Raw genomic sequence first — 64,838 nt, forward strand, 5'->3', positions numbered from 1 at the left:
AGTCCGCCTGTTCCCACAGGTCCCAGTCGAGTTTCTTCATTCCTTTCCTTGGTTCAATCCGTCATTCACCGATTGGGTTTATGACCGGTCACCACCTCCTGTGATTTCCCCAATTGGCTGCCCCTCTTCTCAGAGATTCTCTCGCTCCACAGACCACCTGCACTCTGTCGGTTCCACCAATCCGGGAAGCTTCACCTGTGATTGGATGAACTCGGTGACCCGGGCCCGTCATGGCGGCCGAATCTCCCACAATGCAGAGCGGCAGAGAACAGGCCCCATCTGTGAGACAGGCCGCGCTGCACTCTGGGAGAATGTTCGCACATGCGCACATCACCCGCCGGATCAGCGGCCGCTTCCTGTTGTGTCGCGAGACAAACTTTCCGTTTTTTCGGTTGAGAACGAGCGGTTTTTATTGTGACGGAAACTGACGTCACTTTTCCTTTGAATCGCGCGGTTTGATTTAAATAAACGGCGCACATGCGCAGTGTGGCGCGTCCCTCTTAAAGGGCCCTGGACCGGCCGAGAGTCCCCGAGCCCGGGGACAGGACCGAGAGACGGGCAATGGGATTAGAGCGGAGGGCGGCCCCGGGGAGGGGGAACTTGCATTTCTCCAGCGCCTGTCACATCCTCAGGACGCCCCAAAGCCTCGCAGCCAATGGGGGGCTTTGGAAATGAGGTCACTGTTGTCATGTGGGCAGCCATTTTGTGCAGAGCAAGATCCCACAAACAGCAATGTGATAAATGACCAGATAATCTGTTTATAGGTGTTGGTTGAGGATTAAATATTGGCCAGGACACCGGGGAGAACTTCCCTGCTCTTCTTCGAATAGTGTCGTCGGATCTTTTACATCCACCTGAGGGGCCGGACTGGTTTAACGGCTCGTGCAACAGACGGCACCTCCGACAGTGTAGCATTCCCTCAGTACTGCACTGGAGTGTGAACCTGGATGTTGTGCTCGGGTCTCTGGAGGGGGAGCTTTAACCCACAACCTTTATGATTCTAGAGGTGAGAGAGTGCGACAAATGAGCCAAGGCCGACACCGAGTACTTCAGAAGGGTCGTTAATTCTTCCGTCCCGTAACACGATGTGACTTTCTTCCACAGGAGAATTCATGCCTGAACTTCCAGGAGTTTTGAGGAAAAACGCAACGGATTTGAACAATTTGCTGGAAAATACTTGAGGCTGACTGGAAACCTCTTTGGATGTTCACACGGCCGGGAGGCACCAAGACATTTCGATGAGACTGTGAAGGATGTCAAGTGAAATCAGACACATGGCGAGCAACGGTGTGAAGGTAATTGGGGGATCCCCGGGGTAATGCCCAGTCTGTTCAGGTGGGCCATTTAAAAGGAAATGGAACAGTGCGGGGAGAAAGTTGTCTGGGGACCGGAAACAGAGGGTCCGGGTTAATGGGAGTTGCTGAGATTGGAGAAGGGTTGGAAGTGGTTACCCCAGGGGTCAGTGCTGGGCCCACTTTTATTCTCCGTATTTATGGACTATTTGGAATTACATAGAATTTACAGCACAGAAACAGGCCATTCGGCTCAACTGGTCTGTGCCGGTGTTTATGCTCCACACGAGCCCCTCTCACACCTCTCTTCATCTGTCCCTATCTGTATATCCTTCTGTTCCTTTCTCTCTCATGTACTTATCGAGCTTCCCCTTAAAGGCATCTATGCTATTCACCTCAACTACTCCATGTGTTAGCAAGTTCCACATTCTAACCACTCCTTGTGTAAATAAGTTCCTCCTGAATTCCTTACTAGATTTATCAGTGACTATCTTCCATTCATGGCCCATAGTTCTGGTCTCCCCCACAAGTGGAAACATCTCTATGTCGACCCTATCAAACTCCCTCATAATTTTAAAGACCTCTATCAGGTCACCCCTCAGCCTTCTCTTTTCGAGAGAAAAGAGCCCCAGCCTGTTCAGTCTATCCTGATAGTTATAACCTCTCAGTTCTGGTATCATCCTTGTCAATTTTTTTTGCACCTTCTCCTGTGGCTCTACATCCTTTTTGTAACATGGAGACCAGAACTGTGCACAGTGCTCAGTGTGGTCTAACCAAGGTGCTAGACAAGTTCAACATAACTTCCCTGCTTTTCAATTCTATTCCTCTGGAAATGAATCCCAGTGCTTTGTTTGCTTTTTTATGGCCTTATGACCCTGAGTCACTGCATTTAATGATTTGTGTATCTGTACCCTGAGACCCCACTTTGCTCCTCCATCCCATTTAGACTCTTATTATCCAGGAAGTATGTGGCCTCCTTATTCTTCCTACTAAATTTGTACCACCTCACACTTATCTATATTGAAATTCATTTGCCAATTACATGCCCATTCTGCAAGTTTATTAATGTCTTCCTGTATTTTATCTCAGTCCTCTTCACTATTAACTATATCCCTCAATTTGGTGTTGTCTGCAAATTTTGAAATTGTTCTTCCGATTCCCAAGTCCAAACCGTTGATGCAAATGGTGAACAACAGTGTTCCCAGCACTGATCCCTGTGGAACACCACTTCCCACCTTTTGTCAGTCTGAGTGACTCTCATTAACCCCTGCTCTCTGTTTTCTGTTTTGTTATCAGCTTGCTATCCATTCTGCTACCTGTCCCCTGACTCCACAAGCTCTGACCTTGGTCATGAGTCTACTATGCGGTACCTCATCGAAGGCCTTTCAAGATCTTTCATCTTTTCTTCTTCAGATATTGATTCACTTCCCTTTTAAATTCTGCTTCCCTCATTGTTTCTGGTCGGACATTCCATTGTCCTAACAACCCTCGACATCAAAAAGAAAACCAAACTCTCTTACTTTGATGCCCTCCAGTTACCGACTCACGAACTGGGATGTGGGCGTCGCTGGCAAGGCCAGCATTTATTGCCGTTCCCAGTTGCCCTTGAGAGGGTGGTGGTGTGCCACCTGTCTTGAACAATTGAGTGACTTGCTAGGCCATTTCAGAGGGCAATTAAGAATCAGCCACATTGCTGTCGGTCTGGAGTCACATTTCGGCCAGACCGGGTAAGGACGGCAGGTTTCCTTCCCGAAAGGACATCAGTGAACCAGATGGGTTTTTACGACAATCCGGTAGTTTCATGGCCACCATCACTGATACTAGGTTTTTTTTAAATTCCAGATTTTATTTAATTAATTGAATTTAAATTTCCCAGCTGCCGTGGATTTGATCTCATGACTCCGGAATATTAGTCCGAGCCTCTAGGATTACTAGTCCAGTAACATAACCACTGTGCTCCCGTACCCGTACTAGTGGAAATAGTTTTCCCTCATTTACTTTATCAAAACCCCCTCATAATTTTGATCCCCACTCTCTGATCTTATTTGAACTTCTCTGCTGTCATGAAAAGTTATGTCAAGACTCTCATCCTTGGGATCATCTTAGTGAATCTCTTCTGCCCCTCTCCATGGCCGCGACATTCTTACTGAAGTAATGCACCAAAAACTGGACACAATATTCTGACTGTGGCCTGACCCATGATTTGTCCAGGTGTAGCATTAACTCTTTCCTTTTATAATCTATGCCCCTATTTATAAATCCTAGGATCCCATGGGGGTTTTTGCAAAACAGCTTTATCAACTTGTCCTCCCACTTTTTTAAAGATTTGTGTATCTGAATCCCTAAATCTCTCTGCTCCTCTACTCCTTTTACAGTTTTACAGTATAGTGTCTATTTCCTCTCCTTATTCTTCTCACCTCACATCTCTCCCCATTAAATTCCATCTCACATCTACCTGCCCAAACTGCTCACCTGTCTGCCTCCTCCTGAAGTTGTTGACAATCCTCTTCATGGTTAATCTCACTCCTTATCTTTGTGGCAGCTGCAAATTTTGATATTGTGCCCCTTACACCCAGGTCCAGATCATTTCTATCCACAGATATTGAGAAAAGCAATGGTGCCAACACTGACCCCGGGGATCGCCACTGTTTAAATCCTTCCAGTGCAAGAAACATCTGTTAACCACAACTCTCAGTTTTCTGTCCTTTTATCCATGCAATCTCTCATTTCTCTCCAACTTCTCACATTTCTATCCCTTCGTTCTCATGCACAAACAGGCTCTCTTCCCCTTTCCTCTCTCTCTTGCACACAGACTGTTTCTCTTTCCTGTCTCCAATATTCTCTCTTGCCCGTTCTCACAAACCCTTTCTCCCTCTCCATCTCCCTCCCACTCGACCTCTCAGACTCTCCTTCATCCAGATGCAGACTCTCCGAGACACACTCTCAGACTCTCCGAGACTCATTCCCTCTCTCACACAGACTCTCTGTGACTCACTCCCTCTCTCACACAGATTCTCCGAGACTCATTCCCTCTCTCACACTATTTTACCCACTTTTCAGAGAAACTTACAGAACAGAAGGAGGCCATTCATCGTGCCTTTGAAAGAGCTGTCCAATTTAGTCCCACACTCCAACTCTTTCCCCATAACCCTGCATATTAGTCCTCTTCAAGTATATGTCTAATTGCCCTTTCAAAATTCCCATGGAATCTGATTCCACCACCCTTTCAGGGAGTGCGTTTCAGATCTTAACAACTCTCTGTATGAAGAAAAACTTCTCCTCATTTCCTCTCTAGTTCTTTTGCCAATTATTTTAAATCTACGACCTCTGGTTACCGACCCGCTTGCCAGAGGAAACCGAGCAAGTAGGGAGAAACTATCAAAACCCCTCTTGATTTTGAACACCTCTATTAAATCTCCCCTTATCCCCGGCTCTAAGGAGAACAATCCCAGCTTCTCCAACCTCTCCACATAACTGATGTCCCTCATCCCTGGTACCATCCTGGTAAACCTCCTCTGTACCCTCTCCATGACCTTGACATCCTTCCGAAAGTGCGGTGCCCAGAGTTGTCCACAATACTCCAGCTGAGGCCTAACCAGTGATTTGTAAAGGTTCAGCATGACTTCCTCGTTTTTGTATTCAATGCCCCTATTTACAAAGCCAAGTTTCCCATACCCTTTCTTAACCATCTTATCAATTTGCCCTGCCACCTTCAAAGATTTGTGACTATGTACCCCAGGTCCCTCTGTTCTTGCACTCCCCTCAAAATAGTCCCATTTAGATTATACTGCCTGTCCGCTTTGTTCCTCCCAAAGTGCATCACTTCACACTTGTCCGTCTTAAATTGCATCTGCCCTGTGTCTGCCCATTTTACCAGTCTGTCTATGTCCTCCTGAAATCTGCTACTATCCTCCTCACTATTTACTACGTTGCTAAGTCCTGTATCAGTCGCAAACTTTGAAACTGTGCTCCCGAAACCCAAATCCAGGTCATTTTGATATAACAAGAAAAGTAATGGTCCTAATACTGACCCCTGGGGGACCCCACTGCATACTTCTGTCCAGTCAGAAAAGCATTCGTTCACCACTGCTCTCTGCTTCCTTTCCCCTAGCCAATTACGTACCCAAGTTTCCACCAATTTTTTCCTTTAATCCCATGGGCTTCTGTTTTCCAAATAAGTCTGTTATGTGATTCTTTATCAAATGCTTTTTGCAAGTCCATATATACAACAGCGACTGCACTACCTCCATCGACCCTCTCTGTTACTTCATCGAAGAATTCAATCAGGTTAGTCAGATATGGTTTGCCTTTAAGAAATCCGTGCTGGCTGTTCCTTCTTAACCCATGCCTCTCCAAGTGAGAATTAATTTTGTCCTTGACAATGGTCTCTAGTAGTTTTCCCACCACTGATATTAGACTGACTGGCCCGTAGTTACCAGTTTTATCCCTCTCTCCTTTTTTGAACAGGGGTGTAACATTTCCAATCCTCCAGTCCTCTGGCACCACTCCCATATCCAAGGAGGATTGAAAGATTGTGGTCAGAGCTTCTGCTATCACCACCCTTGCTTCCCTCAGCAGCCTGGGATGCATCCCACCTGGACCGGGGGACTTGTTAACTTTGAGTGATGCCAACCTATTTCGAACCTCCTTTCTATCTATTTTGATCCTATCCAATATCTCTACTCCCTCCTCCTCTACTGCGACATTAACTTCATCCTCTTCTTTTGTGAAGACAGATGCAAAGTCCTCATTCAGTACCTCAGTCATGCCCTCTGCCTCCACAAGCAGATTTCCTATTTTATCCCTAACCGGCCCCACCATTCCTTTTATCCTTTTACTTTTTATATTTTTATAAAAGTTTTTGGGTTCCCATTTATGTTACTTGCTAATCTTTTCTCATATTCTCTCTTTGCCCTTCTTATATCCTTTTCAATTTCCCCCTGCACACTCTCCTGGTTGTGTACTGTATTCTGTACCTGACAGTGGTCATAAACCTTTTTCTGTTTTATTTTAAGCTCTATTTCCTTTGTCATCCAGGGAGCTCGAGCTTTGGATGCCATATCTTTGCTCCTTATGGGAAAATCCTTGGTTTATACCCGAACTATCTCCACCTTGAAGACCTGCCATTGCTCATTTACTGTTTGTTGGCCAATCTTTGTTTCCAGTCCACCTGTGCTCGATCCCTTCTCAAATCACTGAAATTGGCTCTCTTTCAGTTGGATATTTTCACCTTTGATTTTTCTTTGTCCCTTTCTGTAATTACTTTAAACCTAATTATATTATGATCACTATTACCCAGATGTTCTCTCACTGAAATACACTCCACTTGCCTTACATCATTCACTAAAACTCGATCCAGCACTGCTTCCTTCCTCGTTGGGCTAGAAATATACTAATTAAGAAAGTTCTCCTGTACAAATTTTTCAAATTCTTCACCCTCTCTCCCTTTCAATTACTATAATCCCCTGCGTCTGTCTTTAAGGGACCACATTACTCTGAGTCACCTTCTTTCTCTTAATATACTTGTAAAAACCTTTAGTGTTGTCCTTGATATCCCTCACAAACTGGAGTTGGCAGCTGATATTGTGACTGAATTTAATCCATGTAAAGAGCGGAAAGAAAAGAACAATTTAATGTTAAAGTAAATCAATCAAATGCCATTAATGACAAATATATTCAAATTAAATATAATCATCGTCTCAAAAATAGTCCTGTTGTATTCCAGTGACAGATTCTGGAATCTAATCAGCCGCGAGGAGATGTCGGACAGCTGCCCAGTGAGACTCGGCCTGTGATGGTTCCTCCCTTCCTCTGGGTAAGCACCTTGGCCAATATCGCCTTTAATGTAGTAAAACACCCTCAGGTGATTCACAGGCGTGATTATCAATCAGAATTTAACACCGAGCCACATAAGGAGGTATTAGGACAGGTGACCAAAAGCTTGACCAAAGAGATAGGCTTAAGGGACGTCTTAGAGGAGGAGAGAAAGAGAAGGAATTCCAGAGCTTAGGATCAATGCAGCTGAAGACACGGCCGCCAATGGTGGAACGATTAAAATCGTCGATGCGCGTGAGGCCAGAATTAGAGGAGCGTGGAGATCTTGGAGGGTTGTAGGGCTGGAGGAGGTCACAGAGATAGGCAGGGGCGAGGCCATGGAGAGATTTGAAAAGAAGGATGAGAATTTTAAAATCAAGGTGTTGCCGGACTGGGAACTAATGTAGGTCAGCGAGCACAGGGGTGATGGGGTGAACGGGACTTGGTGCGAGATAAAATACGGGAGTTTTGGACGAGCTGAAGTTTATGGAGGATGGAAGATGGGAGGCCAGCCAGGAGAGTATTGGAACAGTCAAGTCGAGAGATAACAAAGGCATGGATAAGGGTTTCAGCAGCAGATGAGCTGAGGCAGGTGTGGAGACGGGCGATGTTATGGAGGAGGAAGTGGGCGGACTTTGTGATGGAGCGGCTATATGGTCAGAAACTCATCTCAGGGTCAAATAGGACACCAAGGTTGTGAATGGTCTGGTTCAGCCTCAGACAGTGACCGGGGAGAGGGATGGAGTCGGTGACGAGGGAACGGTGTTTTTGGTGGGGACCAATTGAGCCAAGTGTTACTGTGGACGCTGCACGTGATCTGCTACAGAAAATGGATCAACTGATTTAGCAAATGAGATCACCTACAATTCAACATAATAAATGCCCTGAATCTCAATAAAATGAATAATCTGTGAATCAAAATAGCTGAGATAATCTTAAAGAATGGCTGACCTGCAGCATGAACACAGCTGTCTGTGGGCCTGTCTGTCTATCTACCTGTCTGTCTCCCTTTCTGTCTCCAACCTGCCTGTTTGCTTCACTTGCTCACTCACGGTCGGTCTGTCCCTTGACCTCTCTCACTATTCCTGTTTCCCCTGCTTTTGTGCCGCCCAGTCTCTGCATGCTGGTTTCTCTCACTTCCTCCTTGTCCCATTTCACTTGCTCCGCATCCCTCTCCCTTGCTCCCCATCTCCTATTCTCTCCCAACCGAGTTCTCATCTCTGCGTCCACCTTACTCTGTTTCCTTACCCCTCCCTCTCTCCATTCCTTCTCATCCCTCTCTGTCATCCCCATCAATCGCTCTTTACCCTCTCTCTTCCCTCCCACTCCGTCCCCATCCACTTTCTCTCTGTGCCTGACCCTGCTCTCCTTTTAATTTCTCGGACACATTTTCGACACAATCCCCGTGTTTTGCCCCGTCCCTAGATCTCTCTGTCTGCAGTCCATCCCTTTCTGGAGGAGGGCCAATTTCAGTGGGATGAGAACAGATCTGGCCCGGGTTAATTGGAATCATAGATTGGCAGGGAAAACTGTAATTGAACAGTGGGCGGCCTTTAAAGAGGAGATAATTCGGGTACAGACAAAGTACATTCCAATGAGGGAGAAAGGTAGGGCAACTAAAGCCAGAGCTCCCTGGATGACAACGGAGATAGAGAATAAGACGAAGCGGAAAAAAGTGGTGTATGGCAGGTATCAGGTTGATAAAACAAGTGAGAACCAGGCAGAATATAGAAAGTTCAGAGGGGAAGTGAAAAGGAAATAAGAGGAGCAAAGAGAGAGTATGAGAATAGACTAGCGACCAACATAAAAGGGAATCCAAAAGTCTTCTACAGATATGTTAACAGTAAACAGGTAAAACGAGGAGGGGTGGGGCTGATTATGGACCATAACGGAGATCTACTCATGGAGGCAGTGGGCATGGCTGAGGTATTAAATGAATACTTTGCATCTGTCTTTACCAAGGAAGAAGATGCTGCCAGAGTCTCGGTAAAGGAAGATATTGTTAAAATACTGGATGGGCTAAAAATTGATAAAGAAGAGGTACTAGAAAGGCTGGCTGTACTTAAAATAGATAAGTCAACTGGTCTGGATGGGATGCACCCGAGGATGCTGAGGGAAGTAAGGGGGGAAATTGCAGAGGTACTGGCCATAATCTTCCAAACAACCTTGGATACGGGAGTGGTGCCAGAGGATTGGAAAATTGCAAATGTTACACCCTTGTTCAAAAAAGAGTGTAAGGATAAACCCAGCAATAACAGGCCAGTCAGTTTAATCTCGGTGGTGGGGAAACTTCTGGAAACAATAATACTGGACAGAATTAACAGTCACTTCGACGAGTGTGGATTGATCAGAGAAAGCCAACACGGATTTGTTCAAGGCAAATCGTGTTTAACTAACCTAACAGAGAGGGTAGATGAGGGAAATGCGGTTTATTTTGTGTCTTTGGACTTTCAAAAGGCGTTTGATAAAGTGCCACATGGTAGGCTTGTCATCGAGGTTGTGGCCCATGGAATAAAGGGGGCAATAACAACATGGACACAGAATTGGCTAAGTGACAGGAAACAGAGAGTAGTGGTGACCGGTTGTTTTTCGGGCTGGAGGGAGGTGCATAGTGGTGTTCCCCAGGAGTTGGTTCTGGGACTACTGCTTTTCTTGATATATATTAAGGACTTGGACTCGGATGTACAGGGCACATTTTCAAATTTGCAGATGACACGAGACTTGGAAGGGTAGTGTACAGTGCAGAGGATAGTGATAGACTTCAAGAGGATATAGACAGGCTAGTGGCATGGGCGGAAACGTGGCAGATGAAATTTAACCCAGATAAATGTGAGGTGATACATTTCGGTAGCAACGAGGAGAGGCAATATAAACTAGAGGGCAAAATTCTAAAAGGGGTACAGGAAAAGAGAGATCTGGGGGTATTTGTGCACAAATCGTTGAAGCTGGCAGGGCAGGTTGAGAAAGCGGTTAAAAAAGCAGATGAGCCCTGGGCTTTATAAATAGAGGCTTAGAGTACAAAAGTAAGGAAGTCATGATGAACCTTTATAAAATACTGGTTCGACCACAACTGGAATATTGTGTCCAGTTCTGGGCACTGCACTTTAGTAAAGATGTGAAGGCCTCAGAGAGGGTGCAGAAGAGATTTACTAGAATGATTCCAGGGATGAAAGACTTTAATTATGTGGATAGACTGGAGAAACTGGGGTTGTTCTCTTTGGAACAGAGAAGGTTGAGAGGAGAGTTGATAGAGGTATTCAAAATCATAAAGGGTCCAGAGAGAAACTGTTCCCATTGGCTGAAGGGTCAAGAACCAGAGGGCATAGATTTAAGGTGATTGGCAAAAGAACCGAAGGTGATATGATGTGAAACTTTTTTACACAGCGAGTGGTTATGATCTGGAATGCGCTGCCTGAGGGGGTGGTGGAGGCAGATTCAATCATGGCCTTTAAAAGGGAACTGGATAAGTAGTTGAAAGTAAAAAATTTTCAGGGCTACGGGGATAGGGCGGGGGAATGGGACTAGCTGGATTGCTCTTGCACAGAGCTGACATGGACTGGATGGGCTGAATGGCCTCCTTCCATGCTGTAATCTTTCTATGACTCGAAGAGTAAACCGTATGACTCTGCCTAATCATATTTTGATTTTCTAGGTGCCCTGTTACTACGTCCTTAATGATAGATTCCAGCATTTTCCCTAACTATTGATGTCAAGCTAACTAGCCAAGAGTTCCCTCTTTTCTCTCTCACTCCTTTCTTAAATGGCGCGGTTACATTTGCTGCCTTGCAATCCACAGGGACCATTCTAGAATCTGGGGAATTCTGTAAGATCACAACCAATGCATCCACTATCTCTGCAGTCACCTCTTTTAAAACCCGAGGATGTCGGCCATCAGGTCCAGGGGGTTTCTCGGCTTTCAGTCCCATTAATTTCTCCAGTACTTTTTCTTTACTAATATTAATTACTTTAAGTTCCTCACTCTCATTAGGCCCTTGGTTCCCCACTGTTTCCGGTATGTTTTTTGTGTCATCTGCTGTGACGACAGATACAAAATATTTGTTTCACATCTCTGCCATTTCCTTAATCCCCATTATAATTTCTTCTGTCTCTGCCTCTAAGGGACCCACGATTACTTTCACTCATCTCTTCCTTTTCACATACTTGTGGAAGCTCTTACAATCTGTTTTTATATTTCTTGTTGGTTTACTGTCAGATTCAATTTTCTCCCTCTTTATGAATTTTTGGTCATCCTTTGCTGATTTCTAAAACTCTCCCAATCCTCAGGCTAACTACGCTTTTTGACTACATTGTAAGCCTCTGCTTTTCATCTAATATTATCCTTAAATTCTCTAATTAGCCACAATTGTACCACTTTTCCCGTGGAGTTTTATTCCTCAAGGGAATGTATATTAGTTGAGAATTATGAATCATTTCTTTAAATATTTGCCATTGTTTGTCTGCCGTTATATCTTTTAATCTAATTTCCCAATCTACCTCAGCCAACTCGCCCCTCAAACCTACATAATTGGCTTTGTTTGTTTCAGACCCTAGTTTCGGACTTAACCACATCACTCTCAAACTGAATATGAAATTCTATCGTATTATGTTCACTCTCCCCCAGAGGATCCATTACTATAAGTTTATTAATTAACCCTGTCTCATTACACAATACGAGATCTAAAATAGCCTGTTCCCTGGATGGTTCCTCTACCAATTAAGTACTTTTAAAGTCTAGTTGCTGCTTTACTGTCGGAAACACGGCAGTACATTGAACACAGTAAGGTCCCACAAACAGCAATGTGATAATGACCAGATCATCTGTTTTAGTGATGTTGGTTGAGGGATAAAAATTATAATTGAATTTAAAAGACCGGTCCAGCAGTAAGATACGGGTTTTCACCCACCTGCCATGTTTCTAAACCCGACCTTACCACTGGGGAAGATACCAAGCAAAGGCTGGGCCAGGGAGGCAGGGACTCTCCACAGGTGGTGGGGGGAGATCAAGGGAGAATTGCCCAGGTTGCTCTTACACCCTCTTCTCGTGGCTGGATTCAGACCAGCAATGGTGGAGGTCGAAGACCCAGAGAAGGGGAGAAATGGCCTCAGATATAGAAATGACCGAGGCTCAGTGTTCATCACTGTGGAGTAGTTTACAATTCAGCAAATATATTGTCCACACGGAGAAAATTGTCCACCACAGCCAACTTATCAGGCGGGTAGAAGTGAACTCTTCGAGGAGTCGCGTTTCCCTTAAAAACTCTCCAGCCAAATGGTAATGTCCCTTTAAATTTACAATCCTGCCACACCAGTCATCGCCAGCTTGAATGTGTTGTGTCAGATCCTCTATCCAAGCAGTTTTCTGCTCCTGTCACTGTGACTCATTTCTGTTACACACCAGAGAGAGAGAGAGAGAGAATGTACTGCAAGTCTATTTATAAATCTCAGCCCATCTCCCCATCACTCACTGAAACATTGTTGGTGCAGAGGGGTGATTAAGCAACACATATTTCTCCCTGTACCTTTCTGCCAGCTGAAATGTGTCCATTATAATGAGAACAGGTGATGTGCCACATAAGTCCAGTGCCTGGCATGTGATCCTTGGCACATTTATACACAGAGGCACCCTCAGAAAAGGTGGCAAATACCATGGCACTATTTTGGATGGAGAGGGCCTGAGGCTTAATTGCGACAGGCCTTTCCCCACAATATATGTGTGAGTGACAGGAGACACAGACGGAGACACGGGAGAGACAGACGGGGAGAGAGAGACAGACAGACAGACATGGGAGAGACAGACGCAGATATTAAAACGTACCCTTGTTTTAGATGGAGTATGACTTAAAAGCAAAGTAATGCATTGTTTCATTGACTAGTAATGTGGTGAATAGTTACGAATAGACCCGAACTCATTCATAACACCTGCAAGAATAACTTGCAGTTATAGCTTTCCCTCCAGTGGCACATGTGGACTATCATGCAATGTGAAACAGGGTGATTTTAACTCTCCCTGATCGCAGGAGCAGTTAAAATGGAGCAGCTCCATTTCCTGCTCCATTCCCGTCAATCGGCCGTTTTAACGCCACTCATCTTGGCGTTTAACGAGTCTCCCGCCGGACTCCTCGATCACATCATAACCCCTGAAATTTAACCCACTTCTGAGCAGGGAGGCCACCCCACAGGGGGAACCTGTCGAGAAGCCTGCAAGACACACTGAGGTAAGTTTAAAAAATAAACTGACCTTTGAGTAAATAAGGAGAAATTGTTTCCACTGACAGGAGGGTTGATAACCAGAAAAAAACAGATTGAAGATAATTGACATCTAATCCAAATACATTGGGCCCGGTGTTACCAGGGCTGCGGATTCTCGGCGGGGGGGCTATCGGGCACGTGGGTAACGCGCCCGGTGAAATCAGTCAGCTCCCCGCGCGATCGTAGCATAAATGGATCCACTTACCTGGTCTTCCGGGATCCCCACTGCTGATCTGCCCGTCGGGCGGACTGCGCGTGCACAGTCAGATCCGTCAGCTGGAGGAGCTCTATTTAAAGGGGCAGTCCTCCACTGACACATGCTGCAACAAATAGAAAAAATTACAGCATGGAGCAGCCCAGGGGGAAGGCTGCTCCCAGTTTAATGATGCCTCAGTCCAGGTATCAATACATGGGGTGAGGTGAAGGGGGAGGACCGAGATCGTCCCCCCCCCCCCCGCCCCCCCGACGGGCGGGAGGAAGCGGCCTGCCTCTGCCACCAGGAAGGCCTGGCTCGAGGTGGCAGAGGAGGTCACCAGCACCACCAACATATCGCCCACCTGCATACAGTGCAGGAGGCGCTCCAATGACCTCAGTAGGTCAGCCAAAGTGAGTACACTTACTCATTCCCCTACACTCCATCTGCCACATCACTGCCCCCACCCCACACCTCCTTCTGCACTGCCAACACTACTCTGTCACATCACCCCTCATACCCACTCAAACCTCATCCTCATCTTACCTGCACCTACTCACCTCGCCAGTACTCATCCCGCCACTAGCACTCAACCCAATCCTCATACAATATCATGGCTCTATCTCATACTCACCCTCTCATGCATCTCTTTCACAGTCAGCCTCACTCAACCTGCCACTACCTGTGCTGCAGCCACAGGGCATGCATCACATATGTGCAGCAGGAAGCGTAAGGCAAACGTGTCGTGAGCATGAAGGGGATGCACAAGGGTGTTTGAGGGTTTGTCATGGTGTTTACCTGTATTTAATTTCTGAGCAACTCACATCACAGATTATATTGGCACCACTGCTGCCATGTCTTCGCGAATCTTGTCTGGTTTGTGCAATAATGCCCTTTCCTGAGGATCACTATGAAGACCCACAACTGATGCCACCCATTGTGTCACTGCAGAGTGGGTGTAGGTGTATTTGCAGGGCTCTTTTGTGCAGACGGCTGAGAGACGTCAGCGATGTCCCCGGTTGCACCCTGGAAGGATGCGGAGGAGAAGTTGTTGAGGGCAGTGGTGACTTTGACAGCGACAGGTAAGAAGATGGTGCTCGGGCCAGCCAGGAGCAGCTTGGCATGAAGGAGGCTGCAGATGTCCACGACTACATGTCGAGTGACTCTGAGCCTCCGTGTGCACTGCTGCTCAGAGAGGTCCAGGAAGCTGAGCCTCGGTCTGTGGACCCTGTGGCGAGGGTAGTGCCCTCTGCGACGCATCTCTCTCTGCGGTAGCCCTCCCTCCTGCTGTACAGGTGGACGTGTCACAGCGCACTGTTGTGGAGCTCCACGTGTCAGAGGTGGACGGTGAGGCTGGTGATGCTGTTCGCCCTCCGAGGAGGTCATGACTGCAGCTACGGCGGCCCCCATCCGGAAGATGTACATCTGAGGGGGTCCGCAAGGTAGGTACATATCTCTGGACCCCGGGGTAAGTGTGCAAGTTGGTGACTTTGGTTGTCAGGAGGAGGGTGGTGGAGGCCAAACTTTGTCCCAAGTGACTGAGTGGCCTCCTGCAATGGGTGAGGGTCTCCCCCACCCCCAACCTGTCAAATGGACCTTTGCTGCTGCCACAGGCTGACAGCTGCAACAGGTCCATTTGAACTGGGAGTGTTTCCCCCAGTGCGGGAAACAGTCCCAGTTTCCTTTAAAATCCCACCCCTCCTCACATAATCCCTGAATCAGGTCAGTTAATGACCTGAACAAGCAAAATAAATACGTTCAAGTGGCATCCCGCTGGCTATAATTGCCTGTGGGATTCCCACCAGCGGGGGCTGCGCGCGCACGCCGGCGCGTTAGTGGGGAACCCGGAAATGCGTGGTCCCACTCCGGGATTTCCCGATTTTCGGGGCCCCCCCGCCAGGAACGCACCCGATAGCGGGTGCTAAAATGCTGCCCATTATATACAAGATGGGTAAAAAGAGTTAAGATACAGATTAGCCATGATCTAAATGAATGGCAGAACAGAATTGCGGGAATGAATGATCTACTCCTGAGGGTGAGCGTGCAGTTCAATGGGCCCTTCCTCTCACTTGATTCAGTTCCATGGACCCTGACAGTCACTGGGGGACAGTTCCATGGACCCTGACAGTCACTGGGGTACAGTTCCATGGACCCTGACAGTCACTGGGGTACAGTTCCATGGACCCTGACAGTCACTGGGGTACAGTTCCATGGACCCTGACAGTCACTGGGGTACAGTCCCATGGGCGATGATTCTCACTGGGGTACAGTTCCATGGGCGATGATTCTCACTGGGTACATTTCCATGGGCACCTACTCTCACTGAGGTACAGTTCTGTACACTCTGACTCTCACTGGGGTACAGTTCTGTGCACTCTGGCTCTCACTGGGGTACAGTTCTATGGACCCTGACTCTCACTGGGGAACAGTTCTATGCACCCTGACTCTCACTGGGGAACAGTTCCATGCACCCTGACTCTCACTGGGGAACAGTTCCATGAGGACCTACTCTCTCAGTTCCATGGACATTGTCTGTCACTCGAATACTATTCTGTGGATCCTGACACACTCTGCGAACAGTTCCATGAACACTGACACTGGGATACAGTTTCACGGACACTGACACTCACTGGGATACAGTTCCATGGACACTGACTCTCACTGGGATACAGTTCCATGGACACTGACTCTCACTGGGATACAGTTCCATGGACACTGACTCTCACTGGGATACATTTCCACGGACACTGACACTCACTGGGATACTGTTCCACGGACACGGTCTCTCACTGGGATACTGTTCCACGGACGCTGTCACTAATAATGAAATACCATGGATGAATAAAGAGATAAGATCAGAATTGAAACTAAAGAAAAAGGCATACACTCAGCACCTGGACAATAAAGAAGAGGATGACAAAAGGGAATACGAAGAGGTTAGGAAATAAGTTTTAAAAACCTATTCGGAAGGCAAAGAGGAATTACAAAATTAAATTATCAAAAAATACTTTTTAAAAAGTAAAGTATTCTACAGACACATAAATAACAAAAGGAAGATCATGATAGGGGTCGGGCCACTAAGGGATGCACAAGGTAAACTCACAGGTAACGGCAGAAATGTGGAATCATTACTTTGCCTCAATATTGACACTAACAAGATGGATAAGACATTAGAAGCAGAAATCAAAAATGTTGTAAAGACATTTATGATAGAAAAGGGGAGATAATTGATAAACGAGTCAAACATAGAAAAGAATAGAAGGATATGCTGATAGGTTTAGATGAAGTACCTGAACTATCTCCTCCTTGAAGGCCTCCCTTTGCTCTTTAACTGTTTTACCTGTTAATCTTTGTTCCCATTCCATAAGGGCCAGATCCCTTTTCAACTCACTGAATTTAACCCTCTTCCGGTTAAGTATCTTCAACTTTCATTGTCCTTGTACTTTTCCATAATTACTCTAAACCTAATCATATTGTGATCACTGTTTCCAAAACACTCTCCCATTGAAACTTGCTCCACTTCATTCCCCAGAACTAGATCCAGCACTGCTTCCTTCCTCGTTAGGCTGGAAACATACTGATCAAGAACCTCAGACATTTACAAAAGCTGAAACTATCCCAGCAGCTCAATCCAATACAGCACCTCCAACTAACCCAGTAACTTAAGCTAAAACTGCACTTGCAGTAAATAGATTACCTCAAACTTAAGCTGCTGCCCTAAGTAATCCAGCACCTCAACATAATCTAATACCTCAAGCAAAAACAGCACCTCAGACCAGCCCAGAACCTCAAAATAACCTAATACTTCAAAATAATACAGCCTCCAAACTAATCCAATACCTCAAGCTAACCTAGCACCTCAAGTTAGTCCAGCACCTTAACCTAACCTAGCTCTTCAAGTAGTACAGTACCTCTAACTGGCCCAGCACCTCAAGCTAATACAGCACCTCAAGCTAATACCATGTATCTCTGAAACTGACCACAGCACCCTGAAACTGACTCTGGTACTGCAAACTGGGTTCAGGGACCATAACTGAGGCAGTGTTCAATGACTGACTATCCCATCTCCCCAAATGAGTCAGCATCCTAAAGCTGTCCACAATATGCCCCAAACCGATCACATCATCCGCAAAAAAAACACAATACCCAGAAACTGACCCAGCCCCCACACACTTACCTCACCATCCACACATTGATCAAACACCCAAAGCTAACGATCGCATCACACATTGGGCTTCTGCATCCTGTAAAATGATAACTGCACTGTCACAGCAAACCACAGCATCTGTAAACGGACCTTAAACAGTGCACATTACCCCAATACTGAGCAGAGAAACCCCAAACCACAACACCCACAAACTGACACAGAACAACAAACATAGACAACGATCTCTGATGTCTCAACACGCCCAGACTGATGCCAACACTGAGGGATTGTAGAAATCTCTGACGCTCAGCCTTCGGTGTCAGCCTCGTCATGTGGGTTCATTCTGGGTTCGAGATATGTTTCGTGCGTTGAATATTTTTAGGCTGATGAATCAGTGTAAGACTTTGGTTCAATCTTGGATTCTGGGCTTGTTTTCAGTTTCAACACAAATTTGGGTTCTTCGCTTTTCTTTATGTTTATAATTCATTTTACACGAGTTGGTCACTTTAGAATTGGGATTGGTTCAGGGTCCCAGTTCAGTTTTATATTCTGGGTTAGTTTGGTCAATTTGAGATTCTGTGTTGTTTTGAGTTTCTGGCTCAGTATCTGGTAGTAACATGCTGCACACAAACTGACCATAAGAGCTCCAATTAACTCAGGACCCTCAAGACTAACATTCTCCACACATCCAAAAACACCCAGCACTGCAAAATATTCCACAGGACCCCGGCAAAGACTGATACTCACAGACTGATCTCGATGATCCCTAACATTACATCATATCTCAAAAACAGCAGAAGAGCCTGAAACAAACGACAGAACTAACAAGTGAACCAGTGGAGTCAGCTCGGGTTCTGGGCCAGGTCGGGTTTCCAGGTCTGCTTGGTGTTTCGGGTCTGCTTTGGGTTTGCTGTATTTTAATATTCTGAGTCCGTTCAGGATAATGGATCAGTTTAGGGTTTAGATCAGCCTGTGATTCTGAGTTGGTTGCAGTTTTGCTTTGGTTCCGGGTTCCAGGTCAGTTTAGGATTCTGGAACAGTTTAACGTTCTTCCACTCTGAGAGGGAAATCCAGAGGACCGGAGCTCTTGGATTGACTCGAGTTCCTTTGGAACTGCAACAATTTAGGCTACGGAAAGTGTCAGTATGAGGGTCTGGGTCAGTTTATGTTTCGGTACAGGTTTAGGGTTTTATCTTCGATTTAGGGCTCTGGATCACTGGGTTTTGGCATGTTTAGGGTATCCAGTCATTTCAATTTACATATTAATTTGGGGCTTAATGTGAGTTTAGAATTGTGGGTTACTTTGTAGTTATGTTGAATGTAAGATTCTGGATCATTTTCAGGTTCTGACTCAGTATTTCGTTGATGGTCAGTTTAGGGTACCTGTCACTTTTGGGATTCTGGATCAGTTTCGGGTTCCAGGTCAGTTTAAGTTTCTGGGTCACTCGGGGTTCGTGAGCTGATTTAGGGTTTTGTGCAGCTTAGTGTTTTTGGTCTCTAAAGTACTTTGGATCAGAGGGTCTCAAGAAGGGCAGAGGGCTCTTGTTCACAGGGAGTTCTGTGTATGTTCAGGATTCCAGGGCACTTTTATGTTCCAGATCAAGTTGAGGTTGTTCAGAAGTTTGGGCATTCATGTTCAATTCAGTTTAGTTTGGGTTCAGGTAGGGTTTGTGTCTCTGGGTCATTTTACAGTTCCTGGTTTATTTGAGGTTTGTATGTGAGTTTAGGGTCTTCCAGTGTTGGGCACCGTGTTGTTTAGGTTTGAGGATCAGATTGAGAGTTGTTGCTTGTTTTGTTCAGAGTCATTGTTGGGTTCTGGTTAAGTTTAGGTTTGTGACTCGCTCTGGTTCTGCTTCAGTTTGGGGAAATGGTTCAGTGTCTGATTAAGGGTTAGTTTGGGGATTTAGGTCAAGTTATGTTTCAGTGTCAGTTTTGGATTGTAACATTGTGTGTTTGCCTTGTCGTGCAAGTGTCTACAGAAGATTGGGGTTCTGGGTCACTTTGTAATTCTGGTCAGTTTAGGTTTCAGGTTCAGTTTGGAAATCTTCAATATCATTTCCACCTCAATATTTATCTAGTTAATCTTCACAGCTTTAATTGAGGATTTATTCCACATTTTTTTTAAGTACAAAATATCAACTTTATTCTCAGTAATAATACATACAGAGACACTGGAAAAACCTGTTTTTCATTTTGAATATCTCCCCACAGGGAGGTGCACCGTTCCCAGAGACACTGCAATACTGGGTCAATGCGTGGAGTGGACGGAGCAAGCCCCTATTCCATCTCCCTGTTCCAAAAATCAAATTAATATACGGTCCCCAGATAAGGGACGTATCAGATATTAAACTGATAAGAACAGATTTTTTTTTCAAAAAATATACTTTATTCATAAAATTTGTAACACTACTTGCAATACAGTTGTCATCACATTTCAAACATACACAATACAGATTATACAATTTGCAAGATACATAAAGTACAGTTCAATTATGATTCCAACAATACAGTTACACATTGTTCATAATTACAGTTCATGACACTCTAGGGTGCCTTATTGCATTACAATCAATAAGCTTATTGATTACAGATTCATTGCAGTACATTACGATTCATTACATAAATTTGTATTTTACATTCTGCCCGAGGTGGGTTTTCCCTGATTGCAGCCCCTCGGTTTACAATTGCGGGAGAGCTCTAAACGATAGCCTTTCCCCACAGAGCCTTTGCGGCGGCCGCACCCAGCTTCAGTGCATCCCTGAGCACGTAGTCCTGGACCTTGGAATGTGGCAGTTGAAAAACACTCGGTCGAGGACAGCTCCTTGCACTGGAAGACCAGCAAGTTTCGGGCAGACCAAATGGCATCTTTCACCGAGTTGATGGTCTTCCGGCAGCAGTTGATATCTGTCTCGGAATGCTTCCCTGGGAATAGCCCATAAAGCACAGAATCATGTGTTACAGAACTGCTCCCTTGAGGGAGAAACTAGAACCAGGGGCCACAGTTTAAAAGTAAGGGGTCTCCCATTTAAGATGGAGATGAGGAGAATTTTTTCTCTGAGGGTCGTGAGTCTGTGGAACTCCCTTCCCCGGAGAGCAGTGGAGGCAGGGTCATTGAATATTTTTAAGGCTAAGTTGGATAGATTCCTGATTAACAAGGGAGTCAAAGGTTATCATAGGTAAATGGGAAACTACGGTTGAGATCACAATCAGATCAACCATGACCTTATCAAATGGCAGAGCAGGCTCGAGGGGCTGAATGGCCTACTCCTGCTCTTAATTTGTATGTATGAACCTGGACAGATACCACTGCATCTCTCTCCAGATCGTCTTTGCAAAGGGACATTCCAGGAGGAGATGGGTGACGGTCTTGTCTCCACCGCAGCTTCCTCGGGGACAGCGCACGTTGGCACTGAGAGGTCGGGAGTGCATGAAGGATCTGATGGGAAGGGCCCTTTTCACCACCAGCCAAACTACGTCTTGGTGCTTGTTTGAAAGCTCTGGCGATGAGGTATTCTGCCAAATGACTTTGGCAGAACACCTCATCGCTGCACAATGGGGAAATCCTTCCAATCGAACACTAAGGATTGTTAATGTTGTATCCACATCACGTACTTCTGTGCCCCAACAGTTTGTTGTGACACACAATCCATTTCTCTTGTTGTATTTTATACTATTACTGTGCGAGTTTCTGTTCTTATGGAGGTGTCTGTGGGTTCCCGTGGGCTGGATGTTGGTAATTTCAGCCTCTAATGCCTGTGTTTGGACACAGCCCACACTGACAGGAGGCAAATCTGTTCTACCTGCTACTTGTAAGGATCCCACATTAAACAGTCTGGGCAGCATCAATCCATTATTTACTGGGAATGGGCCCACTGCAAATATTGTGTTTAATTAATGATCTCACTCAGATAAGATCAGAGCAGGTGGAGTCAGGGGACAAAGAGCAGAATTAATAGCAAGCTGGGTACAAAACAGAAAACAGAGAGTAAGTGTTAAAGGTAGTTACTCAGACTGGCAAAAGGTCTGAGTGGTGAATCACAGGGATTGGTGCTGGGACCACTGTCTTCACCATTTATATCAACGATTTGGACTTGGGAATTGGAAGTATAATTTCAAAATTTGCGGACAACTCCAAACTGGGGGGTATAGTTAATACTGAGGAGGAGTGCGACACAATACAGGAAGATATAAATAAATTTGCACAATGGGTGTGTAACTGGCAAATGAATCTCAATATAGATAAGTGTGAGGTTTTAAATTATGATGGGAAGAATAAGTGGGCCACTGCTTCAATAATGGGGTAAAGGAGCAGAGGCGTCTCGGGGTACAGATACACAAATCACTAAAAGTAACGACACAGGTTAATAAGGCCATTAAAAAAGCAAACCAACACTGGGGTTCATTTCCAGAGGGATAGAATTGAAAAGCAGAGAAGTTATGTTAAACTTGTATGGAACCTTGGTTGGACCACACTTGGAGTACTGTGAACAGTTCTGGTCTCCATATTATAAAAAGAATATAGAGGCACTCTATAGAGTAGGTGAAAAAAAGATTTACGAGGATGATACCAAAACCGAGAGGTTATGCTTAACAGGAAAGATTGAACAGGCTGGGGCTCTTTTCTCCAGAAAAGAGAAGACTGAGAGGTGACCTGATGGAGATCTTTAAGGTTATGAGAGGGTTTGATAGAATTAATAATAATAGTAACAAAACTTCACTAATTTAATCTTCTAATATGCAGAGCATATCTTTGCTTAGTTCATGAATAATGAACCTAGGCCCTGTGAGTAAAATTGCAACTGACTGTCCACAAAGTTTAATGGAAACTGAGCAACTTGTGTTGATGTATCACCAGCCTGAAAATATAGGGCTCGATTTTAAAAGTAAAGAACGGGTGGGTTGGGGGTGGGGGTGCATTGAAAATTGCCACCATTTCAGACCTGCCTCCAACCCGCCCATTTCCCGTTTTCACAGGGGCGGGCGACCAACCCGCTCCCAGGGGGCGGGTCGGGCCTCATAACCTTTCAAGGAGGCTTCAGGCATCCATTTTTTACTAATTCCCGATTTCCACCCTGGGTGGCCAGGATTCCTGGGCCTTCTGTTTTACTCCTCGTGAAAGGAGGTGAGAAGGCCCGAGAGTAACAGGCAGGTGCCTGGAAAGGCACAGCTTGTGGGCCCTGAGGAGCAGGAGTGCTTCCCCCAGGCCCAACAAGCCTACCTGCACCGACACCCCTCCCCCGATCCCGGACCCCCTCCCCCGATCCTCCCCCTCCGACCCCCGACATTCCCCTCAATGATTGCTGACCCCTGCAATGACCCCCGATCCCATCCCACATGACTAGCGACCCCCGTGCCCACCGATGCCCATCTATGCCCCGTGCTCACCCGTGCCCCCCATCCATGCAAACAAAGACTTACCTGAAGACGTCCTCTCCCTGGCTGGTTTCCCGTCCCACTGAGACGAGCCTGTCAATCAACCGGTCAGTCAGACGGGAAACAAAAAAAATAAAAGATGTCCTTCCGTCAAAATCTTAAGGATGTCACGGAAACCCGTACTAATGGGTTTCCTGACCTCAAATTGACCCCCACCCCTTTCCCGGCTCCGTTTTAAAATCACCCTCATTATCTCTGAACATCAACCATGGAGTGGAGTGAACAAATAGGTGGCAGCTGCAGTTGAAGGCAGAGAAATGGAATATATAGAGAGAGATGGGTAGTGAGAGGGAGGGATGTGGAGAGACAGAGAAATGGAACATACAGAGAGAGGGAGGGTGGATAAAGAAAGGGAGCAACTTAAACAGAGAGGGGTGGACGGCAGACAGAGAGATCCAGGAACGGGGCAAAATGAGGGGATTGTGTAGAAAACGGTTCTGCAAAATTGCAGAGAACAGAGCCAGGCACAGAGAGAAAGTGGATAGGGACAGAGTGGGAGGGAAGAGAGAGGGTAAAGAGCGATTGATGGGGATGATAGAGAGGGATGAAAAGGAAGTGAGAGAGTGAGGGGTAAGGAAACAGTGAGGTGGACTCAGAGGTGAGAACTCGGTTGGGAGAGAATGGGAGATGGGGAGCAAGGTAGGGAGGGGTGCGGATCGAGTGAAAGGGACAGGGAGGAAGAGAGATACACTAGTGTGCAAGGAGTTGGAGGCAAATAAGCAGGGCAGCAGGAATAGTGAGATAGGCAATGGGAGATAGAGAGGGATGAAGACAGATACAGACCGTGTCAGAGAGAGAGATAGAGACTCGAACGGGAAGGTGGGAGACAGAGAGACAGGCCCACGGACAGCTGTGTTCATGCTGCAGGTCAGCCATTCTTTAAGATGATCTCAGCTATTTAGATTCACAGATTATTCATTTAATGGAGATTTCTTACAGTAAAGAGAGAGCAGATCCCCAGTGACACCAGGACCAGAGTTTTATTAACACAGCACATGGAGATTTCTTACACAGTCCAACCCCTCACTGGCAAAGTCACACATTGTACAAAAGGGATCCAACAAACTCCTGAAATTTGTCACTTAGTTACAAAGAGGGTTATTCATATATCAGTGATAACGCCCTTTGTACAACTTGCTGTCTACTTGAGCCATGTTTATTTTTAAAAAAAATCTATGTCCCTGACCCCGTCTCCCCGTGTGTCCCTGACCCTGTCTCCCCGTGCGTCCCTGACCCTGTATTTGGCGTTTTCCCCTTTCACTGTCTCTTTCTCTTTCTGACTGAAACTTGTCTGATGAGTGGTAACACTGTCATACAAGGTACTTTCTGAATCCTCACTGCCTGTCTGTACAATTCACCTTCTCCCCCTAACCTCTGTGGTGTTGCCGTGGATTTCTTCCAAACACACATTGGCCTCACCCCTTCCTGCTTTGTCAACATCTCTTCCTTTGAGCATTATCTCTGGACTCCTCCTCTTCGATCACCTCCCTGCCGATCCCCATACCCCGCCCTCCCATTGCTCCACTGATCAGATCTCATTGACTTCCTTTGGTTTCCTGACCCTCAACACATTCCCTATAAGTCCCTCCAAGGTTTGCCTGTCCTACCTCTGCAAACGCCTCCATCTCCATGTCCCACACTCTTTGATCCTCCAACACTGGCCTTCTGTGCATTCACTCATTCCTCGATTCCCCTTCTGCGGCAGTGCCTCCAGCTAACCCGGCTTTACTCTCTGTTAATCCCTTCTGAGTGACGGAAACTTCATCTACTCCTGTGAAATTCCTCCATCGACTATTCTAACTGAGTCATTGGCCTGATTTTTAAAAAAAGACTTAACGCCTGTTTTGAAACATCAACAGACCTTCTGCGCCTGAATGATTCCGTGTTTCATGTCCACAAGGAGTGTGAGAGGTTGCAGCCCCTGTTCCACTATTTAAAGGGGCTGCTCCACAACTTCTGGCTGCGCTTCAGTCCCACGCTCCTCATCTTTGGCCACCGGGTGAGGAGGAGGGTGGGTCAGTCGGAGGATCTCCTCGTGGGCCTGTCCAAGGTGGCCATCCACAGGTCCAGGTTAGACGGGGCCCGTGGGGGCGGTCGCTCCAACTGTCGGCCTCTCTTTTGCAGAATACTCCGCGCCTGGGTGGCCCTGGAGATGGGGCACGCGGTGTCTGCCGGTTCGCTTGGGGCTTTCCGCGACCGGGGGGCACCGCAGGGGCTGGAGTGCATCCTGGACCGATATAATAAAATTTAAATTTGACGCTTATTTTGGGTTTTTTGGTTTTTCTGCACAGGAACTCACCCTAAACCCCGCTTCTTGTAAAAGGGAGGCCTAAAAACACAAAAAAACTCAAAAAAAATCAAGCGTCATTCTGACTGCACTTCCAGTAAACACTTCAGAACCGAGCTGAGTGGAGGTCTGAGCAGAGCAAAACGACAGCCCTTGCCTGCCTCCTGAATCCGGGAGAAGGCAGAAAAAAAACCCATCAGTGATTCCCAGACTATTGAGGACCAACGGCAGTTAAAATATCACAGACACGGAGTTACAGGAATGTTTTAAGGGGGCCCAGAAATAGTTAAAAGAGAGAATTAACCCCACAGATGCTGTAGGCGGGGCTCGATTATTAGTCCGGTCCGGTGGATACTAATATCCAGTCGCTAATTCACAGCCCTTCCTCCGGACAATTACATTTCGGGTCAGACTCCCTGAGGACGTGTTTAAAAAATGATCTGAATACAGGAACATGTTTTGATAATGTTACTGTCTGTTGCTTTTGCTCATTTTTTGTCGGCTGCTGTAAAATTAAATTTTGATCTAACTTTTGAGAAGAAATGTGTTTAAAGGAGATATCGTTGGCCCTGATGCTGAGTCCCTTTGGTAAATTGAGGTGATAATTGTGATCTGGAATTGAGTTGTGATGTTGGGAAGTCAGTTCCAGCTTCACTTCAGCCATTTTCCTCATTTGACCAATTTACCATTAGAGTAAACGGATATTTAATCACATTGAGCAGCTCCTCTCTGAACTTACTCTGGGTCACTGTGTAAATGGCCGTGTTCGTGCAGGAACTCAGAAGCTGAAGCAGAATTCCCGCTTGTTCGAAGGTTGCAAAAGGGTTAAACAAAGATCGGCGGTTAAAGACACCTGAAATTCGATAATATAAAAAATATACGACCGTTGTCATCCAGAGCAGGATAAAACTGCCGGATATGGCAAAAAGTAAAACGATGGACCTTCTGCGGTTCTTCATCTCAGGGTCCTTGTCATTCTCACCATTGCTGAGGTCCCGGAGGCTCCTTCGGGCCCGACTGGCCACTAAAATGCGTCTGACGGTGAGAGCATTAAACAATAAAATCAAACAGAATGGAAGCAACGGGGTTAACAGCTGTTCAATCCAAGAAAATGCGATCCATGTGGGTAGAATATAAAACTGTGATGATACAAGGCAACCCCGTGGTATATTGTTAACAGTAGGGTAATGAATATACACGAAGGGCCGGGGAATATTCTTTAAACCGAACAGCGCGCTCAAAGTCACGATAATCACAAGTGAAGTTTTCTCGGTGCAATATTTTGTTTTCAGCTTCTGACAACTAATGGCTACAAAACGATCAAAGGTAAAAGCGACCGTTAACCAAACAGAACTGTCTGTGGCAGTAGGAGCCAGGAAGAGAATGAATCTGCAAACAGGAGTGTAGAGCAGGAAAGTGTCCCGCCAATAAAGATGAGCAATCCGATATAAGATCACATTACAGACAATCACCAGGAGATCCGCCGTCGCCATGGCCACCAGGTAGCGAGTGATACATTTGGAGAGACCGCACTTTCCACGGGACAGGATCACAATCGCCAGCAAGTTCACTGAGAGAAAGAGAGAGAGAGAAACAGTGAAATCACTAACCGGGCTGATCAATGAGCTCTCAGTTTAACCGATGTACATGGGCTATGATTGTGTTTATTTATTGGTTTTTCCCCTTGGCTTCTGCCTCCTGGTCCGAAGGAGCAGCTCATTCTGGGAGGTTCCTTTCGGGTGACGGTGGCCCCGGGATCCCTCACCCAACAGCTGAGTCCTCACTTGTGATCCTTGAGATTAAGTTTATTTTGTCGATTCCGACACTGGGAGGTCCGCGGGGCAGAACGTCACCAACTATGAAAGTGAAAGGCGACAAGATGAGATAAATCAGGAAATACAGACAAGGTGACTCTGGATTTGGCTTAAATCGTAATACGGGGGGAAAACCGAATGATTTGACCCACACAATACCAGAGACTTTGATTTTAGAAAATACATTGAAAACACGAGCCTGGTATTGAGTTGCTGCCCGTCATCTTTCAGTAATTAATTAGATGAGGTTTCCAGTGGAGTATTGTGAATGCATCATGACACAATATGTCAAGGAATTTAATTCTGTAACGTGCTCCAGTTATAACCAGGTCCAGTCTTTATATCTCAGCACAAGGCGTGAACAAAACAAAGGACAGTCGGATCCTCGGAATAAGAGATCGATCCCAGGAGCCGCGCGGTATAAGAACAAATCACCGCCAACTCTCACTCATGGTCTCCAGTTAATCCCCCTCCCGAACCAGTGTCAAGACTGGTTTCCCCACTCTCCACAATAACACACATGGACTGAAGTATACAGTCATCGTCATTCAACTAGTCCAAACAATACTTTAAACATCAAATACATCAAAAGTCCTGTGAAGCCATTTTGCTGAAATATAATTATGATCTGAGAGGAACATTTGACGGGAACACAAGATTGTACCTTCGAGTGAGGAGGACGGTTTCTGTCACATGTTTTATTTATCTGATGCGTATTCCGTTTGTTCCCGCTCCTTCTATCCTGAAGACACTGACTCATGCCGGGATACACAGCCGCAATTTGCTCTCCGGAACCCCAGGCGATCGGTCCTCGGGAAACACGACAATCTCACCCGGTCCTTCCTCACCCGATCTCCACAACAGGCGCGCTTTCACCAGGAGGCAGTGGATTACACTCAGGACTGTGCGCCCTGCCTGTTTTACCCCTGCCTGGCCAGGGAGCACCAAGGACACATTTCGACCCCAGACTCGACAGTTCAGCACAGAGCGAGGGTGAGTTACTCGGTGCATTGACCAATGGGACAAGGATGGAAGTTTTAACTGTATCACAAAACGGTGAAGAATAACATTCCACATTTACCAGGCTCAGAGCACAAACAGCAATATAGTTAAACATTCTGTTATTTACACCGGACGTGCTGATAATGACTTACCAGGTACTCCAATTGCTGCCAGAACAGGATAATAAATGAATTCTATCTCCGTAAATCGCGACAAACGCATTTCTCTGTGGAGACAATGTCTTTCGGTGCTATAAAGAGGTATGTGAACTGCGATAGTCAGGTAACGAAGTTAAAACAGCGAGATACTTATAGTGTAAATAAACCCCGAATGGGACAATTAGGTCGCATCCCGACTGACATCACATATTACTTACAGACTCCTGAACAAATAAGTTTTGGTCCCATCTGACCTTTGACTATCACACTCATTAAGGTGACAGAACATTACACATCGACCAGCTGAGTAACCTTTTGGAACAATGAATTGTACAATGACAGAGTCACAATTTCTAAGTTTAATAAATTACATGAAGATTGAAACCAACAGCACACAGTGTATGTAATATCGAAACCCAGTTCACCAATGTAACATTTTTACTTGAATCTTCTGTACTCCCATTCCCAGGCCGGTCCTGCTATTCCCTGTCACCCTACGATGTAATTTAGCACAGTCCTTGTCACCTTGTTTCACTCATTCCCCCTCTTTCTGTCTCTCTCAATGTCCAGGCCTCTCTCCCTCACACACACTCCTTTTACTTGACTCCCAAATTTCTCTCTCTGTTAATCTACCTCTTTTATTCCCTCTTTCTCTGGAACTCCATTTTCTTCCTGATTTCCTCTCTTTCTGGCTAACGGTAGTTAACTCAAAATGATTTTTGAGACTGAGATTGATAGATTTTTGTTCAATGAAGATATCAAGGGATATGGATCAAAGGCGGGGAATTGGAGTTGAGGTACAGATCAGCCATGATCTGACTGAATGGCGGCACAGGATTGAGGGGCTGAATGACCCACTTCTGTTCTTATAAGATAATTTTTCACATCTTTATTATTGGCCGCAACTCACACTCTGGGCTCAAACGAGTTGTTACTCACTCTTTTCTGCCAGCTGGTGGAATTTACGTTAAAGTCTGGCTGATCTCTGCACCTCAGTGAAAGACAGAGCCAAGCATAGTTCTGGGAGCCTTTGCGACTTGTCTGACCGCTGCAGGCAGACCACAGCTCTTAAAGGGACAGTGCACCAAAAATCCAGAACCACAAGCTGAAGGGAAGCAAGCAACAATGTCCCGACAGGTCACTCAGCAGCTGGGCAGCAGCTCATGGCCTAGTGTTTGACGACAGTCCTTTTATCATTTACTCTAAAACCCGAGTCACTCACAACATTCTAGAAACACTCAGCGAGTCGGGCCCCATCTGTGGAGAGAACAGACCAATTAACTGAGATCTCAATGAGATGAGGAACAAGACACGGCCCCCTGTGAGAAACAAAGAACTTGCATTCATATAGCACCTTTCACATCCTCCTTTAAGACACTCCTTAAAACCTGCCTGTTTGACCGAGCTTTTGGTCACCTGTCCTAATATCTCCTTACGTGGCTCGGTGTCAAATTTTGTTTGAAAATCGCTCCTTTGAAGCGCCTTGGGACGTTTCACTACCTTAAAGGCTCGATATAAATGCAAGTTGTTGTTGATGTTATTCACGGTGAGATTGTGCGTTTCATTTCTTCCTCATTATTGTGGTTCTGACATTGAGGTGAAGAGTGACAGAGAGCAGATTTTAAAACCGTTGGAATATCAGTGAAATTAAATTGTGGCAAGTGAGAAACTCCAAGTCAGTTTTGCTCTGTATTTCCTGCATCCAATATTGCAGATAAATGAAAGTGAAGCTTTTGAAGGCAGAAAGTTTAATCGCCCCGTCGGAGGAATTGAACCCCTGTCTTTCCACGTGACAGGCGAAGATACTCATCACTATACTCATGGAAAAGGCCATCCCTGATCACTTCCTTGTATCCCTCTGTACCCACATCCCCCTTCCCCCTCCAAAACCCACTTCCTTCTGTGTTCGCCCATCAAAAAACCCCTCCCCCCAAGTCACTTACAATCACAATTTCAAAGTCCCAACTGTCCAGCCTTTGGCCCTCCATTCACCACGACATTTCTGCAGCGACCGATCTGCTCAATCACACTCTCACCTCCACTTTTGATGCGGTTGTCCTCGTTAAAACCATTACTCTCTCTCACACTGTTCGGCCACCCTGGTACAGCTCTCGTCTCCTCTCCCTTAAGCCCAAGGGAAAGGGTACGGTCGCATAGTGATTATGTTACTGGACGAGTAATCCAGTAGGCCCGGACTAATAATCGGGAGTCATGAGTTCAAATCTCCACCACAGGAGCTGGGGAATTTAAAATCAGTTATTTAAATAAAATCTGGACTGAAAAGCTACTGTCAGAAATGGTAACCATGAACATACCGGATTGTCATAAAAACCCCTCTGGTTCACTAATGCCCCCCTGAGGGAAGGAAACATGCCGTCCTCAGACCAATAGCAATGAGGTTGATTCTTAACAGTTCTCTGAAATGGCCGAACAAGCGACTCAGTTGCACAATCCCGCTACGTAATAAGAATAAAACAATACGGGCCACACGCACCGAACAAGGCTCAGGCAATCCAAGCACAGTCGACCCTACGAAGTTCACCTCACGAACATTAGGGGACTTGTGCCAAAATTGGGACAGCTGTCCCAGAGATTGGTCAAGCAACAGCCTGAAATAGCGACACTCACAGAATCATGCCTTTCAGCCAAAGCCCGAGACTCCTCCATCATTATCCCTGGGTATGTCCTGACCCACCAGAGGTGGCAGCACAGTGGTATACAGTCAGGAGGGAGTGGCCGTGACAGTCCGCAACAGTTGACTCTGGACACCATGAAATGTCATGGTTTCAGGTCAAACAAGGGGAAGGAAAGCTCCTGCTGATTCCCACTTACCGACCTCCCTCAGCTGATGAATCGTTACTCCTCCCTGTTGAGCACCACTTGGAGGAAGCAGTGAGGGTAGTAAGTGTACCGGATGTACTCTGATTGGGGAAACCTCACTGTCCATCACCAAGAGTGGTTCGGTAGCACCACTGCTGGCCGAGTCCTGAAGGACATAACTGCCATACTGGGATTGTGGCAGGTGGTGAGAGAACAAACATGAGGGAAAAACCTTTTGGACTTCGTCCACATCAATCTACCTGTCGCAGATGCATCTGCCCATGACAGCATTGGTTGGACCGACCACTGCATAGTCCTTATGGAGACGAAATTCCGACTTCACACTGTCCAGCATATTGTGTGGTGGCCGTGCTCAATGAGATAGATTCAGAACAGATCTATGCAACTCCAAACTGGGCATCCATATGGTGCTGTGGGCCAACAGCAGCAGCTGAATTGTATTCCACCACAATCTGTAACCTCATGGCCCGGCATATACCTCACCCTACCATTACCAACAAGCCAATGGATCAACCCTGGTTCAATGAGGGGTGTGGAAGAGCGTGTCAGGAGCAGCACCAGGAGTACCTAAAATGAGGTGTCAACCTGGTGAAGCGACAATTGTCCTACAACACAGGACTACATGCAAGCCAAACAACAGAAGTAGCATGCTGGAGAGCACAGCTAAGCAATCCCACAACCAACGGAGCAGATCAAAGCTCTGCAGTCCTGCCACATCCAGTCCTGAATGGTGATGGACAATCATCCTCAATGATGGCAGAGCCCAGCACGTGAGTGCAAAAGACAAGGCTGAAGTGTTTGCAACCATCTTCAGCCGGAAGTGCCAAATGGATGATCCTTCTCGGTCTCCTCCTGAGATCCCCACCATCACAGAAGCCAGTCTTCAGCTAATTCGATTCACCCCACGTGATATCAAGGAACGGCTGAGCGCATTGGATTCAGCAAAGGCAAAGGGCCCTCACAAAATCCCAGCTGTAGTGCTGGAGACTTGTGTTCCAGAACTAGATGCGCCTCTAGCCAAGCAGTTCCAGTACAGCTACAACAGTGAGATCTACCCAACAAAGTGGTTAATTGCCCAGGTCTGTCCTGTCCACAAAAAACAGGAGAAATCCAATTCATCCAATAACCGCCCCATCAGTCTACTCTCAAAGATCAGCAGAGTGATGGAAGGTGTCGTCGACAGTGTTATCAAGCAGCATTTACTCACGAATCACCTTCTCACCGATGCTCAGTTTTGGTTCCACCAGGATCACTCGGCTCCAGACTTCATTACGGCCTTGGTCCAAACATGGACAAAAGAGCTGAATGCCAAACTTGAGGTGAGAGTGATTGCCCTTGACACCAAGGCAGCTTTTGACCGAGTGTGGCATCAAGGAGCCCTAATAAAATTGAAGTAAATGTGAATCAGAGACAAAACTCTCCAGTGGCTGGCGTCATAGCTAGCACAGAGGAAGATGATAGTGATTGTTGGAGGCCAATCATCTCAGCCCCAGGACATCGCTGCAGGAGTTCCTCAGGGCAGTGTCCTAGGCCCAACCATCTTCAGCTGCTTCATCAATGACATTCACTCCATCATATGGTCAGAAGTGGGGTGTTCGCTACTGATTGCACTGTGTTCAGTTTCATTCACAACCCCTCAGATAATGAAACAGTCCGTTCTCACATGCAGCAAAACCTGGACAACATCCAGGCTTGGGCGGATAAGTGGCAATTAACATTCACGCCAGACAAGTGACAGGCAATGATCATCTCCAAGAGAGAGTCCAACCACTTCCCCTTGACATTTAATTTCATTACTGTTGCCGAATCGCCCACCATCAACATCCTGGGTGTCACCATTCACCGGAAACTTAACTGGTGAAGCCACATAAATACTGTGGCTACAGGAGCAGATCAGAGGCTGGGTATTCTGCGGCGACTGACTCACCTCCTGACTCCCCAAAGCCTTTCCACCATCAACAAGGCACTAGTCAGGAGTGTGAAGAAATACTCGCCACTTGCCTGGATGAGTGCAGCTCCAACAACACTCAAGAAACTCGACACCATCCAGGACAAAACAGCCTGCTTGATTGGCACCTCATCCACCTTAAACATTCACTCCCTCCACCACCGGCGTACCGTGGCTGCAGTGTGTACCATCCACAGGAAGCAATGCAGCAACTCGCCAAAACTTCTTCGTAAGGACCTCCCAAAACCTCGACTCTACCACCTAGAAGGAAAAGGGCAGCAGGTACACGGGAACAACACCACCTGCACAGTCCCTTTCAATTCACACACCATCCTGACTTGGAAGTACATCGCTGTTCCTTCATCATCGCTGGGTCAAAATCCTGGAACTCCCCATCTACCAGCACTGTGGGAGTACCATCACCATACAGACTGCAGCGGTTCAAGAACGGAAGCTCACCACCACCTTCTCAAGGGCAATTAGGGATGAGCAATACCTGCTGGCCTTGCCAGCAATGCCCACATCCCATGAAAGAATAAAAAAAATCATCCAAATAACCTCTGGTCTGTCTCTCCCTATGTTTGAGTCACTCTATGTTTATATGTATGCGTGTGTGTCTGTTTCTTTGTGTAGGTGTGTCTTTCTGTGTATTTTTGTGTCTGTCGATGCATGCGTGTGTCTCACATTTTCTATGTTTTCCTGAATGCGTCTGTTTCTCCTTCTTTCCCTCTCTCACTCTCTCCCGCGCTCCCCACATAATTTTACTCGGGACATAATTGAACAAAGAGATGAAAAAGTGGTCGGGAAGTCTTTTTTCAACAGTGGCCTGTGGAAAATTAAACAAACTGTCATCAAACAATCGTTCAAAAAGAATCAGTAAAACATGAAGCATCTGTGGTGAATGTACGGTAACACCCAGCATCGATTCCTCGTTAGTTTTGTGGTGAGTATCCCCGCCTGTCACGTGGGAGACCGGGGTTCAATTTCCCGACGAGGAGGTTATTGCTGCTTTAGAAGTTTCACTTTCATTTATCTGCAATATTGGATGTTGAAAATACAATGAAAAACTGACTCGGCCTTTCCCACTTCCACAATTTGATTTCACAGCGATTTTAAAATCTGCTCTCCGCCTCACTCTTCAGCTCGATGTGAGAACCACAATGATGGGCAAGAAATAAAATGCAGAATTGTGCTGTGGACAGACCGGGTCTGAGTCACCAGCCCGAAACAGTGAGAGACCGATCGAGAGACAGACAGACAGAAAGAAAAAAGATGGAGATACAGAGAGAGACAGGTCTCGGAACAGGCGCAGATGAGAAAACCGACTCGGAAGATCTCACATACAGCAATGAAAAGGATGCATGTTTCAGTGAATCGATTTTAACTACTTCTTTGATGACAGTTTGTTTAACTTTCCACGCGCCACTGCTGAAAGAAGACTTACTTTCTATCTCTTTGTTAGTCAAGGTCCAGAGAAAAATTATGTGGGGAACAGGGAAAAAGTGACAGAAAGAAAGAGACACTCAGAAACGGGTAGAAAAAGTGAGACACACGCAGACATATTCACACATACACACACATTCATAGCTACATACACACTCACACAAAGACACACCGCATGTACACACAAACATACACCCTCCAAAAACCTGAAAGTAACACAGGACTACTTGCCAAACAGCAGAAGCAGCATGCTATAGACAGAGCAAAGCAATCCCACAACCAACGGATCTTCTGCAGTCCTGCCACACACAGTTGTGAATGGTGGTGGTCAATTAAACAACTAACGGGAGGAGGCTCTGTGAACATCCCCATCCTCAATGATGGTAAAGCCCAGCACGTGAGTGCTGAAGACAAGGCTGAGCTGTGAGCAACCATCTTCAGCCAGAAGTGTCGGGTGGATGATCCATCTCGGCCTCCTCCCGATATCCCCACCATCACAGAAGCAAGTCTGACATCGAGGTGAAGAATGACGCACAGAGCAGATTTTAAAACCGCTGGAATATCAGTTCATTTCAATTGAGGAAAGTGGGAATCTCCGAGTCAGTTTTACACTGCACTTTCCACATCCAATATTGGAGATAAAAGCTTTTGAAGGCAGTGAAAGTTTAACCTCCTCGTCGGGGAATTGAACCCCGGTCTCCCACGTGACAGGCGGGGATACTCACCACTATACTAACGAGGAACTACTGTATTGATTCTACACTCACCTCAGATGGCGTTAAAAATGTTTCATGTGTCAGTGAATTTCTTTTAACTATTTATTTGATCACAGTTTGTTTAATTTTCCACGGGCCACCGTTGAAAGAACCTTTAACATTTCCATCTCTTTGTTAGACAACGAACAACTGACTGTCTTTCTTTCGTTCTTTCTTTCTCTTTTATCGTGGTGAGTTGCCCCGCCTGAGTCCGTGGTTTAATTCCCCGACGGGGAGGAAGCATTTATTAGACGCCAACTTTAATTTTATGTCTTCGCCAAGCTTCTTCCTAAAAAAAACTACAGAGAAAAATAAACAGCTGATTGTTGCTTTCAGAATATTATTGAACGGAGACTGTTTGGGGACTGGATGCAGAGCAATTGTGATTTTAACTAACTCGTGATTGAGGTGATAGTTTGGAAATCCATTCGTTTACCCCGCGTAGGTTCGAATCTGGTAGATTTCAGATCCTGTCTTTTTTCTTCCCCTTTCATCTCTGCGTTTCAAAATTCAACAAGTTTCTTGTAGAATTAATAATTCTGAAGTGAATTAAAATTCCACGGCATTGAACACCTCGAGTTTTATGCTCATTTTAATTGACCTGCAAGATTTCACGAAATCTACGACAGAAAAAGAACAAAAATCAGCCAAATTGTCGATCGTCTGTCTCTGTATTTCTGAGTCACTCTATGTGTCTATGTATGTGTGTCTGTTTCTTTGTGTCTGTGTCTGTCTGTCTGTGTATGTGCCTCACATTTTCTATCTTTTCCCGAATGGGTCTCTGTCTCTTTCTCTCTCTCACTCTCTCCCGCGCTACCCACGTAATTTTACTGTGGACATGATCAACATGAGATGGAAAAGTGGTCGGTAATTCTTCTTTCGACAGTGATCCGTGGAAAGGTGAACAAAATGTCATCAAAAGAATAATTCAAACAGATTCACTGAAACGTGAAGCATCTGCTTCTAATATCTCCTTCTGTGGCTCGGTGTCAAATTTTGTTTAAAAAAGCTCCTGTGAAGCCCCTTGGGACGTTTCACTACGTTAAATGTGCGATATAAATGGACGTTGTATTTGTAGTTGTTGTTGTTGAAACTGATTAAAGTTTCTCTGTCACCCAGTGTCCATGTCAGTGTTTCTGTCAGTCTGCAGCAGAAAGTTATCGGTTGATCAATGGCGATTACAACAATTATTCATCTTTCACAGAGTTTCATTAATTTCCTGTAATTAATGTAATCAGGTTCTTGTCGCTGCAACCTCAAACTTTAGCTCGGTGAATTAATGGTTTAGTTTGTAACAAGTCGTGTTACCTGCGCAAAGCAGCCGCACAGGAGTTCCAAATCCACCCTCTCGCCACCATAAGATCATAAGACCATAAGAGATAGGAGCAGGAGTCGGCCATTTGGCCCTTCGAGCCTGCTCCGCCATTTAATGAGATCATGGCTGATCTGATTTTTACCTCAACTCCACTTTTCCGCCTTTTCCCCATATCCTTTGACTCCCTCGCCACTCTGCAATCACATTAACTGAACTTTACTCTGGCCCAGTGTCACCGCGCTGAAATCGCGTCTTTCTCCGGCAGATGATTTTAACATCAGGGTTGCTGGTTTACGAGTGAAAAGTGATCCCGCTTCACTCGAGGGGCATTGGACAAATTTGTAGATGCCGTGCAGTCGGTGCTGGGACCACTGCTTTTCTTGATATATATTAATGACTTGGACTTGGGTGTTCAGGGCACAATTTCAAAATTTGCAGATGACACAAACCTGGAAGGGTAGTAACCAGTGAGGAGGATAGTGATAGACTTCAAGAGGATATAGACAGGCTGGTGGCATGGGCGGACACGTGGCAGATGAAATTTAATGCAGAAAAATGTGAAGTGATACATTTCGGTAGGAAGAACGAGGATAGGCAAAATAAATTAGAGGGCACAACTCTAAAAGAGGTACAGGAACAGAGAGATCTGGGGGTATATGTGCACAAATCGTTAAAGGTGACAAGGCAGGTTAAGAAAGCCGATTAAAAAGCATACAGGATCCTGGAATTTATAAATAGAGGCATCGAGTAAAAAATTATGGAAGTCATGATGAAACTTTGTAAAACACTGGTTTGGCCACAACTGGAGTATTGTGTCCAGTTCTGGGCACCGCACTTTAGGAAAGATCTGATGGCCTTAGAGAGGGTGCAGAGGAGATTTACAAGAATGATTCCAGGGATGAGGGACTTTCGTTACGTGGACAGACTGGAGAAGCTGAGGTTGTTCTCCTTGGAACAGAGACGGTTGTGAGGAGATTTGATCGAGGTATTCAAAATCATGAAGGGTACAGACAGAGTCGATAGAGAGAAACTGTTCCCATTGGTGGAAATGTCAAGCACCAGAGGACACAGATTTGACGTGATTGGCAAAAGAACCAAAGGTGAAATGAGGAAAAACTTTTTTACACAGCGAGTGGTTAGGATCTGGAATGCACTGCCCGAGGGGTTGGTGGAGGCAGATTCAATCATGGCCTTCAAAAGGAAATGGATAAGTACTTGACAGGAAAAGAATTGCAGGGCGACCGGAATAGGGCGGGTGAGTGGGACCAGCTGGATTGCTGTTGCATGGAGCCGGCGGGGACTCGATGGGCCGAATGGCCTCCTTCCGTGCTGTTGCCTTTTTATGATTCTAGGATTCTAGTGGGCCAAGTAAAGGATCAGGACAGATAACACCGAGAACAATTCAAAAAGAAGCACAAGTTGATGAAACCAGCACTGGTGAAATTGCTGGGTGGATATTAAAAGGATGGGCCGTGGGAGGGGCTGGACCGCTATTCTGCAACAATTTGAGGCGCTGCTTATTGCTGTGGTTCGGGTCTTGTAACAACAGCTGAGGTGTGGCGCCGTGATCGTATAGTGGTTAGTACTCTGCGTTGTGGTCGCAGCAACCTCGGTTCGAATCCGAGTCACGGCATAACTTTCTCACCTCTTTTATCCTCTGCCACACATACTGACAGAATGCAGCAATATATCAATCTTTAATATATATAAGAAATATTTTTTGTTGGTGGCGAAAACCTATCCATTCCTTCAAATCCCAGCACTCTCACATGCCTGTACTTGATGTTCCACAGTTCAAACCCGCCTCTTCTCCCCGCTTTTTCTTTCTTCCATCGTCAATAGGCCGCCTTTACTTCCCTCCTTCCATTTCATGGACACTTTCCTGCTCCATTGCCGACTCTAACATTCACTTTCACGATCTCACTCCTTTAATTTTGCTCTGCTCCGACCGCTGTTTCCATTGGGCACATGTCCCATTCGCACCAATGTTCATTTGTGCCTTGAAATCAGTCGATACATTTCGATCTGCGTGACCGCTCGACAGACAAACACGACGAAAGCAGGGCTGGTCTCTGGAAAGACAGCCGCCCGAATGTTCACGAAATTTACTTGGGGAATCTTGTGATCCAGGGGATGGTAACTGAAGAACTGGTTTTTGTTTTGATGCTTGTTGGCTCTTTTCTCTCAGCAGTTGAGTTGCGTGAGCGACGGGCAGCGCAACAGAGCTGCGAATGGCGGTTGAAAGTTGCACATTTGACAAGTTGGGGCGGTGCAGTAAGAGCGGAAGTGTTCCGCCTTGATCTTAATAGTTCTGTTGAAATTTGTGATTGAATCGAGTAGAGGATAAATGTAAAGAGCGCCTGTGGGGAAAAAGGAGCGATTACAGGCCATGAGCGGAAGGTCTTTCAAATTCTCGTGGCGCAGGACGCTGTGTGCAGAAACGGCAGATTTTAAAGCGCGTGTGTCGGAAAGTAAAGTGCGATCTTGTGTGTGAGAAGAGCACAAGAAAGTTGTGCTTGAAGCTGCGCCCTTGAGGCAAGTTGCAGGTTGTCAGGAAAACTGCGATAGTGAAAGCTCAAAAATAAACCCAGAAACTGCTGGCAACACTCAGCAGGTCAGGTAGTATCTGTGGAGAGATACTCAAGTATTTATCCAATTCTCCTTTTAAAGTTACGATTGAATCGAGCTCCACCATCCTTTTAGGCAGTGCGTTCCAGATCATAACAATTCGCTGTGTAAAAAAAATCTCCTTATTTCCCTTCTAGTTCTTTCGCCAATTATCTTAAATCTGCGTCCGTTGGTTGCCGACCCTCCCGCCAGTGGGTGAAGTTTCTCCTTATTTACTCGATCAAAACCCCTCTTAATTTTGAACACGTGGATTACTTCTACCCTTAACCTTCATTGCTCGAAGCAGAACAATCCCAGGTTCTCGAGTCTCTCCACACAACTAAACCCCATCCCTGGTATAATTCTGGGAAATCTCCTCTCCATCCTCTCCAAGACCTTGACATCCTGAATAAATTATAGTGCCCAGAATTGGACACAATACTTCAGATGAGGCCTGAACAATGATTTATAAACGTTTAATATAACTTCCTTGCTTTTGTACTCTATTTCTCTATTATTAAGCCAAGGAACTGGATGCTGTTTTAACGGCTTCACCAACTTGTGCTGCCACATTCATAGATGTTGAAGAAAATTACCAGGAACACATTGAGTCAGCTCACTCGGCACAGGCCCGGGACTGAGCCTCGGCTTCTCTTGCTCCGGGGCACAGTAGCACACCTCGTGAGATCAGCTCACTCAGTACAGGCTGGAGATTGAACATGTGCCCATCCTGCTCTGTGTGGGTCTCAGTACCACACCAGTTGAGATCAGCTCAATCAGTGCAGGCGGGGAGGGCGGAGAGAGACAGAGACACGTGTTGTGATCTGTAACTTTTTATAAACACTTCAGTTTATTGCACTCCGTGTCCAACACCGTGCGATCTCCCCTGGTGTGTCAGCTTTCTGTGTTTATACAGAGTGTAATGTATTGAATTGTCTCTTGGATCACACGGAGTGGTAGACGGGGGTCTGTGTGCGGAGGGTTCGGGGGGTGAGCTCTGATTCCCGCCCTCTTCTGGATTGAAAGGAGAAAAGAATGAATGAGAGAGAGAAGCGATGTGGGAGAAGGGGTGATGAAAGAATTTGTCCATGAACCTGATTAAAGTGGCCCAAAAACAAGATAATATTAAGATATCATCAGCAGAACATTAATACAAGCTGTAAAACAAAAGCAAAATACTGCAGATGCTGGAAATCTGAAGTAAAAACAGAAAATGCTGGAAATACTCAGCAGGTCAGGCAGCATCTGTGGAGAGAGTTCTGATGAAAGGTCATCGACCTGAAAGGATGTTTCTCTCTCCACAGATGCTGCCTGACCTGCTGAGTGTTTCCCGCATTTTCTGTTTTTATTATTAATATAACCTGAGCTCTGTCGAGCGTTTGTTGTTCGATTCACTGATAAAGCTGGGAATTGAGGGGAAGCTGGTTCATGGTGAACCCCAGCTCTGAATCCCCCCGGCAGAGAGTTCAAGGAATGTTTAATATAAATGAGATTCAACGACAGGATCAGAAAATCTCTCCTTGATGGTCGGTCTCATTCTCCCGAAGTGAGGAATGAGCGGGAGGGGCAATTCCACCCGGGGTTATATTTTATTCCAAGAGGATGACGCAAAAGTACTGCTTACAGTGGGGCCGAAATAGCTCAGTTGTGAGAGCGTTAGACTGAAGATCTAAAGGTCCCGGGTTTCGGCAGTTTTGGGTTATTTTGTTTCTTCTTTGGGCCGATTCTCAAACATTTATTTGCACTGACATTTTTACCCGACACTGAACGGTTGGGGATGGAATAGAGAGACATCAAGGATGTCTGTATTTAGCTTTTATTTCTTTATTTCCTTCTGCCTTTCTCTCTGGTTTTTGTCTCTCTCGGTGCCCGATGAACATTTGATTTGATGCATTTGTCCTAAACTGATGCCTTTTCCACATCTCAGGGCGGTCAGACACGCTCTGTCTGTCTGTTCTTGCTAGTGACCATTAACGGGAACAGGCCGCGAGTTAAACATTTATCAGCAAACCGCCAGAGAGATAACACAGCGGGAATAAAACACATTGCCTCACATTGTTAGACACCGAGTGACACAGATTGGAATGTGTGTCAGTAAACAGACCCGGAAAACAGAATCCGAGAAAGGAAAGAAATAGAGAGATAGAAAAGAGTCATAAAAAGAAAGAAAACCCTTTCTCCACCCCAACAACAACAACTTGCATTTATATCGCGCCTTTAACGGAGTAAAACGTCCCAAGGCGCTTCACAGGAGCGATTATCAAACAAAATGTGACATGGAGCCACATAAAGAGATATTGGGACAGGTGAGGTAGGTTTTAAATGTCTTAAGGGAGGAGAGAGAGGTAGAGAGGCGGGGAGGTTTCGGGAGGGAAATCCAGAGCTTTGGGCCCAGTCGGTTGAAGGCACGGCCGCCAATGGTGGAGCGATGAAAATCGTGGATGCGCAAGAGGCCTGAATTGGAGGAGCTCAGAGATCTCGGAGGGTTGTCGGGATGGAGGAGGTTACAGAGATAGGGAGGGGCGAGGTCATGGAGGGATTTGAACACGAAGATGATAATTTAAAATTTGAGATGTTGGTGGACTGGGAGCCAATGTAGGTCAGTGAGCAGAGGGGTTCTCCTCCTGAACGGTGGTTTGAATGTTTGGGGGGCGGGGCTGTGATAAATATCTAGATTTAATATAATGATCCCACTTTTCAACTACCCCGAATTATTACAATGCTGACCTGGAACAATCTTGAACATACCGCAAAACAAGACATTATGATCAATGGTCACTTTAGCAAGGAGTTTAAAAGATTCTTCTAAGAAGGAGAAGGCTGAAGAAACGGACTGTGAACATTTCATGACGGCCGATTTATTTGTGTCCAGGGACAGGGATGAGACACATGAAATGTTTCACACATTTCAAATCTCCGCGGTCAGACTGGCGATTGTTTATTGATCAGGAAGATGGCTGGTAATAATCTGAGACCCAGTGAAGAGGTGAGAACAGAGCAGCAGGGAATGATCCCAGAACAATAGGAGCCAGCAGCTCACCGTCTGGTCCCTGTGTCAGGGACAATACACAACACCTCAGCTCCAGACCAGGAACAGAGAGCTGCTGCTAACGTGGCCCAGCCCTCGCAAACTGCTGGAACTGTGGGATGGAAATCAGACTTTGGGTCTTGGAGGCTGCTTTAGGGGCTCCGTGGCTGATCGAAAGAATGATTTCTATTAAAGAGCAGGGCTCTGCTCCATCGCAGACTGATACTGTACAGTACATGGCAGAGTAAAGCTCCCTCTACACTGTGTCATCAAACATTCCGGGGGCAGGTGCATCAAGGGTTAGATCAAGATTAAATCTCCCTCTACACAGTCACAGAGGATGTCATTTGTGACTTTGACAAGGGCCGTTTCAGGACAGTGGCAGGAGTGGAAACCTGATTGGAGGGATTCAAACATGGTGTTGTGGGAAAGATGGACATGGATTTGGGAGGTGACAAGACTTTGGAGAGGAAAGGGAGGTGGGAGATGGGGTGGTAGTTTACAAGGACACAGGGGTCAAGGGTGGGTCTTTTGAGAAGGAGGGTGATGACGGCAGATTTGATGGGGAGGGGGACAGTACCTGAGGAGAGGAGACCATTAACAATGTCAGCTAACATGGGGCCAGGAAGGGAGGTTGTGTGGTCAGCAGATTGTTGGGAATAGGGTCGAGGGAGCAGGAGGTGGGTCTCATTGTCAAGATGAGCTCAGAGAGGGCATGAGGGGAGATAGGAGAGAAACTTGGTGAGCTCGGGGAAGGGAGGGGAGCGGCAGAGGCAGCTGAATGGATGGTCTCAATCTTAGTGACAAAGAAGTCCGTGAGCTCCTCGCACTTTTTGTTGAAGGTGATGGTGGAGGAGTGATGGGAGAGGGGTTTAAGAAGACGGTTTGTAGTGGAGAAGAGAAGTCGGGAGTTATCTTTACATTCCAGGATGATCCTGGAATAGTGACCAGTTTTGTCAGAGGAGACAGGACCCGATAGTGCTTTATGTGGTCCAGCCAGATCTGGCGATGAATGGCCAAAGCAGTTGTCCACCATAAACTTTCAAAGCTGTGTCCCTTGGACTTAAGGAAGCAGAAATGAGGGCAGACCCAGGGGGATTGACCAGGGTGAGGGAGAGTGATGGTTTTAATGGGTACAAGAGCGTCAAAGGTGGAGGTGAGGGTGTGATTGAGCAAATCAGTAGCTGCAGAAATGTCGTGGTGAATGGAGGGCCAAAGTCCAGAGAGTTGGGAATTTGAAAGTGCCGTTGTAAGTGACCTGGGGGAGGGTTTTTTCCAGGGATGAACACAGAAGGAAGTGGGTTAGTCCCACTCCCCGGCTCTTTCCCCACAGCCCTGCAATTTATTACACGTCAACTATTTATCCAATTCCCTTTTGAAAGTTACTATTGAACCTGCTTCCACCTCCCTTTCAGGCAGTGCATTCCAGATCATAACAACTCGCTGTGTAAAAAAATCTCTCCAAATCCCCCAATGATTTCTTTCAATTTATCTGAAATCTGTGTCCTCTGGTTATTAACCATTCCATCACTGGAAACAATTTCTCTTTACACACTCTGTCAAAACCTTTCATAATTGTGAATACCTCCTTTGAATCGTCCGTTAACTTTCCGGTTGTAGTCTCAGTGCCCTTCCTGCTGGTGTTTTGTTTCAGTTCACATGTGGTCTAGCGGTTAGGATTCTTGGTTTTCACCCAAGCGGCACGGCTTCGATTCCCGGTGTGGGAATAGTGAACTTTTAGTTTCAGCCTCCCAATTTGCCTGCAGTCCAGGCTGTGGCTGCTGCTTTCTCTCTCACTTCTGTGTCAGTCCCACAATCACACTGAGAAATGAGGCAAACCACGGCTCTTCAGGCGACAGTGCACCAAAAACTGAAGGGAAGCAAGCAACAATGTCACGACAGGTTGGGCAGCAGCTCATGGCCAAGTGTTTGACTACAGTCCTTTTATTATTTACTGTAAAACCCGAGTCTGAGTGAAACACACACAGAACAATCTGGAAACACTCAGTGAGTCGGGCCCCATCTGCGCAGAGAACGGACCAATTAACTGAGAGTCTCAATGAGACGAGGAACGAGACACGGCCCCCTGTGAGAAACAAGGAACTTGCATTTGTATAGCACCTTTCACATCCTCAGGACATCCCAACGCACTTCTCTCGAAGATCAGTCACTATCGTTTTTAAGAGAAGGTAGCAGACAAGTTGTGTACAGCAAGATCCCACAAACAGTGATGAGATATTGAGCCGATCTCCTGTTTGTTGGGTGCTGATGGTCGAGGAAAGAATGTTGGCCAGGACACCGGGAGAACTCCCTGCTCTTCACAAATTGCCACGGGATCTTTTACACCTCGGAGCAGAAAGAAGGGACCCCCATTAAACACCTCATTCAAAGGACAGCACCTCTCACGATGCAGCTCCCTCTCAGCACGACACAGTCAGTCTGGATCATGTGTCCCAGTCCTGGAACGGGAGCTGGAACCCACACCCTTCTGAACACCAGCCTGACTCTCTGGTGTTACTCTCACCCCCGGCTAGTCATGAAACAGACTGTGCCACTCCCAGAGTAACTGATGACCACAGCCTCAGCCCTGGGTCCCGGTCTGCACCATAACCGCAGCCTGTTACCGCTCATAGAAAGTGGCGTGGGATTCCTGAGTTCATTCTATGATGTGCATTGGGGGAGGGGGACCAGCTGGATTGATCTTGCATGGAGCCGGTAAGGACTCGATGTGCCAAATGGCCTCCTTCCATGCTGTGACCTTTCTATGATTCTCTGATTCCATGTGGGTGGAGAGGGTTACAAGGAAGTGATCAGAGATGGCCTTATCCATGATTGACACGATCAGGAGAAGAGAGACCACGTGAGATGGCAAGGTCGAGGGGGTGGCCATGAATATGGGTCGGGGAGTTTCTATGCAGGGAGAGATTAAGGGAGGATAAAGTATCACACAATAGACTTGTTAGAAAAATTGAAGCCCATGGGATTAAACGGACAATGGCAGCATGGATACAAAATTGGCTAAGGAGCAGAAAACAGAGAGTAGTGGTGAACGGTTGTTTTTCAGACTGGAGGCAAGTATACAGTGGTGTCCCCCAGGGCTCGGTATTAGGACCACTGCTCTTTTTGATATATATTAATGACCGGGACTTGGGAGTACAGGGTATAATTTCAAAGTTTGCAGATGACACGAAACTCAGAAATGTAATAAACAATGTTGAGGATGGTAACAGACTTCAGGAGGACAGAGACAGACTGGTGAAATGGGCAGATGAAATTTAATGCAGAGAATTGTGAATTGATACATTTTGGTAGGAAGAATGAGGAGAGGCAATTTAAACGAAATGGCACAATTTTAAAGGGAGTGCAGGAATAGAGAGACCTGGGGGTGTAGTTACACAAATCTTTGAAGGTGGCAGGACAAGTTGAGAAGGCAGTTAAAAAAGCAAATGGGGCCCTTTGCTTTATTAATTGAGGCATTGAATACAAAAGCAAGGAATTGATACAAAACCTTTATAAAACACTGGTGAGGCCTCAGCTGGAGTATTGTGTTTAATTCTGGGCACGAAACATGAAGAAGGATGTCAAGGCCTTAGAGAGGGTGCACAGGAGATTTATTAGAATGGTACCAGGGATGAGGGACTTCAGTTATGTGGAGAGACTGATTAAAGTTCCATCTGAACTGCCCCATCAAACACTCCCAGGACAGGTACAGCACGGGTTATATGCAGAATGAAGCTTCCTCCACACTGTCAAATCAAACACTCCCAGGGCAGGTACAACACGGGTTAGATACACAGTAATGCTTCCTCTACTCTGTGCAGTTTATATCTCGCCTCAGATTTCAGATAAAAGGTTGGTTTCCTGGACACTCTGCTGGTGTCTCGCTGTCTCTCTTTACTCAGTTACACCGCTCTCTACCTCCCTCTGCTGGTGTCTCTCTGTATCTCTGTACCCAGTTACACCGCTCTCTACCTCCCTCTGCTGGTGTCTCTCTGTATCTCTGTACTCAGTTACACCGCTCTCTATCTCCCTCTGCTGGTGTCTCTCTGTATCTCTGTACTCAGTTACACCGCTCTCTACCTCCCTCTGATGGTGTGTCTCTGTATCTCTGTACTCAGTTACACCGCACTCTACCTCCCTCTGCTGGTGTCTCTCTGTATCTCTGTTCCCAGTTACACCGCTCTCTACCTCCGTCTGCTGGTGTCTCTCTGTATCTCTGTACTCAGTTACACCGCTCTCTACCTCCCTCTGCTGGTGTCTCTCTGTATCTCTGTACTCAGTAACACCGCTCTCTCCCTCCCTCTGCTGGTGTCTCTCTGTATCTCTGTACTCAGTTACACCGCTCTCTACCTCCCTCTGCTGGTGTCTCTCTGTATCTCTGTACTCAGTGACACCGCTCAGTCTGTCCCCGCAGCTCCTTCGGGAGTTTAATGATGTTGAAATTAAGTCTTTTTCCTCTGTGACTTGTGAAGTTTTGATCAGTGAAATGTTTGAGAAAGAGATGGAATGAGAGCTTTAAGTGTGGGACAGAAGTTGTTTAACGGAGAAGGCACACGATGCCTTAAATTGAGCAGTGGTTTCCCGAGTGCAGCGGTTATCATGTTTACATCACTCATGAAAGGTCTCTGATTCAATCCCGGGCGGGACCATTATTTGGGAAATTGCTCCGCGTGAATCTCCAGGATGAGTTTCTTCTCCTGTGAAAAGCGGGCGATAATTGATTTTTCCTGTTAAATTTGACAACCGCTGCACCACATTCCTTTCAGGGAGAAGGGATGATGGAAGAAAGTGCCCATGAACCTGATTAAATGAGGCCAAACACAAGATAATATTAAGATATCATCAGCTGAACATTAACATAACCTGAGCTCCGAGATCTGACCGGGTCCCATTCCCCCAGAGTGAGGAATGAGCGGGAGGGGAAATTCCACCCGGTTTATATTTTTGTCCAAGGTGATGTCACAAAGTCCAATTTACAGTGGAGCCGAAATAGTTGAGTTTGGAGAGCGTGAGATTGAAGATCTAAAGGTCTCTGGGTTTGATTCTGTGTTCGGTGATTTTTGTTGCTCTGTTCTCGTTCTTTGAGTCGATTCTCGCATTTATTTACACTGAAATTTTAACCGGCACAGAAAGGTTGGGGAAGAAATAGACAGGAATCAAGAATGGGAAATATTGATAGTGTCTTTATTGAGTTTTTATTTCTCTTTTCTCTTCTGCCTTTTTCTCTGGAATTTGTCTCTCTCGGTGCCGGGAGACCATTTGATTTGAGGCATTTGTCCTGAACTGATGTCTTTTCCACATCTCGGGGCGGTCAGACCCGCTCTGTCTGTTACTACTTGTGATCATTGACGGGAACAGGCCGCGAGTTAAACGTTTATCAGCAAACCGACAGAGAGTTAACACAACGGGAATCAAACTCATTGGGCATAATTTTATCGGGGAGGGGGGTCACGGGGGTCAAGAGGTCATGGGTGGGTCAGTCATCGGGGGCATCGGCGAGTCAGTCATCGGGGGTCGGGGGTCATCGCGGGGGTCGGAGATCATGGGGTTCGGAGCTCGTGCAGGGGTGTCGGAGATTTGGAGGGGGTCGGCCGATCGCCTGTGTGGGATCACGGCCGGTTGGCTTGTTGGGCCAGGGGGAAGCACTCCTGTTCCTCCGGGCCCACAAGCTGTGCGATAAAGGCAATTACCTGCTGTTTCGGGCCTTCTCGCCTCCTCTCATGTGGTGTGAAGGAGAAGGCCCAGGAATCCCGGCCCCCAAGAGTTTAAAATAAAAAAGCTGTAAAAATGGAGGCCCACATGCTAGCTACATAAACACTCACACACAGACATATACACACAAACATACACACACCAATAACATGAAAGTAACACAGGACTACTTGACAAACAGCATGCTGCAGACAGAGCGAAGCGATCCCACAAACAACGGATCAGATCAAAGCTCTGCAGTCCTGCCACACCCATTTGTGAATGATGGTGGATAATTAAACAACTAATGGGAAGAGGCTCTATGAACATCCCCATCCTCAATGATGGTAAAGCCCAGCGTGTGAGTGCAAAGTTTTAGAAACCGTCTTCAGCCAGAAGTGCCGAGTGGATGATCCATCTCGGCCTCCTCCCGAAATCCCCAACATCACAGAAACCAGTCGAACATCGAGGTGAAGAGTGAAGCTGAGAGCAGATTTTAAAACCGCTGGAATATCAGTGAAATTAAATCGGGGAAAGTGGGAAACTCCGAGTCAGTTTTACACTGGATATTCCGCATCGAATATTAGAGATAAATGAGAGAAAAAGCTTCAAAAGGCAGCAAACGTTTAATCTCCCCGTCGGGGAATTGAAACCCGGTCTCCAGCGTGACAGGCGGGGATACTCACCACTATACTAACGAGGAACGGCTGCATTGACTGTGCACTCATCCCAGATGGTGTTAGACATGCTTCACGTATCTGTGCATTTCTTTTAACTATTTATTTGATGACAGTTTGTTTCATTTTCCACGGGCCACTCTTGAAAGAACCATTTACATTTCCATCTCTTTGTTAGACAACGACAACTGACTCTGTCTTTCTTTCGTTCTTTCTTTCTCTCTTATCGTGGTGAGTTGCCCCACCTTAGTCCGGGGTTTAATACCCCGACTGGGAGGGAGCAGTTTTCAGACGCTAACTTTTAATTTTATGTCTTCGCCGAGCTTCTTCCTAAACAAAAACTACAGAGCAAAAAAACAGGTGATTGTCACTTTCAGAATATTATTGTACGGAGATTATTTGAGGACTGGATGCAGAGCAATTGTGATTTTTACTAACTGGTGGGTTCGGTGACAGATTCGAAATTCATTCATTTCCCCCGCGCAGGTTCAAATCTGACAGACTTCAGATCCCGTCATTCATCAACCTGTTTCATCTCTGCGTTTCAAAATTCAACAAGTTTCTTGTAGAATTAATAATTCTTAAGTGAATTAAAATTCCACAGCATTGAGTACCTCGAGTTTTATGCTCATTTTAATTGATCTGCAAGATTTCACGAAATCTACGACAGAAATGGAACAAAAATCAGCCAAATTATCCATATTCTGACTCTCAGTATTTCTGAGTCAATCCGTGTGTATGTGTGTCTGTGTGTCTGTCTGTGTATGTGCCTCATATTTTCTATATTTTCCTGAGAAGATCTGTCTCTTTCTGTCTCACTCTCTCCCGCGTTACCCACATCATGATCCAACATGAGATGGAAAAGTGGTCGGTAATTCTTCTTTCAACAGTGGTCCGTGGAAAGTTAAACAAACTGTCATCAAATGAACAGTTCAAACAGATTCACTGAAACGTGAAGCATCTGTGGTGAATATACGGCAAATGTCTGCACGAATTCCTCGTTAGTATAGTGGTGAGTATCCCCGCCTGTCACGCGGGAGACCGGGGTTCAATTCCCCGACGAGGAGGTTATTGCTGCTTTCGAAGCTTCACTTTCATTTATCTGCAATATTGGATGTTGAAAATACAATGAAAAACTGACTCGGCCTTTCCCACTTCCACAAATTGATTTCACAGCGATTTTAAAAATCTGCTCTCTGCCTCACGCTTCAGCTCGATGTGAGAACCACAATGATGGGCAAGAAATGAAACGCAGAATCGCGCTGTCACCAGCCCGAAACAGAGAGAGACAGGTCTCGGAACAGGCGCAGACATGAAAGATCTTACAAACAGCAATGAAAAGGATGCATGTTTCAGTGAATCTATTTTAACTACTCCTTTGATGACAATTTGATTAACTTTCCACATGCCACTGTTGAAAGAAGACTTACTTTCTATCTCTTTGTTAGTCAAGGTCCAGAGAAAAATTATTTGGGGAGCAGGTTAAAAGTGACAGATAGAAAGAAAGAGAGGGACACTCAGAAACGCATATAACAAGACAGACATAGTCATATTCACACATACACAAACACACACATTCCGAGCTACATAAACACTCGCACACAGACATATACACACACCAATAACCTGAAAGTAACACAGGACTACTTGACAAACAGTGGAAGCAGCATGCTGTAGACAGAGCTAAACGATCCCACAAACAACGGATCAGATCAAAGCTCTGCAGTCCTGCCACACCCATTTGTGAATGATGGTGGATAATTGAACAACTAATGGGAAGAGGCTCAATGAACATCCCCATCCTCAATGATGGTAAAGCCCAGCGTGTGAGTGCAAAGTTTTAGAAACCGTCTTCAGCCAGAAGTGCCGAGTGGATGATCCATCTCGGCCTCCTCCCGAAATCCCCAACATCACAGAAACCAGTCGAACATCGAGGTGAAGAGTGAAGCTGAGAGCAGATTTTAAAACCGCTGGAATATCAGTGAAATTAAATCGGGGAAAGTGGGAAACTCCGAGTCAGTTTTACACTGTATATTCTGCATCGAATATTAGAGATAAATGAGAGAAAAAGAATTGAACCCCGGTCTCCCGCGTGACAGGCGGGGATACTCACCACTATACTAACGAGGAACGGCTGCATTTTACTGTGCACACATCCCAGATGGTGTTAGACATGCTTCACGTATCAGTGCATTTCTTTTAACTATTTATTTGATGACAGTTTGTTTCATTTTCCACGGGCCACTCTTGAAAGAACCATTTACATTTCCATCTCTTTGTGAGACAACGACAACTGACTCTGTCTTTCTTTCGTTCTTTCTTTCTCTCTTATCGTGGTGAGTTGCCCCACCTTAGTCCGGGGTTTAATACCCCGACTGGGAGGTAGCAGTTTTCAGACGCTAACTTTTAATTTTATGTCTTCGCCGAGCTTCTTCCTGAACAAAAACGACAGAGCAAAAAAACAGGTGATTGTCACTTTCAGAATATTATTGTACGGAGACTATTTGTGGACTGGATGCAGAACAATTGCAATTTTTACTAACTGGTGGTTCAGGTGATCGATTAGAAATTCATTCATTTCCCCCGCGCAGGTTCAAATCTGACAGACTTCAGATCCCATCATTTATCAACCCGTTTCATCTCTGCGTTTCAAAATTCAACAAGTTTCTTGTAGAATGAATAATTCTGAAGTGAATTAAAATTCCACAGCATTGAGCACCTCGAGTTTTATGCTCATTTTAATTGATCTGTAAGATTTCACGAAATCTACGACAGAATTAGAACAAAAATCAGCCAATTTATCCATATTCTGACTCTCCGTATTTCTGAGTCACTCCATGTGTATGTGTGTCTGTTTCTGTGTGTCTGTGTCTGTCTGTCTGTCTGTGTATGTGCCTCATATTTTCTATGTTTTCCTGAGAAGATCTCTGTCTCTTCCCCTGTCTCACTCTCTCCCGCACTCCCCACATCATGATCCAACATGAGATGGAAAAGTGGTCTGTAATTCTTCTTTCAACAGTGGTCCGTGGAAAGTTAAACAAAATGTCATCAAATGAACAGTTCAAACAGATTCACTGAAACCTGAAGCATCTGGGGTGAACGTACATCCCCTTCCGGCACCAGTTCCTCGTTAGCATCGTGGTGATTGTCAGTGTCTATCACCCTGGAGACTGGGGTCAATTCCCCGACGGGAAGGTCTGCCTTTCGAAGCTTCACTTTCATTTATCTGCAACATCGGATGAGGAAAATACAGTGAAAAACTGACTCGGACTTTTCCACTTTCCATGATTTAATTTCACTGATATTCCAGCAATTTTAAAATCTGCTCTCTGCCTCACTCTTCACCTCGATGTCAGAACCACAATAATGAGGAAGAAATAAAACGCAGAATCGCTCTGTGAACAGACCCGGGCTAATTCACCAGCCCTAAACAGAGAGAGACAGAAAACTGCTCACTATTCCAGGATCATCCTGGACTGTAAAGATACCCCCAGTATCTCTTCTTCACTCCAAATTATTATTCCTACAAGAAACTCCTTGAGCCCCCTGCCTCCTCCACCCTCACCACAAAAATTGTGTGGAGCTCCTGGACTATTTTATCACTAAGATTGAGACCATCCATCCACCTGCCGCTCCCTCCCTTCCCCCAGCGCACCAAGTCAAACTTCCCCCACGGTTCCCCCCGTCCTAGCCCTGAACTCACATCTTTCTCTAGTTCCTCTCCCGGTGGCTGTTGGAGGCCAATTATCTCAGCCCCAGGACATCGCTGCAGGAGTTCCTCATGGCAGTGTCCAAGGCCCAACCATCTTCAGCTGCTTCATCAATGACCTTCACTCAATCATCAGGTCAGAAGTGGGGATGTTCGCTATTGATTGCACAGTGTTCAGCTTCATTCACAATGCCTCAGATAATAAAGCAGTCCCTGCCCGCATGCAGCAAGATCTGGACAACATCCAGGCTTGGGCTGATCAGTGGCAAGTAACATTCACGCCAGACAAGTGCCAGGTAATGATCATATCCAAGCAGAGAGAGCCCAACCACCACCCTTTGACATTCAACGGCATTACCATCGCCGAATTCCCCTCTATCAACTGTAAGGGGTTTATTTTTTACTGTTTCTCGGGCTTATAATTGGTCAGCCTGTTATGTTTTTCCTGAGCTGCCCTGCCCGCAGTGCGGTTGCGAATCGCTTACCCCTTCCTGATTCTGAGCTGAGGACATATCGAGTGGTAACAAAGACAGACAAACAGACCAGTGGATTGGTACAAGGAAAACCAATGTTTATTAATAAGAAAACTAAAACTACAAGGTAAACAGTATAATACAGAAGATAAAGAAATCGCTATGGATGTAATACAGTCTTACACTTATCGGGTTGAAAGAAACAGACACATCGAGGGAAAATTCTAAAATCACAAGTTTAGCAATATCCCTTAACCCCCAACCTTACACTTATGCTAGGTTGTCTTGTGGCAGCCAGAAAATTAATGCTCACCGGTGAAAACAGATGAAAAGGCCTGGCCCCTGTGCCTGCTGCTGCCGTCGACATGTGGTTGCGAGGTTTACTGGATGGCTTCCTTCTTAGTTGCTAGCAGACAGACAGGATAGGGCCAAGAGGCGAAGAGAGCAGCTACTCCTACTACTAGAAATATACTGGGCAGCTTCAGTTATACCCTCTTGGTAACAGGTTTTTTCATACCTTATCAGCTTGCTTCATTGTTTGATTTAAGCACGAAACGTAAGACAAAGGACCCCAACTCTGGCCCATTTACATTAATGGCCGGTTCCTGTATCGATCTGTTTGCTAACTGCTTTACCATTGTTCCGAATGTACCTTGATGGTTCACCTTTTGTCCTGCGATCACTTCCTGCTCGAATTTTGATGTGTTGGCTGGCCATGTTGATAGCTTGCCTCAGGGCGAGAATACAGCTGCATTGTTTAAAGAAACCTGTCTAGACACGAAAACCTGCCAAGTTGTTGAGAATGCAATTTCAAATCTGCCGGTCCTTGGCCATGTGTCTGACTGCAGCCATTTTGAGAGACCTTGGATTTTTTAAAACAGTCACACCAGGGTTACTTTAATAACTCCAATAAATCTTCGGGGTGGGGGGAACATGTGAAATTTTGCGAATCCCTTCACTCCCCCCTGTGGATACTTAAACTTGCTTGAAGTGTCCATGCAAGGTGAGCAAAGATTTCTGACTGTCGCAAACAACCTTCCCCTTTATTTACCTATCCCTAATCCCTCGACACATACATTCCCTTACTTGGAGAGAACCCCAGTGTATGGCAGGCATTCGGATAGAAAACAAGGTTGAATTACAACAATCCCAGCACGGAGGGGTCCAAATACCCCTGCACCACTTGGGATGAAACAGTATTTCGCATACTATACAACACAACAATGAACAATCTTTATTCAAAATAACATCAAAACGTAAACATTACTTTATTGAAAACAACAAACGGAAGGGACCATCTTTATTAAAATAATGAAGCAGGCTGCCATCGCTCGCAAGGGATGCGTCCCCGAACTCACACGGGTGTTTCGTCTACCCGAGCATACTGGTCCTTCCATACCCTTTGTGTTCTAACTACTACCTCGAGACCCCTATTCCTACACTGGACGCAAACCAGGTAGAGGACGATCCCGAGCTGACAGATTACTAGCACGTGTGATGCCAGACGAATCCAGGAGGGGACCTCTATATTCTCAAAGATGTCCCACCAGGGTGGGGTAGTAATACTCAGAATATCGGCCCCTATCTGGACAGTCTTCTGTTCCAGCGTGTAAAAGTGTTTTTGGGACACCCCTACTGCTTTTAATAATTTAACGAGGTGTTCTGGGAGAGGGGGAATCTGATAGCCAAAGTGGGCTACATACTTTTGGAGGTTGGTGAAATTCTCTTTCACAGTGAGGTGAACAGTGGATGGTTCAGGGATGGGGACAATTCGTGTCTGTGCCACTTGAACTTCTGCCTGGGGTTTAAAGCAGAAACTGCTGTCACTCACCGCACACCAGCTGTGCTGACCATGCTGGTAGTGAGACGCTGCTGTGGTGATGCAATATGTCCCACCTCCTATATACGCCACCTGTGGGGGAACATGGCCTTGTGCCATGGCTTCCATGGTGCAGTTTATAGGCTTCGCGTCAGCAGCTCTGAACCCGCACTGCGGTTTTGAATAGGCGTTCAAGTGCTGGGGACACAGGATTATGTGTGATCCCCGGCTCTGGCACCCCGAGAGGTCAGTACCCGTCATAGCATGCTCCCACTTTATGACGTAGGGCGGGACCGCTGTGAAACGAACGTGTGCACCCCCCTGAATGACACCAATGTTCTCCACCCTGTACACCGGCTTAAATTGCATTTTTAAACCATTAATCTGGGTCCGCAGCTCGATGTCATCTCAGCTGTTGATGACAGGAGACCCCGTGTTAAAACCAGTTAAGACATCGTTAAAAACACCCCTTCTTTGTCTCCCAATCCCGTCCAAAAGCTCGTGGGTGTTTAGTCTGGTTCTGTCACCGTCTGAAAAATCAAACTGATAAAATTTAACATCTACTTTAAGAGGGCTCATCCGAAGATGTGGTGGTCCTCTGTGTCGCCCCTTCTCGCAAGGCTCAGCCCAGACAGGGCGAGCAGGATCACGCCTCCGAACATTCCCTGTAAGAGATAAAAACATCTGGCCGGGCCCCATATAGGCTGCCTGGCTTGGGTGAAGTGTAAGCGGGTCCCTGGACCTCGGCTCACATTGACAACACTGGAACGGTTCCATCTTAAAATTACATTACGGTTCCACACCTTAAAATAAACCTATACATCTTAACTTAAAACTACAAACTTAACTGCTAAAGTTATATACATCCGCCGCCCGTCTCCGAGCGGCCAGCTCAAATTCTGTCAGGACTGCTGCAGGCTGCTCCCTGCAGCTTGGCTGTACTGACCTTTACTTCCGGTCCCTCACAGCCCGCGACTGCTGGCTGAGGACCTTTGTCTTTCGACTTAACTTTAGCACGGGAGGTAGCCCTTTTAAACTGGGGAGCCGGCGACCATGCCTTCCTAGGCTGGGGTGTCCGAGGGGACCTCCTAGGAAGTGCTGTTGGTGGGGCTACCCTGGCGAGCGGACCCTTGTTGTGGATCACAGTCCTCGCTGGCTGGGGACTTTTCCCCTGTGGCTCCTCCCTTCCCAAGTCTGAGCTGGGGACAGGCAACCCCCTGCTGTTTTCTGCCTGTTGCTGAGAGTCTTCCTCTCCAGGTTCAAAACCTAGGTCGGGGGCGGGACTACCTGCCTCGAGCTCCTCCTCCTCCCCACCTGAGTCCCAGAAGAGAGGGGGAGTGGTTTGGACAGGGGTCTGGGTGACTCCTCCCCTGACTGCACCTGCAGGTGCTGCCTGTGAGCTGTGACCTGCTGGGAGCTGGGGATTTCTAACCTCGGGTTCGATCCCAGCTGCCTGCTTTTTCACCTCCACAGTACTGGGGACCGGTAGCTCTTGGACCGCTCCCCTCCTAGCCTTGTCTATGGCTCGTTCCCCTGCGCGGACGGTCAGGCCCAGGAATTTCACCTCCTGCTGACCGATCTGCGCTTTCTTCTCTAGTCATAGCGGGGCATCGTCAGAGGGGGCTGAGGGAGCTACCACACCAGTAGTGGCTGCTATTCTTCCCTGGCTGTCCATAAAAGATCGCATGGCCTCAAAAAATGACTCCATGGCAGCGGGGGCAGTTCCTGTCTCTGCCTCCCCCGTTGCTGCCTTTTGGGCTGGGGCGGTGGGATTCTTTCCCTTAGTATCCTTCCAGGGGTTTTTACAATCTTTGCGCCAGTGGCCGTTCTTCCCGCACCCATAGCAGTTTAACTTAGCCTGGGCGGGGCGATTCCCTTCCTGGTGCCATTCCCTTTTATGCTGGGCCCCTGGTTTAACCTCGTGGACTTTCCCCTTGGGTTGGGGCGTCTCGATACCCCTGATATTTTTAAATGCTATCGTGAGCTGGCGGATCACCGTTTCCTCGGTGGTCTGGGGGCTACGGGGGTCAAACCAAGCCGCAGCTCGTGTTCGAATTTGGGGCAGGCAGTTTGTCATGAGACAGCGGAGCCAGTGGGCTAATTGATCTCTGTTCAGGAGTGTCCGCCCTGGCATTCCCGGGCGAACGGACTCCCATCATTTAGTCCCATGGCCTCCAATATCTCTTCCCTTAACTCCTCGTAATCTTTCTGCCCCCTTTTGCACTCATCTGATAAGGTTTGGAGGAGGTCACCCCCCAGAGAAAACAGCAGCATTTTTGCTTGTTCTGCTTCATCGCAGTCATTAACGCAAGCTGCCTGCTCTATCTCACGGAAGTGTAGAGAGGGGTCTCCCTCCACTGTAAGCTTAGGGATATGGCTAACCATGGCCCTGAGCTGTGGGGTGCCATGCGGCACTACAAACTGGTTCTGGATGGCCCCTAGTTCCTCGCCATCGGCGGGCGGGCCGTACCTCCGTTGTCGGAGGGGGTACACTGGTCCCGGTCCTGGTCTATCTACCAGGAATTGCTGGTTCTCCCCTAATGCTTCATCCTCCACCCCCCCTTGCTGCCAGACCTCCTGAAAACTCGGGGCTATGGGTGGTGGCCGTGAAGCCTCTGGTTCCCTAACCAGTGTCGTTCTGGGAGCTGCCTGTGGGACTTCCCTGCTTGGGTTGCCGGTAAAATCCGACTGGCCCGCCTTTGGGCTAAGGAGGCATACCATGCCCTTCGCCCTCGCTAAGGCCATGCCCAAACGTTCTATTTCTTGCCTGCAGGGGCGATGATCTGCGTCCTCAAACCCCTGGGCGCAGGCCAGCTTATATGCTGCCTTTACCTCGCCTACTTTCTCCTCCTGCTCTTTTAATTCTTGTGTGAGGCTGTGGATCTTATCCATTAACCTAGCCTCACTGCCTCTCTGACCTGGTATTCCAGGTGTTCCATTCTACCTCTAGCGCTACTTTTGAGCTCAGCGATCTGGTATTCCAGGCGCTCTACCTTTGCCTGGTGGTCCCTTGCCATCTGCGCCCTTTCTTGGCTAATTGCCTGGAGCGCTGCTACCCCTTTCTCTTCCGCTGCTGTCTTTTCCTGCAGCTCTAGGGTCAACTGTTTAATCTTGGCTGCTTGTACTGCTGCAGCATGGTCTAGTACAAAGACCTGCTTTTTAAAACACAAGAGCCAGACCGCCTTCTCAATACCTTTCTTATACTGTTTACTTGCTGTCCACTGGATGGCTGCATCTATGGGACGCTCGGCCTTTAACATATCGCCCACCCACTTTTTCGCGATATTTACCTTGCCGCACACATAGGCAGACAACCTTATCTCCATTGCGGATTCCTCCTCCGCTCCACTGTCTGTCTTGTTACACACTTTCGCCTCAGCTCCTGCCTGACTCGCCATTTCTGTAAGGGGTTTCTTTTTTTACTGTTTCTCGGGCTTATAATAGGTCAGCCAGTTATGTTTTTCCTGAGCTGCCCTGCCCGCAGTGCGGTTGCGAATCGCTTACCCCTTCCTGATTCTGAGCTGAGGACTTATCGAGTGGTAACAAAGACAGACAAACAGACCAGTGGATTGGTACAAGGAAAACCAATGTTTATTAATAAGAAAACTAAAACTACAAGGTAAACAGTATAATACAGAAGATAAAGAAATCGCTATGGATGTAATACAGTCTTACACTTATCGGGTTGAAAGAAACGGACACATCGAGGGAAAATTCTAAAATCACAAGTTTAGCAATATCCCCTTTAACCCCCAACCTTACACTTATGCTAGGTTGTCTTGTGGCAGCCAGAAAATTAATGCTCACCGGTGAAAACAGATGAAAAGGCCTGGCCCCTGTGCCTGCTGCTGCCGTCGACATGTGGTTGCGAGGTTTACTGGATGGCTTCCTTCTTAGTTGCTAGCAGACAGACAGGACAGGGCCAAGAGGCGAAGAGAGCAGCTACTCCTACTACTAGAAATATACTGGGCAGCTTCAGTTATACCCTCTTGGTAACAGGTTTTTTCATACCTTATCAGCTTGCTTCATTGTTTGATTTAAGCACGAAACGTAAGACAAAGGACCCCAACTCTGGCCCATTTACATTAATGGCCGGTTCCTGTATCGATCTGTTTGCTAACTGCTTTACCATTGTTCCGAATGTACCTTGATGGTTCACCTTTTGTCCTGCGATCACTTCCTGCTCGAATTTTGATGTGTTGGCTGGCCATGTTGATAGCTTGCCTCAGGGCGAGAATGCAGCTGCATTGTTTAAAGAAACCTGTCTAGACACGAAAACCTGCCAAGTTGTTGAGAATGCAATTTCAAATCTGCCGGTCCTTGGCCATGTGTCTGACTGCAGCCATTTTGAGAGACCTTGGATTTTTTAAAACAGTCACACCAGGGTTACTTTAATAACTCCAATAAATCTTCGGGGTGGGGGGAACATGTGAAATTTTGCGAATCCCTTCACAACATCCTGATGGTCACCATTGACTGGAAACTTAACTGGTCAAGCCACATAAATACTGTGGCTACAGGAGCAGGTCAGAGGCTGGGTATTCTGTGGTGAGTGACTCACCTCCTGACTCCCCAAAGCCTTTCCACCATTTACAGGGCACAAGTCAGGAGTGCGATGGAATACTCTCCACTTGCCTGGATGAGTGCAGCTCCAACAACACTCAAGAAGCTCGACACCATCCAGGACAAAGCAGCCCGCTTGATTGGCACCTCATCCACCTTAAACATTCACTCTCTCCACCACCGGCGCACCGTGGCTGCAGTGTGTACCATCCACAGGAAGCACTGCAGCAATTCGTCAAAGCTTCTTCGAAAGTACCTCCCAATCCCACGACCTCTACCACCGAGAAGGAAAAGGACAGCAGGTCCACGGGAACAACACCACCTGCACAGTCCCTTTCAATTCACACACCATCCTGACTTGGAAGTACATCGCCGTTTCTTCATCGTCGCTGGGTCAAAATCCTGGAACTCCCCATCTAACAGCACTGTGGGTGAACCTTCACCACACAGACTGCAGCGGTTGAAGAAGAACATAAGAACATAAGAAATTGGAGCAGGAGTAGGCCAATCGGCCCCTCGAGCCTGCTCCGCCATTCAATAAGATCATGGCTGATCTGATCCCAACCACAAATCTAAAGAACACAAGAAGTCGGAGCAGGACCCGGCCACATAGCCCCTGGGCCCTCTCCGCCACCCACAGGGCATTGACCGATCCGAACTCAGCTTCATGTCCAATTTCCTGCCCGCTCCCCATAACCCCTAATTCCCTTTACTTCTAGGAAACTGTCTATTTCTGTTTTAAATTTATCTATAAGAGGCTCACCACCACCTTCTCAAGGGTAATTGGGGATGAGCAATACCTGCTGGCCTTGCCAGCGATGCCCACATCCCATGAAAGAATTTTAAAAATCATCCAAATGACCTATGGTCTGCCAAACATCAATTCCTCGTTAATATAGTGGTGAGTATCCCTATCTATTATGCGGGAGACCGGGGTTCAATTCCCTGACGAAAAGTTCATTGCTGCTTTGGAAGTTTCACTTTCATTTATCTGCAATATTGGATGTTGAAAATACAATGAAAAACTTACTTTCCACCCACCAGCCTCCACATTCAATGTATGATCCTCTGCCATTTCCACCACGACCAAGCGTGATGCCACCACCAAAAACATCTTCCCCTCCCCTCCACTTTCAGCCTTCCGAAGGGACCGCTCCCTTCACGACACCCTGGTCCACTCTTCCATCACCCCCAACACTCGCTCTCCTCCCCACGGTACCTTCCCATGCGAGTGCAGGAGATGCAACACCTGCCCTTTCACCTCCTCCCTTCCCACCTTCCAGGGTCCCAAACATTCCTTCCAGGTGAAACAGCAATTTATTTGTAATCGCTTTGCTGAACACCTCCGCCCAGTCCACGAGCGTGACCCTGAGCTTCCGGTCACTTGCCATTTTAATTCCCTGTCCCAATCCCACTCTGACCTCTCTGTCCTCGGCCTCCTGCACTGTTCCAATGAAGCTCAACATAAGCTCAAGAAACAGCACCTCATCTTTCGATCAGGCTCTTTACAAACTTCTGAACTCAACATTGATTTCAATAACTTCAGATCATAAACACTGATCCCATTTTATCGGAGATCAAGTGCTGGTTATGGTTCTAATGTTGCCATTTACAGCTCCTCTAGACCCATCTTTTGTTTCTTTACTTGTCCCATTACCACCCTCCTTGCCTTGCACCATCATCCCTTTTGTTATTTAATCACTCCTGCCCTCCACCCTATCAGAGACCTTCCCTTCTGTTCTTTCCTCCCCTCCCCTTCCTCCCCCATCCCTTTTCCTGACTCTGTATTTGCTTAAAAACTGTTTAATCTTCAACCGTTTCCATTTCTGACGAAGGGTCATCGACCTGAAACGTTAACTCTGTTTCTCTCTCCACAGACGCTGCCTGACTTGCTGATTATTTACAGCATTTTCTGGTTTTATTTCAGATTTCCAGCATCCGCAGTATTTTGTTTCTGATATCTCCTTCTGTGGCTCGGTGTCAAATTCTGTTCAAAAAACGATCCTGTGAAGCAGCTTGGGACGATTTGCTTCGTTAATGGTGGTATTTAAATAGTTTGGGCAGAAGCTTAATTACCGACATGTGGTGCCGTGATCGTATAGTGGTTAGTACTCTGCGTTGTGGCCGCAGCAACCTCGGTTCGAATCCGAGTCACGGCATAGTGTGCGCTGCTTGTTTTGTTCTCTCCCGCGCTTGTGAATATAATACAACAATATATCAATATTGTACACGAGAAAAATATTTTTTTTTGGTGGCGAAAACCTATTTATTCCATCAAATCCCAGCACTCTCACATGCCTGTACTTGATGTTCCACAGTTCAAACCCACCTCTTCTCCCAGCTTTTTCTTCCTTCCACAGTCAATAGGCCGCCTTTACTTTCCTCCTTCCATTTCATGGACACTTTCCTGCTCCGTTGCCGACTCTAACATTCACTTTCACGATCTCACGCCTTTAAGTTTGTTCTGCTCCGACCGCTGTTTCTATTGGGCACATGTCCCATTCACACCAATGTTCATTTGTGCCTTGAAACCAGTGGATAAATTTCGAACTGCGTGACCGCTCGACAGACAAACACGACGAAAGCAGGGCTGGTCTCTGGAAAGACAGCCACCCGATTGTTCACGAAATTTACTTGGGGAATCTTGTGATCCAGGGGATGGTAACTGAAGAACTGGTTTTTGTTTTGATGCTTGTTGGCTCTTTTCGCTCAGCAGTTGAGTTGCGTGAGTGACGGGCAGCGCTGCAGAGCTGCGAATGGAGGTTGAAAGGTTCACATTTGGCAAGTTGGGGCGGTGCAGTAAGATCGGAAGTGTTCCGCCTTGATCTTAATAGTTCTGTTGAAACGTGCGATTGAATCGAGTAGAGGATAAATGTAAAGAGTGCCTGTGGGGAAAAAGGAGCGATTACAGGCCATGAGCGGAAGGTCTTTCAAATTCTCGTCGTGCAGGACGCTGTGTGCGGAAACAGCAGATTTTAAAGCGCGTATGTCGGAAAGTAAAGTGCGATCTTGTGTGTGAGAAGAGCACAAGAAAGTTGTGTTTGAAGCTGCGCCCTTGAGGCAAGTTGCAGGTTGTCAGAAAAACTGCTCCAGTGAAAGCTCAAAAATAAACCCAGAAACTGCTGGCAACACTCAGCAGGTCAGGTAGTATCTGTGGAGAGATACTCGCTTTACCGGGGCGTCATTGTGCACTTTGATTAATACTAAAGACCTGTACAAGATGGACGGGTTGCACCTCATCGGGGCTGGGACCAATGTCCTCGCAGGGATTTTACTCTTGACTTATCAGCGAGCGATACCGGCCTTTACTGGGCCTCAGCTATTTACAATCTACATCAGTGTAAAGGATCCAAGATATCTGACCATACAAAGCCACGTGGGAAAGTGAGCTGTGAGGAGGACACAAAGTGTCTGCAAAGGGATATAGACAGGTTACGTGAGTGGACTGGAAGGTGGAAGGTGGAAGATGGAGTATAATGTAGGGAAATGTGAGGTTATTCACTTTGGTCGGAATAATAGAAAAACAGAATATTTTTAAATGGTGAGCAACTATTAAACATTCGTGTTCAGAGACTTGGGTGTCCTGGTGCAAGAAACACAGAAAGTTAACATGTAGGTACAGCAAGCAATTAGGAAGGCAAATGGAATGTTGGCCTTTATTGCAAGGGGTTGGAATACAAGAGTAAGGAAGTCTTGTTGCAATTGTACGGGGCTTTGGTGAGACCACACCTGGAGTACTGTGTACAGTTTTGGTCTCCTTATCTAAGCAAGGATATACTTGCCTGAGAGGCGGTGTAACAAAGCTTCACTTGGAGATGAGGGTGATGATGCCTTTCCTCGTGGACTCTGACATGCTGTCTGCCAGAAACATATCCCCGTACACTTCCAGTCGGTCTGGGTCTATCCAGTCCCACAGAGCCAACGGCAGTTTCATGCCCGAGCACCAGTTCCAAATCTGCCCCGGTGACGAGGAGGGGTCGAGATATGTCTTCACCGCCTGGAGGTCATTTGGTGGGCGGACCGCCCGCTGTTTATACAAACCGCGGGAAATTCCCTGCCGTTCAATTCAACGGGAATCAAAATGGTCTTGGGCCGTAGCACAAAGTGGGTGGTAGCGGATTGGCCTGATGAAAGAGAGAGCTCTGATGAAAGGTCATCGACCTGAAAGGATGTTTCTCTCTCCACAGATGCTGCCTGACCTGTTGAGTGTTTCCCGCATTTTCTGTTTTTATTATTAATATAACCTGAGCTCTGTCGAGCGTTTGTTGGTCGATTCACTGATAAAGCTGGGAATTGAGGGGAAGCTGGTTCATGGCGAACCCCAGCTCTGAATCCCCCCGGCAGAGAGTTCAAGGAATGTTTAACATAAATAAGATTCAACGACAGGATCAGAAAATCTCTCCTTGATGGTCGGTCTCATTCTCCCGGAGTGAGGAATGAGCGGGAGGGGCAATTACACCCGGGGTTATATTTTATTACAAGAGGATGACCCAAAATGTCAGTTTAACATGGAGCTGAAACAGCTCAGTTGGTAAAGCATTAGACTGAAGAGCTGACAGATCCCTGGTTCGATCCCGGGTCATGGCAGTTTTGGGTTATTTTGTTTCTTCTTCTTTGGGCCGATTCTCGAACATTTATTTGCACTGACATTTTTCCCAGACACTGAACGGTTGGGGATGGAATAGCGAGACATCAAGGATGTCTGTATTTAGCTTTTATTTCTCTATTTCCTTCTGCCTTTCTCTCTGGTTTTTGTTTCTCTCGGTGCCCGATGAACATTTGATTTGATGTATTTGTCCTAAACTGATGCCTTTTCCACATCTCAGGGCGGTCAGACACGCTCTGTCTGTCTGTTACTGCTTGTGACCATTAACGGGAACAGGCCGCGAGTTAAACATTTATCAACAAATCGCCAGAGAGATAACACAGCGGGAATAAAACACATTGCCTCACATTGTTAGACACCGAGTGACACAGATTGTAATGTGTGTCAGTAAACAGACCCGGAAAACAGAGTCCGAGAAAGGAAAGAAATAGAGAGATAGAAAAGAGTCATAAAAAGAAAGAAAACCCTTTCTCCACCCCAACAACAACAACAACTTGCATTTATATCGCGCCTTTAACGGAGTAAAACGTCCCAAGGCGCTTCACAGGAGCGATTATCAAACAAAATGTGACACGGAGCCACATAAGGAGATATTGGGACAGGTGAGGTCGGTTTTAAGTGTCTTAAGGGAGGAGAGAGAGGTAGAGAGGCGGGGAGGTTTCGGGAGGGAAATCCAGAGCTTTGGGCCCAGTCGGTTGAAGGCACGGCCGCCAATGGTGGAGCGATGAAAATCGTGGATGCGCAAGAGGCCTGAATTGGAGGAGCTCAGAGATCTCGGAGGGTTGTCGGGGTGGAGGAGGTTACAGAGATAGGGAGGGGCGAGGTCATGGAGGGATTTGAACACGAGGATGAGAATTTAAAATTTGAGATGTTGGTGGACTGGGAGCCAATGTAGGTCAGTGAGCAGAGGGGTTCTCCTCCTGAACGGTGGTTTGAATGTTTGGGGGGCGGGGCTGTGATAAATATCTCGATTT

The 64,838-nt window shown here is 46.5% G+C and overlaps 1 protein-coding gene, 1 long non-coding RNA gene, 4 other non-coding genes and 1 pseudogene across 6 annotated transcripts; 4 read left to right on the top strand and 3 right to left on the bottom strand.

Moving 5' to 3' along the window:
* The first annotated feature begins 428 nt into the window (after window positions 1–428).
* Window positions 429–7,101, top strand: LOC137302057 (uncharacterized). The gene is made up of 3 exons (XR_010958409.1): window positions 429–1,006; window positions 1,105–1,295; window positions 7,018–7,101. It is a non-coding gene; the product is annotated as an uncharacterized lncRNA (long non-coding RNA).
* A 12,804-nt stretch (window positions 7,102–19,905) lies between these two features.
* LOC137302594 (U2 spliceosomal RNA) lies at window positions 19,906–20,077 on the bottom strand (annotated as a pseudogene).
* Window positions 20,078–25,199: 5,122 nt separating this feature from the next.
* On the bottom strand, window positions 25,200–31,564 carry LOC137302234 (probable G-protein coupled receptor 139). Its single transcript, XM_067971888.1, has 3 exons — window positions 31,470–31,564; window positions 26,102–27,029; window positions 25,200–25,355 (listed from the first exon to the last, which is right to left on the bottom strand). Exons 1-3 carry the CDS (start codon window positions 31,562–31,564, stop codon window positions 25,200–25,202), a joined length of 1,179 nt encoding a protein of 392 aa, XP_067827989.1.
* A 3,727-nt stretch (window positions 31,565–35,291) lies between these two features.
* trnad-guc (transfer RNA aspartic acid (anticodon GUC)) lies at window positions 35,292–35,363 on the bottom strand. The gene has a single exon. It is a non-coding gene; the product is annotated as a tRNA-Asp (tRNA).
* A 2,889-nt stretch (window positions 35,364–38,252) lies between these two features.
* On the top strand, window positions 38,253–38,324 carry trnah-gug (transfer RNA histidin (anticodon GUG)). Its single transcript has one exon. It is a non-coding gene; the product is annotated as a tRNA-His (tRNA).
* An 11,365-nt stretch (window positions 38,325–49,689) lies between these two features.
* Window positions 49,690–49,761, top strand: trnad-guc (transfer RNA aspartic acid (anticodon GUC)). Its single transcript has one exon. It is a non-coding gene; the product is annotated as a tRNA-Asp (tRNA).
* Window positions 49,762–61,345: 11,584 nt separating this feature from the next.
* trnah-gug (transfer RNA histidin (anticodon GUG)) lies at window positions 61,346–61,417 on the top strand. Its single transcript has one exon. It is a non-coding gene; the product is annotated as a tRNA-His (tRNA).
* Window positions 61,418–64,838: the final 3,421 nt, after the last annotated feature.

The sequence above is a fragment of the Heptranchias perlo genome, chromosome 35 (assembly GCF_035084215.1).
Source record: "Heptranchias perlo isolate sHepPer1 chromosome 35, sHepPer1.hap1, whole genome shotgun sequence".
In the NCBI taxonomy this organism is placed as follows: domain Eukaryota; kingdom Metazoa; phylum Chordata; class Chondrichthyes; order Hexanchiformes; family Hexanchidae; genus Heptranchias; species Heptranchias perlo.

What these genes read in the sequence shown, in the direction of transcription:
- LOC137302234 (XM_067971888.1), bottom strand. Translation starts at nt 31,564, where the DNA reads ATGCTGGACAGTGTGAAGTCGGAATTTCGTCTCCATAAGGACTATGCA. An exon ending in GGCAGATGCATCTGCGACAG is followed by an intron (nt 27,030 to 31,469) that starts GTAGATTGATGT and finishes CTCATTGATCAG; the next exon opens with CCCGGTTAGTGATTTCACTG. An exon ending in AATATCCGTTTACTCTAATG is followed by an intron (nt 25,356 to 26,101) that starts GTAAATTGGTCA and finishes ATATCGGTCCAG; the next exon opens with GATGCACTCCAGCCCCTGCG.